The following is a 70,594-nucleotide window of genomic DNA, read 5'->3' on the forward strand; positions in this document are numbered from 1 at the left end:
AACTGGGAGGCCACACGATGCATAACTTATAACATATAACTTATAACATCTAACAGTATCGTGGTGTGGAATAGCTTAATTTCAATACATTTTCAAATCATCATTTTCATGACCACTTACCTTACGTTTGTAGCGAAGGAGGGCTTCTTGTTCTAGCTTCAGCACGGTTGTGCCAGGAGGGCACGGCACAACGAATCGGGTCTCACCGAAGCAGACGGTAACCTTCATTTTGCTTTTCGCCACTAAACTAGCCGGTAAATGCTACAAGCACTCACACACGTAAACACACTTTTCACAAACGTGACAAACTTGTTTTGTTCTCTTTCAGTAATTTTTTTTTTCTAGAATCATTCCTGCTGTTGGACTACCATCATTGGGTGGTTTTGTTTTGGTTTTCACTACTTCAATTTGTTTAATAATATTTTTGTAATGTCACATCCACATTAATTTCATTTCGAATTCTACTAACAATCAAACAAAATCACACTTAACTTCATCTAGTAAGAATTGCAAGTAAAACACAATATCAGGCTGCGATGCTACAGTAAATGAATTGAATGGAAATAATTTTCCATCATTATTTGTTTTGCTATACAGCGTAGTGAACATCATTAGGTGCAGATTTACTTCGATGTAGGTGTATGCTTCGTGCTTAAATAAATGTTCCAGAATCGATGTTTCGCTTCGACAAAATTAAACGGGTCAGGACTATTGCGATACGTGGCGTTATCCTTTGTTCCTGTTAGAGTTCTTGTATACTTCTCTCTGTGGAACAAAGAGAACTTTTTAGACGGGAACCATAGAAAATTGAGGTCATTGTCAGGCACGTGTCGTTCTGCTAGTACTGTGATCTACATGGAAAATGAATTCGGCTACTATGCGCGGAAAATGTTTTGCTCAATAATCCTACTTTCGGTTGTCACTAGCAACCATGAATACACTACACTACATGCACATGCAATGAATATGGCTGACATAATACAACACAATATAGGCCGATTCCAAATTCCAATATTCTTGAAAACTGATACCAAAAGGTTGATAGGGTTTTTTGCTGATCGTCGACCAGAGCCCAAGCAGCTGACAGGATGTTGGAAACAGGTTGATGGAAGAATAGCCAAATAAGGACGTGGTGGTGACGTGATGCATTGATTGGTATTAGTTTGTTTCACAATCCCGTTTTGATGCCCCAATCACAACTTATGCGTTTGCATTTAAAATAGAGGCGAAAAGGCACGATCCTTGCTTGAACGAAGTATCACAGGAAACCTGATTTTTTTTTATCTTTGAAGAATGGACCGGGCCGTATTTATGACTTAAGTTTGTTGTTATACTATACAATCTTATAAAACCTCAACCGTCCCATATCGCCACGTCGCAAAAGTCTGAGCAATAGATGCTTGGGTCTACTGAAGTAAATAGTAATTAAAGATGTGTAGCCGTCGCCTTGGAGTAAGGTTGGCAATAGCGAAGGCTTTTGTTTGTATCCTGAGTATTCAATCCCTTCATTTATTGCCGAAGAGGTATTGCTTGACTAGCTTTAAATAGCAAGCCACTGCTTTTACCACGAACAACCACCTGCTACTTGCTGCTTGCTAGAGTCACAGTGCCCACTATACATTATTTTCTCATTTTTCACTATACATCGAACAACACAAATATTACTATTGAAAAATGTTCTGTAATGAACATTCACATTGACACGCCGTGCCTTGCCGATCATTAGGAGGTATTCTCCTTCCGTTACAAACATACGCAACTTTTTTGTTGTTTTTTTTAAATAAAGTTTAACGTTTAAATCAGCTCATGTCAAGGACGAGAGAGAGAGAGAGATACCAAGGAGAAACGAGAGCAGCTCGTACACAGCAAGGCCAATCTGAATAGTGCTCAAAGACCGTCGTAGAACCGGATTACGATCGTCTCTATTTGTATGAGCAATGCAAACAATGCCACGATTCTTGCGTCGCCGCGCCCGATCAGGAGGGCCTTCTGATGAAGTTGGGTAAAGCGGTAAAGCAAAGCAACAGAGAAGAATGTACACACTCACACACGGACCGATTGCCGGCCAATCAATCGAAACCATGAAAACACAAGCCACCAAGAGGGCGCCACATTCCCTTACTCTCCCTCTTTTGTCTCCTTTACTCTTGTGGTCGGTTTGGAATGATTACGGAACGTTCCTTGTTTCCAGTCCGTTAGACAGTAAGACAGGTAGAAAACCCGGCGAAGCCAGAAGTTTATCATGCACCCGCACCTATGCTTGGCGACCGATCGCGTTTGATTCACAAAAGCCCGAATGATCGCGTGCGTAATTTAGCAGCGTGGTCGCGCTGAACACCGAAGTTGTGGAAAAGAACGTCGCAGAACGCTAAGATGGCCGTCATAAAGAACGAAAGTAATCTTAACAGGCAGTCCATAGAATCGGAAAGGACAGCCCAAGGACCACAAGCCACTGAAACAATGCACGGCCGGGAGGAGACTTCCGTTTACGACATTGGTGAACCGTAAGCGAGAAACCGAAACGATACACGATGCTTGTTGCTTTCTTAGTTCTATTGAGCTGTTGGGTGATGATAACTACACACTGTAACGCAAATCGGATGAATTCTTCAACACAACAAATAACTACGATTAAAACTTCAGTGTGCTTTCTCAACCGGGCCACGATACAACACGCGCTCTTTATGCACCCGTTCTTTACCGTTGGCGGAACACGACAAACGCCACCACACACACACCACAGCGGTGACAGCTTGAAATTCAACTTTGGCTGTCGAACCTGACTCGAAAGTCAGGTTCGAAAATGCTCGGAGTCTAACCTTTGCTTCGGGAAACGTTCGGCCGAAAGTTACCGAACATTTTCGGTTGCAACGCGAAGCTTGTAAGTGAATGTAAGTGTAGCACCTGCGCTTTTACCTCTACACAAAGATGAACCGATGAACCAAACGCACACAAGGCTACACGCAGTCGTAAACGAAGAACAAAAGCAATCGCGCAGTTTTCGAACAATAGAATAGAGTCACAGATCGACGGTTAGTTTTACAGCCGTTTAAAAGGCAGAAACTACTGTTCTCTTAAAAGACAGATCAATTCCAACCCGGGGTAACGGACTCGATAAATAGCAATTACCGCGATGAATAAAGCTTTAACTATCAGTATAATTAACCTTGGCTAAATTCAGTAAAGTTCTGGTTGTTTTCGAGCAAATCGAACCCAATACTGCAGGTGGGAGTTTTTGGGAAGAGGAAGTCATCTGTTGAATGTCTGAAACCCCTTCCCATTTCCCAAATGGAAACACCCATACAATATCTGGATAAATTTCAGCAAAACTCGGACAGCTTTCAAGCAATTTGAACCAAATTCAGCTGGTGCGAGAAGCAACAGGAAGTGACAAGATACGTCACCAAGAAGTCCGAGTCCGAACACCGGATCATCAAGAAATGAGAATGAAATGTGGCGTGGCGACGCACGCCGGGAACAGCTAGTTACACATATTTATCCTTGTCTACCCGTCATCTTACGTCGAAGCTTCGCTACGCTTCTTAGCTTTCTTCGCTTTAGACGGCTTCGAATATGATTCAGACAGTTTATTCCGTTCGATTCCAACAGTTTATTACAGAGGACCGTTTGTCCAATTTGCAAATGTTAACCGACTTTTGACAAATTCTATGCGACCCAGAGCACAAACACACACTCACGCTATCTGACGGATCCTGTGAGTTACTGAAAGCTGTCAATTTGTTCATTCGAATGATAACGTTCTTAACGAATGCCTACGATCTTGGTTTATTTCAGTGTTTAGTAAGGCATTAAAAAATCTTATTAATCGTTAAGCAGAGCTCTGTTTCTATGTTAATTGTTAAACATGTTTATTTCCCCTATACTGTGTCACAACTGTCGTCATCGTTGTGAATAAATCTGTTGCAAAGTTACAGAAGGATTGTAATGGGAAAGGATGATAAAATAAAGTTTAACGATATATTCTGTGACTTTTTTAAAGCACTGATATAAATGGTTCTAAACGACCGCAGTATCTGTTGGAACTATTTCAAATGATTGAATTGGCAGCTTCTGCTACTCACAGCATCAGTTAGATGCCGAGCTTTTTCTCAGGGGCTGACAGCATAGAAGCTGTCAAAAATAGCCGATTGACACCAGGAAGCCACACGGAGCGTGAAATATAAAACGTAAAAAAAATATGACGTGAAATCGTTCAGCTTGTGTCAAAACCTTTGTGCCTCAGCGGACTCTTTGAAACATAAAACGTAAAACCGAGCGTTTGTTCACAAACAGAGGAAAATAGAGGTTTGTTTACAAACGCTCGGTTTTACGTTTTACGTTTCATGTTTCACAGAGTCCGCTGAGGCGGATGAGCTAGTGGCCATAGCCAACAGTTTCAGCCCCCGAAAGGCCCCTGGGCCGGTCGGCATCCCCAACGCAGCTGCGACCGCTGCCCTGCGATTGTACCCTGCCGTGTTTCGCAGCCTCTATGGAAGACTCCTACACGCAGGCTCCTTCCCGGAGGAGTGGAAACGGCAAAAGCTAGTGCTGATACCGATTCCGGGGAAGCCAGCGGGGCAGGTGTCGTCGCACAGGCCTCTGTGCATGCTGCTCGCTAGACTCAACGACCGACTGGAGGACGACCTGGCGCTCATCGTGCGGGCCGTCAACGTGGAGAAAGCCAAAGAGGTCGCCGAGGAATCCGTGAGGTTAGTGCAGACATGGCCCCTGACTGCACTTGGTGCCCTGGTGCCGCGGAGTCAGCGGAGCATGTTATGTCCCACTGCCCGCGGTTCCAGCGGAAGAGAGCGGAGCTGCTGGTGGATGACGGCCACACCCCCTTCCAAAGGACAACCTGGCGAACGAGATGCTTCGGTGTCCGGAGTGCTGGCAGCGCTTTGCCCGGGCCTGCCGAGCCGTAACGAAGCAACTTCAACAGGCGTGGTGCGTAGAGCAACGTCTGAAAGCTGAGGCTGCAGCTGCTGCAGCTGCGACAGGATAAGTTGGCCACGTTTACACAACTTACTTGGCGAACACTTGGTTAACCGTTTGTTGTTAACCGCAGAGCAAGCAACAGCGGAATAGCGACCGACTGACAGCTCCTTGTAGCTGAGACTGTTTATACGTTTATATTCGCGGCTTGTGAATGCGCGTAGCACAAGATAGATCTATATCTATGTTCTACGTAAATACTAAATAAAGGGTGATGATGCATCGCGGTCCTGCCTCCTGTTTTACCAGATAGACCCTGTCGGTGGGGAGGGGAAACAGAATGTTTCCCGCATCGGGAAAATGTTAAAAAAGAAACCTAAATTTATAACCACGTTTCTTAATCTCAGCAATCCGCTAAGTGACAGCGCGTGTACAACATACGTAGTTACATTGATAATGACGGAAGCATTTCTTGGAAGTGCGTTATTGAAGGGCGCCTGTACCTGTTAAATAGCGACTCTGAGTTTTGCCAGCGAACAATAGCTAGGAATAGGACAGTACAAATGACCGTCGATTTTGGGACCGCTTGTGTACGTAAAAAAGTTACATAAAGTTGGTACAAGCTCATTCACGCTAACAAAACAACCGCCAGATAAGGTTTAGAGCTGTTAAAAGCCAACCCTGAAACCAATTTTGGGTGCGACGCGAAACGTTTCAAAACAAAACCTTCGTCATCTCCAACATAACTACATACCCAAGACTGCAGCACCGACTCTACTAAAAACAATCAAATTTCGCAAAATATCAGCGCGTGTACAACACGCAATTATGTTGATGATGGCGAAGAATTTTGCCTACATCCTAACTTGGTATTTTATAGTTTCAGCAGCAATACCATGCATCTTACTGCTCTGACTTCATATAGCTCATGGTGCGAGGGAGCTGGTTATCAAGTGACTTCAATTCAACCAGTCGGCACCTTAAAGTAGTAAGGATGATTTGCTGTTACCGAGGCTGATTTAGTGTGTTTTATCGAAAAGAGACTACAAGCATCGCTACTCTGAGCGACCAAAAGCAGCTACATCTTAAAACTACGGCGAGCCATGATGATAATCGTCTAGGCACGACCCGTCACTTCGTCTGTGTATCTGTCTATAGTCGATCGAATTTCAAGCGGCCTTTGTTTCCTTCTCTCTGTACAGCCAACTGTTGCACGCATGTATACGCACGAGTAAAGACAGTAGTAGGAGGTCAGATCTACCATTTGTTTGAGCGCCAGATTGGTGAAATATTATTGACGATTTCCAAGAAATGGCTCACGATGTAAACACATGCTTCCGCCATCACGAACATTATTGCATGGCCATGGCTGACAGTAATCGTCATGGTATAAACTCCATATACAAAAACTGAAGCACACACGCATTTCTTGGAAATCCCTTGACGAATCCCTTTTAGAGACGAATGTAAGGCTACTGCAACTGAAAGTCTCTATAATACACTAAACCTACCAAACCGATCTTAACGAATCCGATCCCCCAACAGATGAGTCGGTCTGACTTCCCTCTACCGACATTATGCACGGGGAGAGATAGAGCGGCTCGCTAAGATAATCAGCATCAAAGTGCCCACGCGATGTCTCTGCGCACTGCTGCGAAATGCTGGTGTAACCTTGCGAGATACGAAATGGGAAGTTATAAGGAGCGAAAGAGAAGAAAAGAGAATGAGAGTACTTCCCATAGGAACGAGCGCACGAGTGTGTGAGAGCGCTATCATACATTCTATCTGCGTATAGATACCGAACACGCACCAGTCCAGTCACTGGTAATAGCTCGAACAACACAGGTCCTCCGACAACACCGGTTTTGTCAACACATAAAGCAAAACAGGAGAAATTGACAAAGCGAACGCCGAAAACCGTTCGAAGTGCCTCGTCAAATGTGTGTGAGTCTGTACGTGTGCTGTTATACGTTTGTGCCAGCTCGTGATCGTGATTTCCCTTGTTTTGTATCGCACGATCAACAGAACGACCAGAGCATCGCGTGGTATGTAAAATTCTGATTGTTTATTGGGTTCCAAGTGTTTCATCTGCATATATAAGACCTTGTTTTTTGGACCCACTTCACTTTTGTGTAATTTTATGCGAAGATTTTTGGCTTCTCTTGTCTTGTCTCTTGAATTAGCATTGTGCCAGCAGCCCATATTCCCAAACCTTCGTAAGTCTTGCCCTTTACTCTCTGTGCGTTCCGAGCCTGGTTTAGCTCAGCGCAAGGTACCCACGTTGAGATTCAATACAACCTACCTGTACCTTTTGTACCAGCCTCGACATTATGGTCTACTTCTGTCCCACTCACTCGCAGGCCTTTTCTCTCTTACTATTTTACCACGGGAGCGCGTCGGCATTTGGTTTGTCTTCCTTCTGGTAGCCGATAGTGTCGCGTTGATGATCATTTGTCTTTTAACAAGATCGCGGGCGAGTATTGTGCCGCACGCAATTCCGCTCCATTTTTGCTTCCACGGCCTTACCAAATAAATTCTGCTGCTCGACAACGCATGTCCGAGGATCTACGTCATCATCGATCTGCTAATCATGTAATCTCTTCCGCCCTCCCGTCCACCCATCGTATCTCTCTCTCTCTCTCTCTCTCTCTCTTTCTCTCTCTCTTTCTGTCTGTTTTTCGTTTATATGCTTTTTCGCAAATTTGGTTTGAGAGGTTTTTTTTGGGCTACGTTTCTTGGAGTGATTGCCGCTGATGATTAATTGGTTACGTTTGTCTTGTTTACCTGTTCTGTGACGCACCGCACGAACCATCAACTTAAGCAATAAGCGCGAGGAAGTCTGTTTTCCACCACCACGGCTGTCAGCGACAGGCGATATTGCCGCTCACCCGTTATCGCCTAGTACGGCTGTCATTGCCTGCCTGTTGTACTCTGTTCGGTACGTTGAAACTGTTTGTTTATATGCTAAATAGAGGGGCGCCAGCACAATCATGCGTGCGCGAGTCAGCGAGAAAGCGAGCGAGCGAACAATTAACAATAGTCGCGTCAAACTCCATGCTGTGCTAATGGCAAAATAAATTATTGCTGCCACATAACTGTTTAATTACTGGCCCTCTCTCGCTTCTCCGTTACTCAACTCCGCGACTCAACGGAATATCTACTGTCAAGTACCTACTACCGACTATCGAGATTTAAGTTGCTGGTTTTGGATGGTTTCACTCGATTTCCAGATTGTTTGATTGTCCAAATTGTCAGATTGATTGTTATAGAACCAAATGGTCACAAAATTGATAACGATTTTCCCGGTCTCTGCTGGCCTCCTGTTGCATGCGTAATTCCAGTTCACTCGCACACATCCAAAGAAACACTCATCCACACGTAACACACACACAACAAATACATATATATAAGAAATAGGAGATGGAAAACGAGATTACTCTCTGCTAGCACCAGTTTTTGCGGTTTGAGCCCATCGGCGTTTTTTGTTGCTGCTTGCTTCTTTGTAATAAATGTATTTGTTTAACAAATCTTTTCCAGAAACAATGAATTATATTTGGTTATTCTTACGTTCTTTCCCCACAAACTGCTAAGCGTTGTGCTGAGCTCGGGGTGTATCGAACGAGTGTAATGTAAGACAATGAAAAAGCTTATATACACTAACCACTTGAGAAAAAGAAGGAACTTTCTGTTTTCCTCTGATTAAACCAACCACACGCTGTGTGATAGTGAGCAGGACATCTTTTTTTCTCGTGTTATAATGAATCCAGAAATAGAAACATTGTTGTCGAATTTCGGAAGGATTCTGATGGACTTGTGTAATGCATAATCCCCACCGTTTATTTAGATGACGCAAAGTGACTTAAACAAGGATGCTTCCTTTCACAAGTTGCGTCAATCATGTCATTTCTTTCTAGGACGGTTCAGAAAAGTGTGTGGCGATAGTTTGATGTTCGAAAGTTTTGCTGGCTCTTCGCTCAACACTCGTCCGATGTTCTTCTTCTTATTTGGCGTTACGACTGCTAGGTGATCTTAGGCCTGCTGATCTTTCTCGGTTATCCGACGTTTCAAAAGACTTCCTGGTGACGTATCCGATCAGCTTCCCTTTGCATTTCCCGTTACTTTTACTTTTCAGACGATCGGGATTCCCGGTGACGTATTTGTTCAGGTTCCCTTTCCGTCTCCCGTTACTCTGCTCCAAATGATAGGGCTTCCCGGTGATGTATCCGATTGGCTTTCCTTCACGCTTTCCGTTGGATACATGGCAAACTCGCACCAGCTAAATTTGACTCAAATTGTTTGAACACTTTTCGAATTTTTTATGGGAGCCCCCCTTTGTAAAGTGGTGAGGGGTTTCAAACATTCGCCAGAATATTTCCCCTTCCCAAACACTCCCACCTGCAGAATTTGGTTCGATTTGTTCGAAAACAACCCGAATTATGCTGAATTTTATGTTACGTTTGCATGGGAGCCCCCTCTCCCGGGAGGTGTGAAATGTACTTTTTCTATTATATGATCCTAATTGAAATCTAGAAGGCTGTAGCAGTCCGTTGCTATCTCTCTCTCTCTCTTTTTCTCTCTCTCTCTCTCTCTCTCTTTCTCTCTCTCTCTTTTCCTTTCTTTCTCTCTTTCTCTCTCTCCCCCACTCTCTCTCCCCTCTCTCTCTCCCCCCTCTCTCTCTTTCTTTCGCTCTTTCTTTCTCTCCCGCCCTCTCTCCCCCTCTCTCTCTATCTCTCTTTCCCTCTCTATCTCTCTCTTCCTCTCTTTCTCACCTTCTTTAAAAATTAAACGCAAACTACGCAGTTCCTCCAACATCACACTACTTCAAGATGGATGGAATGAGGGGTGGTGATAGGTGGAAGAAAAGGCTTTTAAGTGAAACCAATCGATTTAGAGACCACCAAAACCTAAGAAACGATACCCATATTGCCGTAGGACGTATTTTAAGGATTGGGGTTGTATGAAGACCCTTCCTTCCCCTCGTCCTGTAAGGACCAAATTTAGTCACATGGTTTCTCAGGTGACCAGCAACCATTGTGCAAGTTTTGAGGAAATTCGATTCATAACTTGTGGAGTAATTGATGTTTTTAACAGTAAGTTGTATGGGAGGGCAAAGAGCGGAGTGAGGGGTTTCTAACCTTAATTATTGCACTCCCCGGCCCCACAAACCCTTGTATACCAAATTTCGAGTCAATCGGTCCAGTAGTTTCGGAGTCTATAAGGAACATACAGACAGAACTTGATTTTTATATACCAGGGGTGTGCGTTGAGAAATGAACTGTTAAAAAGATGGCTGTACCTGTCGATTGGGACTTCCCAGTTTAGCGGTTCATTCATCATTACCTTGTTTTGACATGCGGAAAATGATTTCTGGTCGAGAAATAAAGAAATAAGTTCGGTGGGTTGCATTGAATCATTGAAAGGGTTAAACTATGTCCACTTTTGTGCCTGAAAATGACGTTTTGCGGGGATTATTATTTTTCTGCTACTCTTGAAGAAAACTGCTTCGAAATCGCACCAAATGCTTTTTGGGACTTGGTTTTGGAAGATCGCTGTGCTTTGAGTGGTTTAAAAAACTTCAAAATGGCGATTTTGATTTTTCAAAAAAAAGCTTTGAAGGACTCAAAAAAAACGGACTTTCTGGTGGGACAGAAAGGTGTGGTGTTTCACAAGCTCCTAAAACCTGATGAAAACGTTAATTCCGATCGCTACTGACAACAAATGATCAATTTGAACCCTGCATTGTTCGAAAACGACCAAAAAGCTGTTCCAGTTTGTTTAATGGAGACGCCTGGTTGCCCGTGGCAACAGCCACCAAAAAACAAAACTGTTTCAGGATACTATCAAATCACTTGGATGGGAGCTGCTATTCCTCCCCGCGTTATTCACCAGACTTGGTTCTTTCCGAATATCATTCATTTTCATCAATCCGACACGTATTGGCTTAGCAAACCCTTCGTTTTTCTACGAGGAAGTCGAAATGGAATGACTAATTAGTTTACTTAAAAAGTCGAAGAATTATTTTATCTGGGAATCCATGGTTAAGCAGAGAGATAGGAGAAATGTATAGCTAGCGATTGCACATACTTCGAATAAAATAGAAATTTGCATACAAATTTTATAAACATTTTTTTGTGTGTTAAAAAAGTCCGTTTCTCAACGCACACACCTAGTATATAGATGAGAGATTTAGAGCCTGAAGCTTCTTTCTATAACGACTATTATACATTCTATCCAGTATCATTATACTGCTCCCCCTAACGGTTGGGAGGAGATCACGATTTGATATTGACGGAGATATAAGAAGCCGTTGTTTTGCATAGTCTTCTTTGCAGTGTTTAGTGGCTGTCCACTGACTGTGGCAACACTGTGCGTCTACACAGTTAACTACAACCCCCGCTTGCCCTTGTAGGTCTAGCAGTTTGCTAACGACTTGGTATTAATGCGTCGGTGCGGCTTCTATGATGACGCATATCTGTTTTATGGGTAAAGTAAAGACGATATTATGAACTGCAATCATATTGTGTAGTTAGAGTAGATTGCTAATTTAATTATTTTAATTTGTTTTTGATGCACGAGATTCGTATATATGTATTTACATAAGTTCCAAGTCTCAGCCATCTTAGTCTTCAGAGTTTTTTTTAATCTTAGAAGAACGGACCGGCTCGTATTTATATAGTCTTCAGAGTTTGCTGATATGAATGCCGAGTTTATGAAAGTTGTCGTTTCTAAGACTAACATAATAGAGAAGTGAATCTAATTTGTGAATCTAATACGATCAGTAACCATGTTACCCTTTCAGTGCATAATCATGTTGTCTATTTTTTACTCTGCGTTACTCCCACTGATAGAGCAGTCGGTAACGCTCTTCGCTGTCAGCGCAGCTGGCCTGGGTTCGAATCCCGGGATCGGTTGTCACTCAACCGGCCATGGTTTCGATTCCCGATACCGGCGTGACAGGGGGGTTGGCGCGGGGCTAACAATCCCGCCCGTAAAAATTAAATGTTATAGAAGAGCATCAGAGATTAACATTGTCACTGGTGCAGGCCAAGACTGCTCAGCGGTTGTAGCGCCAAAAGAAGAAGTATTATCTTTTAGGGAATAACCATATTTATATTTATTGAACAACGTGGTGGAAGGATTCGATGTGAGAAAATGAGTGAAATTCTTCCATAGAATGCAACACACATAAATACGGTTCAATCTACACATTAAACCACTCTCCTTTTAACTTCTCTCCACTGCCAAGCTTTAATTTGCAGATGGAGCCATTTTTGGTTAAGACGAAATTGCTGTCGAAATTACCAATGAGCAAATTCTTGTAACTCCAAAATATTGCAGAGGGATTTCCATACGAGGCACCTGAAATGGCAAAATTAGGATGATTTCGTAGCTCAACGGATTCAAGTTCTACAAATTAACGAACAAAATCCAATGGTGAAATGAAAAATAATCTGGAGCCTTTCATTAAAGTAAGTAAAAGTATCATGAAACATTTTTGAAATTAGGGCGAATCAATTCAACAATACCTTGATATCTCACCATTCATTTCATTTTCTCATCGTTTTAACATTAATTAGTTGGTATATTGTGAATAATATTTTGTTTCTTTTTCTTATTATTATTTTCATTCATTCTCTGTATTAGAAAACAGCAAGATCAAATTTCTAGTGTGCATTATGTGAAAGTGACCATCTTGAAGAGAAGGAGAAACAAACCGAACCCAATCATTTACATAAGCAACAACAATTTATGTTGAATGGAAAAAATATGTCAACGAGTCATGCAATCAACGGCATTATCCGAGCTCACGTGCTTTTGAAATCGACCGTGCTGGTGCTTTTCGTGCGAAAAGTATAATAATCGTTAGTAACAGTAGAAAGTTATCCTGTTGTAATATGTTTACAGAAACAAAAGACAAAGTGCATAGTGTATTTAAAAGATAACTAGTTTGACAGTACCATCGACTTTTGCGACAACATCGTATTCACTGGCGTGCTTCACGAGGTTTAGTGTACATGTGTGGTTGTGTGCGTTTGAATGGACAAAGTCTGGTAGGACGGTAGGCGCAGCATTGAAACACAGCAGTAAGTGCTCCCGTTTTCGACTTTGGTCGGTGGTGAGTGGTGGAGATGTTGAAATGTCCCTCACCAACGCGACGAACGACTCTAATTGCTGGGACGATGATTGGCAGCAACGGAAGCAGCATTGGCAGTCCGGAAATGCCGACGATTGCATCGAACGGTGTAAAACCGTTCATCATAAGTAACGGCCGCACCGGTGGGAAAGGAGTTTCCGTTGGAGTTACCCGAGGTACTATCAGCGTTAACAACGGCGGCGATGGTAGTGCGACAACGGTGGCGGCTGTTGTCGCAGCGGAAGCGGCAGTAGATCGACGATCAACCATACCTAGCGTGGTTTCTTCGAAAGGTGAGGAACCCTTCTCTCGTTGTTAAACGAGTCAAAAGCTCAGGGTCATATTCTATTACCTCTACATACATATCCGGCTTCAATCGACGAGCGGTCTTTGCCTGCTTCAGGGAACATTTCCACCGCTCGCGGTCGAGAGCCTTCGCCCACCATGTCTGTATACCGACCGATCTCGCGTCCCGGTCGACGCAATCTCTCCATCTCATACGGGGCCTACCACACCCCCTCTGTCCCTCTGGACGGCCTAAGAAGACTTTTCGGGCAGGTTCGTCGTCCGCCATTCTCATGACATGACCAGCCCACCGGAGCCTGGCGCAATGCACACGCTGCACGACAGTGAGATCGTCGGACATTGCATACAGTTCGCTGTTGTAGCGGCTCCTCCATTGTCTCTCCTCACATACGGGGCCAAATATCAATCTGAGCATCTTTCTCTCGGACGTGGCTAAGAGGGTTTCGTCAGTTTTCGTTAATGTTCATGTCTCAGATATGTATGTGACTACTGGGATTATAAAGGTTCTGTATAATCCCAGCTTCGACCGTCGCGACACAAGATGTGAGCGAAATAGTTTCCGCAGACTGTAGAAAGACCTGTTGGCTGCTAACACCCTGGCGCGAATCTCCTCGATTATCCCCCCGATTACGGTTTTCAATTACTTGAGTTGTCAATCTCAAATGGCAAACTCAAGTGTCGGCATTACGGTTTTCAATTAGAGAAGCTCCGAATGCTAAATGTGCTAAAATGTGCTAAAAAGCTTAAATGTGAAAGCTTGTCAAGCTCTTTGAGTACGAACTGTCATTTCTGGTGCATTTTTGTAAACATTGCACACACAGATACACATACACAGGTAGCAGTTCAGCTGTGCATGCAATTTTTGTTATTACATTTCTGAAATTTTTAGATGTGTAAAAGGTTGTAACTCGAAATATTGTAAGCTGGCGGATCACCGAGATCACGACTACAAGTTCGCGCACGAAATAACGAACGAAACGCGCGACGGCTTGTGCGGTTAGTCCCGGGTCGCACAGCGAGTTCGGCTGCTAGCTGGTCCCGTTCTCCAACGCGATGAAAGTGATCGATGATCGGCAAGCAACGTTCGGATTCGGTGCGGCTCTGTAGGCGGCCATAATAACGAGACAGTTGTTGGTTCAACGTTTACGCGTTTACAATTACGCGTTCTCGGTGTACATGATTATTTGTTCTTGTTGTACACCAATGTGTGAGCTACTGAGTTCCCTATCTATCTATCTATCTATCTATTGGTGGCGCGAACGCACGATTCGGGCTATGGCCGCTTGTATCGAGACCCTCCAGCTGTCTCGGCCTACTGCCCTGCCTCTCCAGTCTGCTACAACGAGCAGGTCCTCGCTCTTGGCCTACCGACTGGTCTCCTGCCGTGTACCGTTCCCAATAGCGTTTTCTTTGGTAGCCTTGTTTCGTTCATCCGTATAATGTGGCCCGCCCATTGCAATTTTTGTTTCTTTATCATGGTGGAGACCTCTGGGTCATCGAACACTGCATAGATTTCACTATTATGCCTGATCCTCCAGTGCTCTCCATCCTTCACTGGGCCTAGTATCCTTCTGAGGATCTTTCTCTCAAAGGCATTAATTTTGTTTTCTTGGGACTGGGTTAGGACCCTGAGTTCCCTATCACTTATCCTATTTGCTGTAAAGCAGGCTCTTAGTTAGGCAGACCTACTTTGGACTAGCGACAGTGGCAGTAAAGGAACTGAAAATACTAAGATTCTTCGCAAAATTTTGCGAAGTAAATTTGGCAAATTGAATTTTTCATCACCAAAATACAAACTATCTTTGAAAGTATCACTATCTTTGCACGGCGCAGCATAAACAATACAAAATAATTGATAAAATCAAAGACATGCTAACAGAACGGCACTTTCCGTTGCAAAAAGTTGACGGAAACTCGATTGTCAAATTCGAGTCTCCGTTTGAAAACCATAATGCCGTGACAACTCGATTGATCGAGTGAACAAGTTCATCCAGCCGAAAGCTTTCCACAGAGAGCGTTCATCCAGTTTGCGTTTGAGCGTTTGAGAACTCAAACGGTGCGCTAATAGCAAAGTGAACTCAGATGACCGCTTGAGTACTCAATTAGAGAATGATAATCAGGCCTATGGTCCGCAACTTACTCAAGGCCTATTAAAGCCTTTATAATGAAGAGATTACAAAGCTTAAAGATTAGAACTCTCACCTGGTTTGTGACGGTGGTTATGGTAATTCACACAAGTTAAGTTTAGACGGCATTCCGCAACTAGTCGTGATCGTATACAATTTTACTCTGGTTGTGTTCTCGAATGCGGATTTGAAATCCGTAAGGAGCCGGTCTTCAGCACTGTTATACCCCTATAATAGCTTTATAATAACCTATTCTGTAGCCCTCTGCCGTGATAAGTGATTCTTCTTCTTATGCTGTAATCGAACCCAGGCCAGCTACGTGACAACGACGAGCGTTACCGACTACTCTGCCACCGAGGTATCAACGGCGCATCAACGGGGTTTCTAACCTACTTTCTCTCACAGTGTGTAGGGTAAATGATGTCGAGATTCCAATCATTAGCTTCTGACTGCTCATTGGTTTGTTCACTGAGTATTCCACCAAAGTGCTGGGCCCATCATGAGAAAATCTCTGGCTGGTTATTGATTAGATTTTCAATCTTGTTCAGTCAGCAGAAATCCTGAGTTGAACTTATTTCGGTGACTTGCTATCGCTTTGTAAAATAGTCTTGTAGGTCCGTATTACACTATATTTTCCTTAAGTTCACGTAGAATTCACCTTCTAACAACCGTTTCTTTTGAGAAAAGAATCACAGGTGATATAAAGTGTTTGCAGCGAATAACGCTTTACCTTTCCTTTAGTAACTCATATTTAAAAAATGAGTTCTGATACTTTCTGACAACCCAAGCTGAAAATACATCAAACGCAAATTTCGTTTGATAACTTTCGAAGAAGGCGACCTGATTTGAACAGTGTCTTGTTTCTTTCTTTGTTATATATTTCTATCACAGAGATGACTGTATCGCCTAGCTCCTCCTCGAAGATACATCGAAAAGTGCTCCGATTTCCGTCAAAGCGGTACCCGGGGAAGGTGTTACCGGGCAAGTTGGCCTCGGCCAGTAACAAGTTCACGGCGGTCTCTAATCGTGCCAATCAGCTATCGCGTAAACAGACGCTAAGCGTGAGGACTCCACCATCAGTCAACTGTGATACAAAGCCAAACGGAACCCTTATGCCGGCGTTCGATCATCCGGTTCCAGGTGGTACTGTCAACAACAGCGCCAAGCGTCATTCACATCATCAGCACCGAAACGGTGTGTACAATCATTCACATCTCACAGCAGTCCAAAGAAGATCGTATGGTGAAGGGGGACTTGTTGTGTCGCCCACTCCACCCACTCACCATGCGCATCAAGGAAACGGCGACACCTTGCCGAATGATTGGTAAGTGATCTCTGAATGCAAACTATGAATGCTTTAATGCTGTCTTGACTGAAACACTGCTCAACTTAATTTGTTCGCGGGAATCCCTTATGACGCACTTGCCACCCGAGCCCATGAAACCCGGCTATGAATCATTCACAGAGTCTCGGCAGTAAATGCAACCGCGCGTCATTTGGCGGAATTTCCTCGTGACGGATATTATTAAGTTAGTTAGAAAACAGGCATTTACTATGAAAAGTGAAGCAGTAACTAAAGACGGTGAACTAACAACGTCACTGACTAACACTATCAACGACATACCGCAGGAGATTCGCGTTCGTGTAGAATGACCTATTGCTGGCAACCATAAGGTCATTCTGGAGTGTGAAGAAAATATTACGCTCACATCTCGTGTCGAGACGGTCGGAGCTGGGGTTATGTATACAAAACTTTTGAAATTGTTGCTTTCACATACACCTCTGAGACGCCATACGCCTTTTATCTGGTATTGTTGCATTGTCGACATTAATCTAGTAATAGGTGTCGTTGAGCTCAAACAATTATGACATGGCTTTTCGTATGCTATTATTTTTTTCTTTTTTGTGTTACGTAACAGTAGCTCAATGTTGTCGTCAGTGTCTTCAAGTCCTCGCTCATCTCTAGTCGCCACAGTAACACTGCCTACAACGGGCTCCTCTCCGGTGAGTGACTTGTCTGCAGCTTCATCCGTATCCTCTGTCGCCTCAGTGGCTCCCTCAGCCGTCGTTCCGCCTACCATTATCGCCAATAGCAACTCCTCCTCTAGCTCCGGCAATAATAGCAGCAGTAGTTCTTCCAATGCATCCAGCGTCACCCATCAGTCCACTACTATCTCTCCAGTATCTTCATCGCCACCAGCAGTGTTGTCCACCGCCGCTGGAATCACTTCCTTAACAGGCACTTCCAACCGGGATGGCAAGGTGCAGCTCCAGATTGTAACCCAACCAGAGCAGCAGCACCGAGCTCGCTATCAAACCGAAGGTTCCCGCGGTGCCGTAAAGGACCGCAGCGGTAACGGATTTCCGGTGGTGAGGCTAGTCGGCTACAATAAGCCCACGGTCCTTCAAGTGTTCATCGGGACCGATGTAGGTCGGCCGTCACCGCATATATTTTATCAAGCATGCCGGGTCGCGGGCAAAAATTCCACAGCGTGCATCGAACGCAAGCTCGATGGGACGACTGTTATCGAACTGCAACTGAAGCCAGAAAATGGCATGTCGGTCACGTGCGATTGCGTCGGCATCCTCAAGGAACGTAACGTCGATGTTGAGCATCGCTTTCCCGACCAGATCACGTCGCGCACAAAGAAAAAGTCCACTCGTTGCCGGATGGTGTTTCGAACCGTGCTGAATACTGACGATGGCCGCAGTGAGATACTCCAGGTCGCCTCTCAGCCCATTGTTTGCAGTAAGTTGCGCAGGCACGGTAGGGAAAAGGACAACGTAGATCACGGTTCATTAATTTGTATTTTAAATTCTATTCACAGCACAACCTCCAGGCGTACCTGAGATCTGTAAAAGATCCTTTACCAACAGTACGGTTACGGGTGGTGAAGAGCTGTACATTCTTGGAAAAAACTTCCTCAAAGATACACGCGTCGTGTTTCAACGACGTAAAGCGCTCGGAGTTACTCCATGGGAACAATCAATTGTACCGAACAAGGAATATATGCAACCCGTAAGTTAGAATATTGGATGGGAAATGCGAGCATGCGGAGCCAATCTGGATTGTAAGGATAAGGATTGTAAACTTCACTCATATTGTGTACTTTTATTTGTTAAGGCCCATTTGATTTGCGTAGTACCACCCTACGATCAGCAAGAAATCTTGGAACCAGCTTTGGTGAAGATGTACATCGTGTCGGGCGGCAGGAAAAGCGAGGTGCACGATTTCGTTTACCTCCCGAAGGGAATGTGCGCGTGCAACATACGCCAGCAGCACCGCGGTGGCGTTTTGTCCTTGGCGAAACTCCAACAACCCCATCAACAGCAGCACGAACAACAGCAACAAAATCAACATAACTATTTTAGCATGCTAGCAGCTGCTGTCGTCGCTGCTGGTGGCGGTGGGTCTCTCCCTGATTGTACTGCAACCACCAACATCATCAATACAGGACCTACCACGAATCGTCATTTTGCCCTCAATAGCAACGAAGGTACGCCTCATATTGTCTCCAAATGCCATCTATATCACTTCCACGCCACCAACATTTGTTATCAAACAACTACTTTTCTTATACATACGGCCCGGTCCGTTCTTCTAAGATTAAAAAAAACTACTTTTCTTAGATCGTGCACCTTAAAGCTGTAAGGTCACGCACACCCATTTTCTTATTCACACGCAGCGTATAGTAACGATCAACAGCAACATGAATAGTGTATCCTTTACCACAACTTTGAGTCACAAAATCGCCTAACAGCTGCCTAAAGAAATAATGCAAACCGCGAACTTATGCATTTAAGTTTTTGGATCGTGGCATTGCATCTTTTTGATCTGTTTTACTTGGAGAATCCAAGTGCATTTTCCCCACGATTACCCACAAGTGTACTTTGAGAAGTTTCACCATTTACCCACACTATTGTCGTTTGGGACCAGGTGAACAAAGTTGGATTTGCCCTTGCCTTCCTAGAACTGAACCTAGCGACTTAAAAAAGCTAACTTTCATTCCTCTTTGAAGTTCATTCTTTGAGGCTTCTGGGACAACGCACAGCAAAAGCAGCCACTGGTGGTATCAAGCGCCATGGTGGTAACCGACTACCATAGTTGTCGGATCTATCCTGCAGTCGTTGCTCTTTGAGAACTTTCAGTGCATCGCGTAGGCACCGCACCAAGCACATAAGCCATGTTCCCCCAAAATTCATTGCTATAGATGATTTGGTGAGCGACCACTGCTAATGTCTTCAGCTTGTCTAGTCTATTGTTGGTAGGTAGGAGTGTCTGAGTACAATCCTTTTAGGCCGGCATTAGATTCTTAAAAAGAAACAAAAGTAATGATAACCAATAACAAATACAACTTGTGTCATTTAACGAGTTGAGTGGTTGTGTTCTGTCTTCCACTTGCTCTATTTTACAAACTTATGTTTCTTTTTTTCTATTTATCTTTACTGTCTTCTGGCTCTCTATCTTCGTACCTTTCACAACCGCTAGTCAGCGTTGAATTGGTTTCCATGGTTTCTATCATAATTATTTGGATATTCGTTTTATTTTCTCTCATTACCGCTTCACAAACCCACATTTTTCGGGCATCGTCTTCGGGAATGCTCCTGCCTTATGGATCCTTCTCGCCGGTGACTACCTCAATAGTAATAGTTTGTTTTTATTCTGCCCATTCTTGTTCAATGTTTTGTTAGCAAACAAGAGTTGTATTTTTAGTTATAGAGTTTTTAAAGACTTTCGTTAATTGTTGTTTTGCGTGGTTGCCATGCTACTGCGTTTTTCTTTTCGTTATTCGATTTTTTTATCTTCCCTGACTAAGGTTTATCTGCTATGATGTATCTTGTTTTATATTTCATCGTAAACACAGTTTGGTTGAGTATTGTATTGGTTCTTGTAATTTAGACAAAACGTTTTTTAATGTAGATACATTCACTTTTGGATTAGTTTGCCTTTTACGTGTGCACCCTTTATTAGAGTTGAACAAACTGGTGTGGTCTTAGTATCGTGCATGAATACGCAAGGCAACGGAAATATGTTGTACATGTTTTCCGTCGTGTTCTGTTACATTACATTTATCGTGAACAACTAGCACCGACCCTCACTCTTCATAGGAGATAATGGTTTTAAAACTGTTCTGCTTATTCTAGTTGTAGGGAAGTTGGTTATAGGTGTTAGGTGTTGTTTCGAAATAGTTGTTGGATACATAGATTGGGTTGCGATGCTTAGTTAGTTGTGGAGTGGTTTGTGCTTGAAGTAAGTATCGTTTTTGAGAAAGGAGACGGTTATTTAATAGCAATTTAGTATACGAAGGTGTATAGCACTTGCTTCGCTAACGAACGGTTTTTAATATGACACAAACTCTCTATCTCTTGGTTCAATTCTTTTTTACATATACAAACTTTTATTCGATTTGCGATTTTCTTCCATCTATTCTGTATCTTTCTTGTTTATTGTTTTCCATTTTTCTTTTCTCTGTCTGTTTTCTTCTATTATTCATCTACAGTTAAGTACGAGGAGGAAAGTAACCATGAGCTGCAAGCAATGTATATGCGTAATACATCGACATCAATGTTCATTGAGGAAGGTATGATGCCACCACCGATAAACATTCTACCCACCGTAGCGCCTGTTGTCGGGGCCGGTTTAAGACGGCCTTCATTGGTAATTGATCAGCAACAACAGCAACAGCAAATGTCCTCCTTCACAGGCGCCTCATCGCAGAGTTTTAAGCCGGAACTACTAGACGAGTGCAGTCAAGGTTCGCTCGAAGACGATTCACTAGATCAGTTTCCCGGCTCAGCCGACAACTCACATGATGATCTGGCTGTTGGTAGTCAATTGAGTACGATCCTTTATCGGCGGCGTAGTGTTAGACAGCCGAGCATGGATATTACTGAGGACAGTTCCTCAAATATATCACTCTTGACCCCCGAAACACACTTGCTAGAAATGAGTGGTGGTGGCGGCGGAGGTGGGTTACTTTCACTGGTCGACCAGATGGATGGGGTTCGGCTCCTCCAGGAGCAGCAGCAGCAGGAGCAGCAGCAGCAGCAGCAGCAGCAGCAGCAGCAGCAGCAGCAGCAGCAGCAGCAGCAGCAGCAGCAGCAGCAGCAGCAGCAGCAGCAGCAGCAGCTGCAGCAGCAGCAGCAGCAGCAGCAGCAGCAACAGCAGCAGCAGCAGCAGCAGCAGCAGCAACACGAGCAACAACAACAAGAGCAGCAGCAACAGCAACAGGTCTCTGCTAATGCAGTGGACGTGGCAATTGCGGCAGCAGCGGCCGCACAGTTGTTGCCGCCCGGTGTACCAATTGTTTCTATGGAGCAGTCGTCTGCTTGCGAAATGGCGACGGCCGTAAACGTTGCTACGACTGCTATCCTTGCACACAACGAAGATGCAAAGAAAGCTGTACAGGACTTCATATTGAATGCGGCCGCCGAAATACTCACTGCTCAAGAAACCTCACTCGCTACGCAAAAAACGATAGATACATTAATATCGATGAGTACGCCAGAGTTGGTAAACGTTGGCACAACCTGTCCACCGGTTCTCCAAACTGTTGGATCGCATTTCGTTACTCCAACAATGGATAAACAACAACAAGAGCATCAGCAACAAATGCAACAACAACAATTGCACGATCAACAACAGTTGCGTGAGCAGCAACAACGACACTGTGGTGTCTTCAATTCGATTCTTAACGAATTAAATCACCACAGTCCTCACCCACAGACCACTGACCTAATGCTCCTTCAACAACAGCAGCATCAACAGCAACGCATTGATCAACATGCACAACAGCAACAGGAAGCAGTGTCTCATGCCCAGGCACAGCAAGTAGTTGCACAAGCACTGGTCACAGCCCAACCGTTGCCGGAAAAAATGGAAATCGGGATGCCGCTTACATCTAACCAGTCAGTGCCGCAAACACAGCCCCAACAGTTGCCTGCGCAGCAACCGATGGACACGTCTGCTGCACCTGTCACCATGAGTTCAGGGAATATTGATGATGCCATGATACTACCGACGTTGGGAGCGCTAGGTGCCTCAAATCAATCCGTCGTCGATCAATCGCTTGTCGATGAATCGCGTGATCTCACGGGAATGACCGATAACGAGTTGATACATTTCATCTGTCCGAACGCGTTTGATTCGAGTAGTTATTCATTTTGCAACATATATCAATTTTCACATGTAAGCAAAATCATAATTGTTTTTCTTTTTGGTTTTTTTGTAGTGTAACGTTTCGTCCAAGTAAATCCCCAACGGTGGAATGTAAACAGCAGACAGACACAGCAACTGTTCATATTACCTTCCAATATGTGTGATGGTTAAACATGATAAAAACTTATCACTGAACGAATTAGAACTATCGAAACTTCGGAGAAAAGTTTGTGTCCATTAATTTTAAGACAGCTAAAAGCAGGTTCTTTGTAGTGACTAAACCTTATTTGTATGGATTTGTTATTTGAAGCAACGGTTTAGCGATTGCAGTGTTTTCGTATGTCCAATTAGGTGAAAATAATTGTTATTTTTGCGCTGATAGAGCAGTTGGTAGTGCTCGTCGCTGTCACGCAGCTGGCCTGGATTCGAATTCCTGGATCGGTTGTCACGCAGCCGGCCATGGTTTCGATTCCCGATACCGGCGTGACAAGGCGGTTGGCGCGGGACCAACAACCCCGCCTGTAAAAACGAATCGTTACAGAAAGCATCCAGAGATTAACATTGTCTCTGGTGCAGGTAAAGACCGCTCAGCGGTTGTTCCCGAAGAAGAAGAACTGTTATTTTTAAATACTCTGATGATCAAACAAAAACAATTGAAAAAAAATATATCTTTTTTGGGATACAGAGAAGGGTACAAAAATACAAAATCTAAAAGAAAAGATAGTGTTGTTAACAGAGAAAGAGAGAATTCGTTCAAAGTATCTAATTGAGAAATCTTCAAAAGACAACTTCTATGCAAAACAAACTATTAACTTCCATGATCAAATAACTGAATACATACCCCACTGAAAACTATCTATTGATCAGTAAATGAGCGTGGTTAGCTGTAGGGAGAGAATCGCGAATATTACTCGTAGGTCGGTCCACTTAGGTGTTGAGGGACGCCTACAGAATTTATGTTGACTTTCAGTTTTGTTTATTTATTTATTCTTACAAAAAAAACTATTCGTTTCATTTTTCACTCTTCCTATTTTTACTTTTTCAATTTCACTTTTTTGTACTCATCTTGTCTTCAAATGGGTTAAAAACACGAGCTTAAATCATTCCAAGCTCATTAGGCTCGCAAATAATTAGTATTTCATACTTCGTACTTTACGTCTTGATATTTCAAAAATTTTATTCCAATGTTTAACAACAACAACGAAAATGTTATACATAATTTTCAAGTTCACAGATTGCAAAGTACTTTTCTGTAAGATACATAAACTTAGCTATATCAACTGAGGATGGGGAAAAGGAAATCCATTATTTTAGAGTGAAATTCAAAACATTATTTAAGATACTTCCGATGGTCCGATTTTCGTCAAATATGTACCGTTTTGTTGGAAAATTTGTTGTTTTTTCAAAGATAGGCTTATAATGCCTCTCTTATAAAAGGCTTAGTCGTTATTGGCGAAAAACTCCAGCAATCCCTTTTCACAATCCTTTCTTGATCTCAGTTTTTCATCACTCAGGAAATTTTGTGATACCCGAAAAAGGTGTCAATCGCTTGGTGCAAAGTCCGGACTATACGGTGGATGCATTAAAACTTCCCAACCAAACTCCCAAAATATTTGGCAAGCCACTAAAGACGTGCGTCACATTTCGTTGTCCGGTTAGAACACAAAACCTCTTCCGTTGGCCGATTCTGGTCGTTTTTGGTAAATTGCTAGCTTCGAACGGTGCAATAATTGATAGTAGAGATCTGAATTTTGTGTTTGGCCACACGAAAGCAACTCATAATACACGATTCCTCTCAAGTTTCACCATATAAACCTTACTGGTCGTAAGTCCTGGTTTGACCACCCTGTAAGCTGCTTCACCACGCTTAGACCACGATCATTTCCACACAGTATTGCCATATGTATCCCATTTCACATCCCCAGTACCCAGTTTTGATAGGTGTAAATAGGGTGGCACCCAAACATCGAGCTTCTTTGTGGATCCAGCTTTGCGCAAATTGCTTAAAACTGTGTGATGGTTAATCTTTGGCTTCTGGCCGATGCTCTGACTACTAACATGCCGACGACGATTTTATCGACGTGTCTGCCTGGCCGAGGTGCATCTTTAAGATCGAAAATAACTGAAACGGGTCAACAAAACCAAAATTTATTGCAACTAGCTGTGAGAGTATCGGCACAACAAAGACCATGCACAATTTCAGCCGCCTAGCTTGAATTTTTGCCTTTTTCAAAGAAAAATTGTAAAATGTATCGTATTTTCTCTATGGTGACATCCATTGTTAACACCCTGTAACTCACAAACGAATAAAAGAAACAATAAACAATGAAAGCATCTTTTTAAATGTGAAGTATCAGCTTTAAAACAAGCCTAAACTTGAAACTATACGATCGATACTTCACGAGATATCGATCATTAAAGTCATCTACCGAGAAAATAATGGATTACTTTTTCTCCAGCCTGATATATATATATATAACCTAGAACAAGGGAATTCTGCGGAAATTCGATCATTTTCAGTGGGAGAATTCAGCTCATTTAAAACATAAAATAATTTAGAATAATAATCATAAAAAGAATATACAGATCAATGTTGCCGGTGGACATTTGATCACGTATTATTAGAAAAAACATGAAGTAGATACAAAGAAAATGCAAAAATAGTAATTCTGGCTGCCATATTCTACCTTTAAATAACCATGTCAATCATTTAATGGAGAAGTACCATATCAGAAGTACATCTTCTGTATCGTACAAGTAAATGAAAAGATCTACTAGTATGTAGACTGGTTTGGATAAGTAAGAAAAACATGTTTAGTATAAAGAGGGTGAAACATGAGGAGTAAAAGGAAAGACGAGGAAAGGTAATGGCGAAAGGGGTCCAAATAACATGTTAAAGTTTATGTCTTAGTAAACTAGTACACTTTAAGTGAATAGTGATGCCGGATGAATGAGGATGAAGAAGATGAATTTACGATGAGGGAACGAAGTGTAAGAGCGATTCATAAACAGCATTGCATATTAGTATAAGTGAAAATCAATGGATTTTTTTAATATATTTGATTTCTTATACGACAAAGCTTTAAATACTAATTGGATACGAAGCCCCGAAAAAAAAACAAAATCAGACAAATATTCTAGCAGGATATCTGATGAAAAAAAAAAAAAGGAAAAGAGCAAAAATATTATGAGACGTTGTAGCCAAGTGATCAAAATGATAGTTACAATAGACAACTGAAGAAAAGTACAAAGAAAATTGGAACCTAGAGGAAAAGTAAAAATGTTTTACAACACTGAACATGCCAGTACGTTAGCATGAGGAAGCATCACAACTCCGTATCATTTCTTTATTTGTTTTGTAATACTGTAGATTAAAAGGTTAAAATCGTGTTTATGTTTATGTTCGAATGCTTTCGAAAAATTGTCAACAGAAACCAAGATATATACGACTGTGCAAAAGCCCAGATTTAGATGAGTTTGGAAATGTTTTTATGCTTTAGCTCCCGTTTGTATTCCCGTTTGCATGTTTGTTTTCCATAGTTAGTCCTATCGCGCAGCGTGAATTGTAAATTAAAATTGTTCGTTTTGTTCTAGTTTTGCATATTTTTAATAGGAAATAGAAAGCTAGTGGTTTTTTAGTTACATGGTTGTTTCTCACTTCGTTTTATTTTTTATTTACTGTAATTACTTCAAGGTGAAATTATACCTGCGCCATACTTGGTGATACATGCAATATAAAAGTTTAATTGGTAGTTAAGTTCCAACAAGTTATTTTAGCATTGACTTGTTAATGCACTGGGTAACTTAGCATAACGGTTATTTTAGCGCTTAGAAGCATTGTTTAAAATACTTTAATTTATTTATAGGAAAACTAGTTTAAGAAGAATAGATTCAGCAAAATTGAAAACCTAATGAAGTATCTACCCTTGTCTGTTTCACTGTTTGGAGAAGGTTCTTTACAATGTATGCATCGTAGATGTTAATTAGACAGATAATACTACGCGTTCATTGCCCATGTTACATGGATAGGAAGCAAATGGCAAGTCATATTACAATGTGTGCTCGAAATCAAGGCATTCATAGAATGTAAGGGGACGTTCAAATGTAAGAGATATGCAAGAGATGACACAACATATTGCCCTTCGTAAAATTCTTATGATATTGCTCTAATCGTTATAAATCAGACGTAATCAAAGTGTCACAGCACCAAAATGTGCTTTAACTAAGACGAAACGGCCGAGAACAATTTTTTATAAAAGTGTCATTTATGTAGTTGTTGTAGCATTTATTATAAACCATCAGTAGTACTATCGTTACCATTTCAGGAATGAACCAAACTGTTTACAATTAAATCAAATAAATTCTTAAAAACTTTTATGGAATTTGATTGTTTTTTTTCATAGTTACCTTTTCTCGTAATGCTAGTCGATTCGAAAATATTAATGACTGAAAAATATTTATTTCTTACTTCATCATCAGTGGTTATGATGATAACGTGTGAGCAATGTGTTTTTTATACTGATAGCTTTCTGTTTCTGAATTTTCTAAAATCGCATCGTTCAGTAGAAGGTTTCGGAGCCATATCCCGGCTATTCGTAATTGTATCGGTGCTCTGTGCAATTCTTGATGGTTGTCGGTCAGCTGTAAAAAAAGGTGAAGGCCAAGATTTTGGAAAAATAAAAAGGCGTTCAGGTGTTTTCATGCTTTTGACCTTACAGTTTCGTCTAGCACGGCCAAACAGTATTTTCTCCAGTCCGATCACCGGCGATTCAAACAGCAGTGTCCAGAATACTGCAAGTGTTAAAGTAAATCCGATGTCTCCCCAAAACTGATACGCGGCAAGTAAATCACTAAAATAGAAGGAGTGTCGGGCGGCTCCAGTCATCATCAACTGGATGGGAAGGTGTAGCAAATAGATCGAGTAGGAGAGGCGCCCCAGTGGTTGCCATACGGTTGCTCCAAGAAAGTGATCGACAGCTCCGCCGTACCCGTTCACGCAGGCGAATATGACCCATCCGACGGCTGCAGCCCAAGCGACACGGTTGAGTGCTTCGTACGTGGCGTCGGCGATGATTGGTAAATTTTTGTAATCTGTCTGGTGTAGAGGATAGGCCGCAAGTATGATGGTCAACATGGCACCCGAGGCTGCAGTCCATCCGACGGACACAGCCAATGGTGACATTTGCACGCGATTTTTTCGGGTACGTTGGAGGGTATATCCGTATGCGAGCCCCACTAGCCACGCGCCCATTCGTGTATGAGTTGGGTAGTATGTGTACGAATGTCGAACACGGTCGGAATCCACCGCAAGGAACGAAAGGCGCAGGTTGTGCATGAGAAACAGTACGAACACAGTGACCATCGAAGTAAGCAACAGCGCTCCTAAAAGAAGCAAAATTCTACGGCCCCAACGCCACAGTGGGTAGACTAGAAAAGGCGCAATAAGATAAAGCTGCATATCCACCGACAGATACCAGGAGTGCCCAAGGCACATCTCGCGAGGATTAACGTAGTTCTGTACGTAGAGGAGAGCTGACCACCAGTAGTCGCGGCATGTATCGGCAGTTAGGGACATGGCGCCATCCCAAAATGGGCCCGAGCCACTGTAGCGCATTAGTGTGGCAGAGTATAGGATTAAAGCTGCTAAGGCTGGTGTTAGTCGGAGGTAGCGATGCAGGTACATCAACGGTAAATTAAGTCTGCCGTTTCGATCCAACTCGTTCAGCATACTCCAACAGGTCAGAAGTCCACTGATTAGGAAAAACGAATCGACAGAAACGGTGGATGCCACGACAAGCATGCTGTGATAGGACCGGATCCACTGTTAAGAAGTGAGAAACATAAAAACCAAATTGACGACGGTGATTGACGGTGATACTATTAAGTTATTGAAAACTCACCGTGAGAATCACGTGGGAGTTAACTAGTGGTATCATTCCGATGCGAACATAGTTATGGCTAAAGATGACCCAAACCATTGAGAGTACGCGTATTCCATTGATACACTTGATAGTGCTGGGTTTGCCTGTCTCGTTTCCAAAGTCTCGATGGTTGGTAGTTGCAAATAATTTCAAAGCATTGGAATACAGCGAAAAGATGACCAGGTTGTACCGAGGTTTAAACCTAATCCACCGTACCAGTGTATCATACGCTGTACTCACGAACATCAATAATCCGATCAGAGCAAATATGAATCTACAGCAGAGTGATCATTGGCAAGAATAAACTGATAATTCAGTCTAAGCCCAAATATGTGTTGTATCCGGAAAATGAAAGAAATACTCACATAGCGACGTATTGAACAGTGCCAATCGAAGGCGGTATTGAGTTGCACACCATATCAATGGCCGGCAAGGCAGGATAGGTCTCATTAAGTAGCTTCAGAAAGTATGCTGGACTGCAGGTTGTCGGTATACAGGACCCTAGATGAACTGTCCATGCACCTTTGGATGTGCCCGGCATGATACGTTGCGTAGGAACAGGTAGTATATGCTCGAGGGAAATGGTAAGCAAACAGTATGCCCCTTCAATGATGTCGTGTCGCAGACCAACACATTGATCATAGTTACCCAGCTCGTAGAGGTTACCGGCTAACACACCGGACGGCCACTTACCCCATGCATCTGCGACTAAAAATGCGATATAGCGATAAGCGTATTATTTTATTCTTATTTTCTGCTTTGTTCGCTTTGCGTTCATCGCGGAGCAACGAACTCGGGACAACTTTGCACATCTTTCTTTTTTTTCGAGAGGCTTCGCTAATGCAGTTTGGAACAGACGGTTGCGTAAAGAAAGGATAAGAAGTGTGTCGCGCTGTGTATTTGACGCTACTGTTTGTGACATAGATTATCGAGTGCTAGAGGTTGAAGAGCTGTGACACTTGAAGCAATCTTCATTCGTATGTATTCTATAGTTTTGTTTGCTTATCGGAGTGAACGTGCGTGAAATAAATGGAGTAGATAGATTAAAAATACAATTGAACTCTTAGTAGAAATAGTAAAAGAACGTTTTACTTCTCAAAAGATATAAAGCATGTACCATGTAAATAGCATGCATCTGCTTATGAACGAAATTCTGGGATTAATTTGTTCGATTCGTAGTAGCACTAAGAATAACAAGTGAATTCCTGATAATTTTATCTTATTTGTTTCTAGAATTTTGAATAATTTTATATATAATTTGTTATCACTTACATTCCAATGACCAGATTTCTTTTGCTTTCAAACCAGTAACCACTGCCTTGAGCTGTCGATCACAAAGCGTATCGTTAGGCAAACGAAGCGCATCCAATATGAAGTGCGATGGTCCAAACACGCTGTACTCGCCGAATACATTTTCATTGGCAAGTATGATATGGGCAATTCCGAATAACCAAAACCACCAAAGCAACATAGTATTATTAATTAGGCACGAAAGAGGAACTCACGAGTATCGTACAACTTTTAACGGTCAACTGTGCAACACCGTCGAAGTACAAATGAGCTGAAACAAATGTTTAGATTGTGTTTTATAGGAATTAACATTTTCAGTGCCTGATAATGAATGAATGATTGTTTTTATAGTTCACTCGACTACTACTTGAGTTTGATTCTACTTTAAGAGGATATGCTCGCCGAGAGTTAAGTGTGGTGAGGAAAGATAACTATTAATGAACCTTCGCTTTCGATTATAGAGATTCGATCTATTCGAGATTGTAATTTATAGTAAATTATTTCTTTTGTTACAGCGAATCAAAAGGGACGCCTAATTTTAATTATATACAAAACCCGATGCTCCTTGAATCACGCAAAATGAACCTGGTAGAAAAGAAATTAATACAGCACTATAAAGATACTTCCACCTTTTAATAATGGGTGTCCCTTTTAGTGTGAGACTACACAAAAGGACGAAAGAATTTTCCTTTTCGTTCTCTTTTTTATCAATTTCACGAAATTGACATCATAAACTTAATTACCTACTGCTATTGGCTGTTTCGTCCCCCTTGGTCAACAGGAATTGAATTGAATGGACAGTTAGAAACAGAGAGAATGGTATTGGAGTACGAAGCCAGATATTATATCTGTAGACGTGAAGCAGAAACACAAACATGAGTCCTCAATTTGTCACGCATAACACGATCGAGCTGCTTGGTTACCATTCCCAGCTCATGTACGATCATATCCCCCTGAGTCACACGTCCTCCTCGAATACACAGTTATTGAGCACAAAATCAATCATTATTTCCACCAACGTTTCTGGTGGCAGGCAACCTTGATACCATACCAACCATATGAATATTCCGCATACTCGCAGCCAACCGCACCGTACAGCTTAAGCTGTAGATCCGTTTTGGTCATCTGTAGGAACAGTTCCGGGTTCGTACGAAGGTGTTCCAACGTAGCGCACATCAGTGAGGTGACTACCTCTAACAACTTCACACTGTGCTGTCCCTGAAACCGAGAACGTCAGTCGTGACATTGTGCAGCACGATTGACCAAACACAACATGGCCGATACGTGCTTTTTCTGTGTCGCCCGCTCAGACGCCATCAAAATCTGTTGCACGTTCTCTGGTGCTGATTAGGCCTTTCGCCACATAGCTTACAACAGCTTTTCTACGACTCCTAGCGAGCGGAACTTTTTCTGTATATTCTGCGCTCCCGTTCAGCTTATTCGCTGCATCGTAATCTTATACACTCTCCCCATCGGAGTCGTTATTCTCGTTGAAACTGCAGGAATGTATCCTCATTTTGGTCTATTTGGTTTTGCATGTTCGAGTCGATTGGGATGTATGCGCATCATGATACGCATAAATCTACAATAGAACAAAATCAATACTAAGACAAACCTTGCCAAGGCCCGACAAACCCTAAGTTATTAACGTGCCTTCTGCATCCGATTCCAAACCACATCTGTAGTCTGTAGTAAAGCCCGGTCCACACGTTACGACTTCTCTGCTACTTTAGTCTGCACAGACTAATGTTGTTATCGTATCGTAGTAATCTGTGGAGCGTCCACACGCTACGACTTCATAACGACTTCATAACGACATAACGCAAACCCGATACGTTGTGCTCACTTATCGGTCACAATGATCGAGGAAATGGCTTTTAAACCGAAGCAATGATTAAATTTCGATAAATTCCGTAAAAAAAACTCGCGCATCAACATGTCAACATGTCAAACCACCATCGAAACACGCACACATGAATCCAAGTAAACAAAGCGTTTGACAGCACGAGCTCTCGAGCTAGCATCATTCGAGGTGTTTTTTTATATAGAATTTCCCGATGCGGGAAACATTCTGTTTCCCCTCCCCCCCGACAGGGTCTATCTGGTAGAACAGGAGGCAGGACCGCGATGCATCATCGCCCTTTATTTAGTATTTACGTAGAACATAGATATAGATCTATCTTGTGCTACGCGCATTCACAAGCCGCGGATATAAACGTATAAACAGTCTCAGCTCCGTCAGTCACCCTTGCCTTCTGTTTTATCCGGCTACAACCGCAGATCGGTCTTTGTGGCTTTCTATAACGCGCTTTCGGCGTACACGCGCTGTCATTCAGTCTAGCCAGTGAAGCGTCTATAATGTTTGCTATGGTGCAACATAGCCCTTTTTTAGATTTAATTAAATTAACCGTAACCGGTACGGTTTAATCTTTCGAAACCACGAGGACTGAAATATCGCCATACAGGAATATTAGTGACTCGGAAGCATTTGTTTACATCCGCCTATAACCTAAGCTAACCAGAGCCGAAAACGACTACAGTATGCCTCCTAAGGTGCAGAAGTGTTCTATTTGTGGTACGATTGCTACAGAAAAATGGTACATGCTCGACAGACGTTCGATCTGTTCCGTGTGCCACGACATTCAGTTGAATCCCCCATTGGAGCCGCTGCACGAAAGATCAAACGAACGACCTGCAGCAACCGGGTCGAACGTGACCAACGATACTAAAATCGAGCTGATGGATGTTGAAGATATTACTACCGGGACATCAAAGAAAATTGATATTGGAAAGAACCAATCAATTGACCCCGAAAAGTCCGCAGAAGGAATGGAACACGCTGCAATGAGTACAGGTGTGGCTGAGCAGTCCGAGGCGACGGACACGGTGGCTCCACTCGGTATGTATTCACCTCGACGTCTACGACGTCGTATTTGTCCTGTAACGCGACCTCCAGTGCGCCGTCGAGTGAACAAAACCGGCCGTGGTCATTTCAACTCTAAGGCTAAATCGCGGCGTACACTGTTGAAGAAACCACCAGCTAAATCGACTCGCGAAACGGCCTCAACGAAGGCGGTAGCACAGCTGTTCCATGAGGTGATTTCCGAAGGCTTCTCGATCAAATCAGAAAACGCTGTGAATCGGAAGTGAACCATCAATGAAATGTTTTATTTCGTTCCTCTCGTTGTAGAATATCTGCTTTCAGGAGAGTGATATCGTATCCCTGGTCGATGTGAAGGACAACATATACTATGCGCAAATACGGGGCCTTCTTATTGATACTTATCGCGAGAAAAGCGCCACTCTGATGTGGCTGTTGCCGACCACCAGCAGTCCACCGCCAAACGTTGGTTTCAATCCGGCCACATATATGGCAGGGCCTGTAGAGGAAACTCCGCGCCACTTGGCCTACATGAAGTTTGTCATGAGCGTTCCCAGCAATTATTTTTTGGATCGACACAATCCGTTCCCTCGTCCAGAGACCTACGGACCGACCAACACAACACAGGGTAACAACCGTAACTATGTGTGGACCAACATCTGCACTACGGGGATAGGTGAGCAGTAGCGTTCTAGGTCATCAAATTGTATATTTTCTTTATATAAAATAACATACCCCAGCTAAGCCTTCCCCGGGTGGTGTCCTCTCAAGGTTCTATGAGACGGGAAACTGCATAGCTCGTGCGTTGAGCTATGCCCATCTTAAGCCTAACCTATTCTAATCAGTCTATGCTTAGTTTTAAGAATGTAAAGCCAGAGGCCCCCGGTTTTCTAAAAAATCATACCAAGAGGCACTGGCGCCTGGCGAAAGCCTACCACCCGACGTAACAACCCTAACTATGTGTGGATCAATATCTGCATTATGGGGATAGGTGAGCTGTAGCGTTCTAGTAAAATAAATTGTATATTTTCTTTGTATAAAATAACATACCACAGCTAAGACCTCCCCGGGTGGTGTCCTCTCAAGGTTTTATTAGACGGGAAATTGCATAGCTAGTGCGTTTAGCTATGCACATCTTAAGCTTAACCTATTCTAATCAGTCTACCAGGTGTATAAGCTTAAATCCGCTTTTTGCTTATAGATGGCATTAGTGAGCACATTAAGCTGTCATCGACACTTCATACTTTTTTTTTGCAGGGGTTTGACACCTGTTTACTTCAATCAGTGCACATCATAAGTGATTCCATACAATAACACATTTTTCCTTGCATAATCATGTCTAGTATTGTGCCAGAAAAAAGGCATACTGCGGTGCCACACGGTGCATAACTATAACACGTAACACGTAACATAGTGTCAAATCTGGTATGCGCTCTGTATAACGTTGTGTTCTGCGCCCTGTATAACGTCGTGTTATAGGGTCTGCTGAACTACAACGCTTTTGACGCCTAGTCGCTGTACTATCAAAATTGTTATATGAGACTGTTATATCTGCTGTTATGCACCGTGTGGCAGCGCAGATATGCGGGAAGCTCTACTTTTTTGCTTAAATTTGAAAAAATCGGCTGCCGAATCGCATCGAATGCTGGCAGAGGTCTATGGTGACAGTGCATTATCGGAAACCACTTGCAGAGACTGGTTTCGTCGGTTCAAAGACGGCCATTTTGACTTGACTGACAAGAAGCGTGAAAATCGACCCAGAAAAGTTGAGGACCATGAATTGCAGGCTCTTTTGGATGAGGATGATACCCAATCGCAAAAAAATGCTTGCCCAGCAGTTAGGAGTTATTCAATCAGCCATTTCCATACGTGCCATGGGAAAGGTTAAAAAATTAGAAAATGGGTACCCCATGAATTGAACGATATTGGCAGATGGCATGATGGCATGAATTGGCAGATGGAGCGACGCCGAAACACATGCGAAATCTTGCTTGCTAGACAAAAAAGAAAGTCGTTTCTGCATCTTGTGGTGGCTGGCGATGAAAAGTGGATATCATTTGAGAATCCAAAACGAAAAAAATTTTGAGTCGATCCCGGTCAACCATCAACTTCTCTCCCAAGGCCAAATCGCTTTGGACGCAAGATGATGCTGTGCGTTTGGTGGGGTCGGCCAGGTATCGTCTACTATGAGCTGTTGAAACCTGGAGAAACTGTCAATGCTCACCGCTACCATCAACAACTTATCAAATTGCACCGTGCTTTGCGTGAAAAAAGCCCGGGGTCTGAACAAAGACATGAGAAGTTGATATTTTTCCACGACAACGCCCCATCGCACACGTAAAAAATGGTCCAAAATTTCTTTGATACACTAAACTGGGAGGTTCTACCTCATCCCGCTTACTCACCAGACCTGGCCCCTTCAGACTATGACCTTTTTTTGTTGATTGGTTACGCGCTTGCCGAACAACACTTCGATTCGTATGAAGATGTCGGAAAATAGCTTGACGAGTGGTTTGCCTCGAAAAATGAAAAATTCTTTTGGCGTGATATACACAAATTGCCAGAGACGTGGAAAAAATGTATATCTAGCGAGGGAAAATACTTCGAATGAATTATTTTTTGGCTTTCTATTTAAAAAAATAGGTTTTTTGACTGAAAAACAGCGGATACACCTGGTATGCTTAGTTTTACGAATGTAAAGGCAGCGGTCTCCAGGAACTCTAAAAAAGTAATGCTAAGAGAGCCCTGGCGACAGGTGAAAACCTGCCACCCGACGACCGGCACTATCCGGTGTGTGGTGGACACAGCCCCAGCTTATGTTAAGTGGCATTGTGTACTAGGCTGCTCATTAAATTCGGAGCCTCGACAAGAAAGAGCGCTGCTACGAGCCTGATTTTTTTTGTGATATTGGTACACTCTTCAAATGAACGTATGTGAAGTTTCATTTCAATCGGTCACTTAATTTTTTTTTCACAAGCTATTTAGTATCGACATGTCACAGTATTTTTTACAATGGAAAAAATCAAGTATGTGCAGTGACTTAATTTTTATTTTTGGAAGGTTTAAAAGCAAAGGAAAATTATGAACGAATATTGAAAGTGTATAAGGACTCTTCACCTTTAATTAGGGGGTTAAAAGAAGGTTTTCTGAGTTTAAACATATAAGCCTTTAAGACGAACCATGTCAAAAACGTGAAAAAAAGGCACAACACCTCAAATCGTAGAAAAAATACAGGATATCGTTTTCGAAAATCATCGAACCACTGAAAGAGATTTACTATAAGGCCTAGCCATCTCATTGAGCAGTATAACCAGTAATTTGACTGAAGTTTTGGGTTCTTAAAAAAATTTTGCAAAATGGGTGCCGCATTCGCTAAAAATGGAACAATGCACCCAGTGCAACAAATGGCAAAAATCCATAAATTAAAGTTCAAATTGTTGGAGTATCCACCCTATTCACCAGATTTGGCCCCTAGCGACTTCCATCTGTTTTCAAACCTAAAAAAATCCTGCGCGGAAAGCGGTTTTCATCAAATGATGACGTCATAGCAGCTGTAAAGCATACTGTGACGTGACAAAAATACTGTCGATACTAAAAGGTTTGTAAAAAAAAAAGTAAGTGACCGATTGAAATGAAACTTTCCATACGTTCATTTGAATAGTGTACCAATATGACAAAAAAAAATTAGACTCGTAGCAGTTATCGTATCGTAGATCTCTGTTATCGTGGCTCCGAATTTAATGAGCAGCCTAGTATCTGTGGAGGTGAACGTGAACGTTGCTCTCAGAAAGATCGCTGGGAACGGAAATCTTTAAGGACCACACGAGCGACGCCATCTGAGTGAAGCGCGCAAAGCAGAAAGCTCACATAAACACTGGGCTTATCATAACCGAAGTTACGCCACCGGGGCGACGCTCGACAGCGATTATGCTGAGCCTAGCAGAAAGTGTCACGTATGCCACACAGGTTTAGGCCTCAGTAGGTTCACATTAATCCAGAAATAGGTTCTTCATTAAGTCGGACGCAGATGGAAGTGATTGCGATATGCTAGGAGGGCAATCTCTTAGCATGTCGCAATCCGTGCAGCAAATGAAGAAAAGTATTACTGGGGGGCCAGACGAAGCGTAATGAAACGATTTGATATTAATCTTCAACGTAAAATCGTTTATGAGTCCGCGAATTCATATACGATTTGACTAAGCGAGATCGATTTGACATTTTTACGTTTCGTCTGGCTCCCCAGTTAAGCTGGGGCCACACGAAGCGTAAAACCGAGTGTTAAAATGTCAAACCGTTTTACATCTCCGCTGAGGCATAAACGTTTTGGCATATGCGCAAACGATTTGGCATTATATAAGGCTGGGGAAAAAGACATGGACGTTTTTCACGATAGATATTTTTAGTGATCGATATCTCGTGAAGTATCGATCGTACAGTTTTAAGTTTAAGTTCGTTTTAAAGCTGATACTTTACACTTAAAAAAATGCTTTCATTGTTTATTGTTTGTTCTATTCGTTTGTGAGCTACAGGGTGTTAACAATGGAGGTCAACGAAGAGAAAATTCGGTATATTTTGCAGTTTTTGTCCAAAAAAGGCTAAAATTCAAGCTAGGCCGCTGAATGGTGAATTTTACATGGTGTTTATGGTGCCAATACTCTAAAAGCTAGTTGCGATAAATTTTGATTTCGTTGACCCGTTTCGGCTATTTTTTATCTTAAAGATGTATCTCGCACAGGCAGACCTGTCATCGAAAATGTCGATAAAATCACAGAAATAACTTGATCCGCATGTTAGTCATCAGAGCATCGACCAGGAGCTAAAGATTAGGCATCAAATAGTTTTAAGTCATTTGCGCAAAGCTGGATTCACAAAGAAGCTCGATGTTTGGGCGCCACCACATTTACACCGAAAAAACATGAGGATCGAATTGCCATCTGCGAAGTTTTTGCGAAATAGAACGAAATCGACCCATTTCTTAAACGGATGGGTACTAGGTATGAGAAATGGGTCAATTACGACAATATTGTGTGAAATCGGTCAGGGTCTAAGGGTGGTGAAGCTGCTTAACTGGTGGCTAAACAATGAAAAACGACTAGAAAGGTTCTACTTGGTGGGACTTGATAGGAATCGTTTATTATGAGCTGCTGCCGTGTAACAAAACATTAAATTCAAATCTCTGCCGCCAACAACTGCACCGTTCGAAGCTAGCAATAGACCAGAAACGACCAGAATCGACCAACAGAAGAGGTTTTGTGTTCCATCAGGACAACAAAATGTCAGACCGAACAAAATGTAGTCCGAACCTTAATCCAAGCGATTGACATCTTTGTCACGCATTACAAAATTTTCTCAGTGATGAAAAACTGAGATCAAAAAAGGGGTTTTTAAAATGGATTGCTAGAGTTTTTCGCCAATAACGACTAAGCCTTCTGCAAAAGAGTCACTATGAAGGTATTTAAAAAAAATTCCAACAAAATGGTGCATATTTGACGCAAATCGGACCATTAGAAATCTGTTAAATATAGTTTTGAAATTCAAGCAAAAAACGTCCGGGGCTTTTTCCCCGGCCTTATAAAATAATTTTACGCTCGTTTTTACGCTTCGTTTGGCCCCAGCTTTACACTGTTAAATGCGCACTACATGTAAAGTGAGTTAAAAATTGAAAATAAAGGAGTAATGAAAAAATGCCTAAAGACCGAACCTTCGGCCGAAAGGCCGAACATGGACGACATTCGGTTGCAACAGGACGGCGCTACGTGCCATACAGCGACAGCCACAATCGTTGTACTGCGGAAAACGAATAATCAGCAGAATGGTGTAAATTGTCTTTCAAATAGCTGCGATTTGACACCATTGGACTATTATCTTTGGGGATCGGTGAAAGACAAATGTTGTGCGAACAAACCAGCAACCATTTACGACCTCAAGACCTAACTTGAAATTGCTATTGCCGAAATAGGACCAGTTACATTCGAAAATGTACTCAAAAATAGGTCGACCGAATGGGCTACTGCCAAACCAATCCTGGTCAAATGTCCGACCAAAATTATATTTTATACATAAATGTAATAAATAAACTTTTCAAATCAATGTTCAACCCGTTTATGAGGCCGTTTTTATTTTACAACTTAATGAAAATGAGAATCTTAGTTGAAACATGTGTCCGTTCGACTCCCCTTCTTGCTTCTCGTTGCTCCTCCGTTCCACACGATCGGGCTTCCCTGTGATGTATGCGATCGGCTTCCCTTCTCACTTCTTGTTGCTCCTCCGTTTCAGTCGCGCGAGATAATTTTATCTTTTTCGCTTTGGCAAAAAACTTTCCGACCGGCATTATTAGTTAGGGGTTGTAAATGACCAAAAACGGTCGGAAAGGTGATACGTGAAATTCAACAACTGTCACAGAAACCTTTTTGTTGCTTAAAAAATCGCTCAAACACTTGGAAATAACTCTGGTGAACTCTCTGTTGTAAGCCCGGACAGCTCGACAATTGTAGTTGTGTGAAAAATAGTAAGGCCATGAGAAAAAAGCGAAAGAGCAAAGCAAAGAGCGAAAGAGTTAGGCATTTCTAGCTATCAGATGTTTAGTTTGTTCGCTGTTTGACCCGGTGAAAATTCTACAGTACTCTACAGTATCCAAATCCCCCAAATTGGCACTCCAATAACAATCGGAATGTACTCCAATTGCACTCCAATAACAATAATGTGATAAACAATTGCAAGGTTAGAAATTATATAATTCGTAACTTTTGGTCGTGCATTTGACAAACATACTCGACAAACATTTCGACTTTTTTGTTCTAGCTTTAATGACAACCAAAGACGATTTCAACACTTTTCTTTGTAATTCTTAACACATCTAAAATAATTCCATTACTCGCCATGGGTGTTTGCCAAGCGAGATACACTTATTACCGTCGTTACTGAAAACAGCGTTAGAGTCTTAGTAGAAAAGAGACAGCGCTACGTGAAACGCTTAGCTCTTAAAGCAAACGGCCTTAACGCTAACGAGCATTTGGCTGTTGTTCGTGGTCGTTTCAGTTCACAGGAAGTACTGCTCCCAAAACTCACCAATACCAACAGCAAAGTCAGCTTAGAAAATCCAAAGTTAGTTATTGTCTCGCAACAGCACCAATTCGGTTTGTTCGGCTGCAGAAATCCGTTCCGTTTGTCCCGCGAGCACCAATACTTCGACTATTCATCGGAACTTCAATCGTAGCGCAAACAGCGAGCAAGAGAGTGGTTTTGAGAGCGAACTCTAGTCGCTCAAGTTAGACAAAATATATAAAAAAGGAAAACACAATTAAGCGCGCGAGTGTGCTACGATCTTCTCACGAAAACCTGTCCAGGGGTGGTGCTTGCCAGGTGCATTTCGTGAAAGCAGTAGTATTACCGCCCACATTCTCCTAACTGCTCCAGCCGTCGGGCATTTTATAGAGTTTTGTGCTTAAAAAGTGCGTCTTGCGTACAAGTTGTTCTGAACTGCTGCCTCGTTCACAATGGAAAATAACGTTTCAATAGTGTCGTTTGTTTTTTTTGTATACTGATATTGTTCTTTGTTTGCTTGCTTGCTAATGTTTTAAAATTTACATTTACTACGCAAGCATGCATACAATCCGGCGTGTTTATTGTGTTCTTTGTCTTCATCCATCTTCCATCAGCCGGCGAATGTCAACCGCACTTTCGAGCAACCATTCAAGGAAGCGTTGGCGTGAGTAACGTTTTCGTTTTTGTCACAACACACCGCCGGTCGAAGAATTCATCTGCCGTCATCGCCGTGATATTAATGTTGTGATTTAGTCTTTGGCCTTTCACATTTGTGCCTACACACACGCACGCGCGCGTTTGAGGGGCTTCGTCCTTCGATAATTTAGTTCCCTGGGTCGGTCAGCGGTGGGAAATAAAAGAGTATCGGTAGGACTCATTAAATAAACACATGGCAAACAAACAATCAGCAATAAAGTAGCTACAAATACAAAATATCATTAACAATTTGTTTGCTGCGCATAATAGGTATGTGTGAGCATGCATTTGTTTTACTGCGTTCATGAATTTCCTTCGTGCAAGGCATGTGCTTTTTTCACTTTACTCTAGGGTGTGTGGCACTCCGAAAATCATTTATCGTTCGCTTCGGCGGCCTAAGGACGGATCCTTAAGAATGCTTACATATTCTGTTATGTGTCCTTTACCCATAGCCGTTGTTTTGTTGGTTTTTGAGTTTCGTGCTGTCGGAACAGGTGTCATGCGAGGCTGGGGATACACAACGATCGGTTTGGTTTACCACAAATAGCAAATGAACCCAGAAATATGGAATTGTAGATTTTGCACCGTTCCCGCGTTCAGAACACATAGGTCATAGGCACAGCACTTCAATACATCGAAGAAATTGGTTAAAATCAGCAAACGGAGATAGAAAGCTAGAAGTTTATTATGATGAGACATTAAACTAAAACTTTAACTAACGATTTTGACCTCTCCATCACTTCACACAGCTTGTAAAACATTCCTACGAAATCCGATGTGGCCAGGATTCCGTAACAAGTATTCCAATTACCATTTTCTGTACTCTTTGTGTAAGCAGTGGAAAAGATCTGATCCTTCTGTGTGCACGTCCACGGCTGTGCACGTCCTTTAGTGCGGCAGAGCGTGTACGAGTTTGTATTCGTGAGTCTGTTGTACGGCGAGTGTGTTGTGTGCGAAGCAGCTAATTCCGTTTTCTGAGACAGCAGCAGAAGAAGACTACGTACAGAAAACATTGCCAAATCATCAATAGGTGATGTTCGAGGAGTTCGATAGGAGTTCGAGCTAAGTGAAAGAAAAGGAAAATAATCCAATCAACCGAAACACCCACAACGCGTAAGCTTTGGTTCTGGTTGCTACTGCATCGTGTGAACGTATGGGCAGGCGCTTTGAAGGTTGTGTGAGACGATAGCTGATACGCTTTCTAGAAGGGATAATCAAAGGTAAGTGACATGATATGCTTTAGTAAAATTGAGTCATCTTCCCAGGATTCGTATGAAAACTCGCACAGTTTTAAGCGAGGATCATTAGATATTTCCAATTGGTAACATCACTGTGGACGCGCGATTACAAAAGAAAATTTTATCAAAGACCATTCATCCAGATATGACCAATCTAACTATAAACAATAATAATTTAATCTGGAAAGCATTTTTACACTAGCACAAATTGGGTAACGAGGGTGCAAATTTAATGTTGACAAATTATTTCCATACTGTATTTTTCGTATGTATCAATAATCCCTTGATTATTGATACATACGAAAAATGTTATTCGTGCAGATTCAACAAATCAAAAGTTTCTCTGATAAATACAGCCCAGTCCGTCCGTTCGAAGACTAAAAAATCTCTGGTGCTCTCGCAATTCTTCTGTTTCTTATCCGGCACGACAACCGCTGAGCCGTCTTGGCCTGCCCCAGAGACCATGTTAATCTCTGTTGCTTTCTGTAGCAGTGTGTTTTTACGGGTGAAGTTGTTGGCCCGGCGCCAACCGCCCCTATCACGCCGGTCTCGGCAATCGAACCCATGGCCAGCTGCGTGACAACCGGTCGCGAGACTCGAACCCTTGGGCAACTGCGTAATACCGACCAGCGTTACTGATTCCTCTATCAACGGGGCAATGCATGCCATTGCGGTCAGATAAAATATTATCAATATTGACGCGTTTGGCAATAACCAATACTTTCTATACAGTCTGCATCAAAGTAAACAGGACTTTTTTAATAGGGACATTTCTGGTGGCGCCACCTTGATGTGTTTGAAAGGTACATCCTTTACAGACTTCCAGTCAAAATTTCATGACATTTGGTCTACGGGAAGCAAAGTTGTTGCGCCTAAAGTGACAGTATGTTTGTGTTGCCGGTAAGAGAATGAGTATTGAACAAAGTGCCAATATCAAGTTTTGTTTTAAACTCGTAAAACGTTTACCGAAACGTTTAAATTGATGCAACAAGTTTATGGTGATGATTGTCTATCCCTTGGCAGACTACGGGTCTTGTATACGGGTTTTAAAAACGGTCGTGAAGACATCAACGACGACCTTCATGTCGGCCAAGCCAAGTTCGTGATTACGCGCCAGGCAGCATCGAAAAAGTGCGTGATTTTCTCAAAATAGAGCCGAAATCGTCGTTGCGTTTTATGGAAATGGAATTGCTGATAATTTACCGATAATTTACCATCGCCGATAACTTACCAAGAAAGAATTACACAGTCTGTCTCAAAGTAAACAGGACTTTTTCAATAGGCCTTGGCGCCCGACATTTCTGGTGGCGCCAAAAATCGCCTTTAATCGATAAATCATTTCCCGTTATTTCTGATCTGGCACCCTGTGAGTTTTATCTATTCGCAACACTTCATTTGCTGATGAAAGGAAAACGCTATGCTGACATTTTGGCCATGCAGAAGGCTTGTACCGACATACCCCGAGCCATGCCGGCCAACGACCTAAAATCGTAATTCGAAAAGTTTGTATCAGTGTATCGAAGCGGAAGGAGATTATTTTGAATAGAATAAAACGATTTTGCAGAAAAAACCATTTGTTGTTCTTATTTTGAAAAAGTCCTATTTACTTTGAGAGAGACTGTGCATAATCTTCAGGTATTATTATTGACCTGGTTGTTGACTATTGAAGTGAATCCATTTAGCAAATTCTGTTAAATTACGTGGGGTCTTCTCATCTACTCCAAGGTTCACAAATTATTCAAGGCTCGTCTATTGCTAGACACGAAAAACCATTAACCACATATTTTATTTACTTACATATATTTAAGTACGTTTAAATTTTATAATAAATTTGTAGGGTTTGTTTGTGCCATATGCTGGGTAAATCTCCATCTGGCCTTCGTTGGAAAAAGTTGCTGATTCACTGTAATACAAGCTTCTGGTTTGAAGCAATGTTTACTGTTTTCAATAAATTTATCCGAAACTACTGAAACTAAAAAGAATTTATATGTTTACAAACGTGGACTCCTGTGATTCAACAAAACGTCTACTCTTAGTACTGGTTGATGGTTTCCACTTGTTGATCCTTGTGAATATTGCAAGAAATGCTTAAAATTTTGCTCGCGTTTGATCGTTCAGTTTTTCCCAAAACTCAAACGGATTCTTACTCTGTACTAATTCGTATATATTCGAAAATATGCTTGACAATCAGTAATCGGAACGCACTACTTAGATTCCCGTTCATAATGTTTCCTTTGGCATGTGCTGTGGGTCCTTGTACTAGGTGTGTGCGTTGAGAAACGGACTTTTTTAACACACAAAAAAATGTTTATAAATTTTTTATGCAAATTTCTATTTTATTCGAAGTATGTGCCATCGCTAGCTATACATTTCTCCTATCTCTCTGCTAAATCATGGATTCCCAGACGAAAGAATTCTTCGACTTTTTAAGTAAACTAATTAGTCATTCCATTTCGACTTCCTCGTAGAAAAACGAAAAGCTGCTCAGCCAATACGTGTCCCATCGATGAAAATGAATGATATTCGGAAAGAACCAAGTCTGGCGAATAACGTGGGGAGGAATAGCAGCTCCCATCCAAGTGATTTGATAGTATCCTGAAACAGTTTTGTTTTTTGGTGGCTGTTGCCACGGGCAACCAGGCGTCTCCATTAAACAAACTGGAACAGCTTTTTGGTCGTTTTCGAACAATGCAGGGTACAAATTGATCATTTGTTGTCAGTGGCGATCGGAATTAACGTTTTCATCAGGTTTTGGGAGCTTGTGAAACACCACACCTTTCTGTCCCATCACAAAGTCCGTTTTTTGGAGTCCTTGGACGCATTTTTTTGTTAAGTCAAAATCGCCATTTTGATTTTTTTTAACCCCATTAAAGCACTGCGATCTTCCAAATACAAGTCTCGACAAGCATTTGGTGCGATTCCGAAGCAGTTTTCTTCAAGAGGAACAGAAAAATAGTAATCGCCGCCATACGTCATTTACAGGTACAAAAGTTGTCATGGTCTAACCCTTTCAAAGATGGGTTGCAAACCGAAATATTTTTTTTTTCGACCTGAAATCCATGACCTGATCTCAAAACATGGTAATGATGAATGAACAGCAAAACTGGGAAGTCCCAATGGGCAGGTACAGTCATCGTTTTAAAAGTCTGTTTCTCAACGCACACACCTAGTATGTATTTGAAAGCACTCTGAACTAATACCCAACCAGCAACACCTTTTTGGTTACATTCAACAAAAACTGCAATCGAAAGGTTTACAAGTCCCTGCTATTTTTCGGTCTAGAAGGTATCTGTAACTAAGATGTTTATTATACGATAATCAAATCGTTTTGGTGTTGGTTTCTTTCCTTTAGTACGATGACAACATTTTTCATCGGATTTTTGAACACCCCTCGAATGCGATTCAAAATACTTAATACCACAATTGATCGAGATTTGAACGATATACTGGATATAAAGTACATAAGTTAATTGTTTCTTTATTTATAAGAATATAAGTTTACATTGACAAGGTAATTAACTCTCTCCGATCATATGCTCAGAAATATGTGATTTACTGAGAAAAAACTAAAATCTGTACTAAAATCAACCTGTAGTGCAACTTTTTTATCTATCTATCTTCTTCTACATATTAGGTAGTCTAAAAAGAAATCCATTATTTTCAAGGTAGATGTTTTTAGTGATCGATATCTCGTGAAGTATCGATCGTACAGTTTCAAGTTTAGGCTCGTTTTAAAGCTGACACTTCAAAAAATGCTTTCACTGTTTTTTGTTTATTCCATTTGTTTGTGCGTTACAGGGTGTAAACAATGGAGGTCATCATAGAGAAAATTGGGTACATTTTACATTTTTTATTTGAAATTGGCGAAAATTTAAGCCTGACCTCTGAAATTTTGCATGGTGTTTATGGTCCCGATACTCTAACAGCTAGTAGTGATAAATTTTGGTTTCGTCAACCCGTTTCAGTTATTTTTTATGTTAAAGCCTAGACATACACGTCATCGAAAATGTCGATAAAATCACAGAAATAATCAAAGTTGATCGGCATGTTAGTAGTCAGAGCATCGGTCAGGAGCTGAAGATTAACCATCAAACAGTTTTAAGCCATTTGCGCAAAGCTGGATTCACAAAGAAGCTCGATATTTGGCCGCCACCCTATTTACACCATAAAACATGACGGCTCGAATTTCCATCTGCGAAGTTTTGGCCAAACGGAACGAAATCGACCCATTTGTTAAGCCAATGGGTATTGGGGATGAGGAATGGGATACATACGACAATACTGTGTGAAAACGATCGTGGTCTAAGCGTGGTGAAGTTGCTTAACCGGTGGTCAAACCAGGACTCATGGTCAGGAAGGTTCTACTGGGTTTATATGGTGGGACTTGAAAAGAACCGTTTATTATTAGTTACTTCCGTGTAACCAAACACTAAATTCAGATCTCTGCTGTCAATTATTGCACCGTTCGAAGCTAATAATTGACAAGAAAAGGCCAGAATCGGCCAACAGAAGAGGTGTTGTGTTCCACCAGGACAACGAAATGTTAAGCACGTCTTTATTGACTCTCTAGAAAGTCCGGAAGCTTGGTAGAGATGTTTTAATACATTTACCGTATAGTCCAGACCTTGCACTAAGCGATTGATACTTTTTTCACGCATTACAAAATTTCCTGAGTGATGAAAAACTGAGATCAAAAAAGGATTGTGAAAAGTTTTTCGCCAATAACGACTAAGTCTTGAACAAAAGAGGCATTATAAGCCAATCTTTGAAAAGACAACAAATTTTCCAACAAAATGGTACATATTTGACTTAAATCGGACCATCGGAAGTATCTTAAATAAAGTTTTGAAGTACACGCAAAAATAATGGATTTCTTTTTAGACTACCTAATATATAAAAATGAATGCTTGTTTTGCTGTGTGTACCGGTATTTCTCTAAAACTACTGAACAAATCCGCGTTAAATTTTGCACAGCGTACTCTTGTACAAACATAACGTAAAATTCAGTATAATTCGGGTTGTTTTCGAGCAAATCGAATCAAATTCTGCAAGTTTTTCGGTAGGGCAAATGTTCTGGTGAATGTTTGAAATCCCTCCCCTCTTAGTTTTCAAGCAATTTGAGCCAAATTCAGCTGGTCCGAGTTTTGACATGTATTCAACGGGAAGGGAGAAGGGAAACCGATCGAACACGTCACCGAGAAATCCGATCTTCTGGAACGGAGGAGCATTGGGAAGCGAGAAGGGAAACCGATCGGATACATCTCCGGGAAGTTCGATCGTCTGGAACGCCGGATAATCGAGAAATGAAAATGAAATGAGGGGTGGCGACGCACGCCGGGAACAGCTTGTTTTTAATAAACAGAAGGAAAACTTGTGGAAATTTGAGTGGAAATGGTGAAAGGTTGCTGCTTATTTTGTTTTATTCATTCTCCGGTTGAATGAACATCATTCGTTTATGAAAACCGTTGGGTTTGAGGTAAAATGGGAAATGTGTGTGTGGAAAAGTGCGCCGAATTCTTCCAGTCGGTGATTTCAGCTTTTGCTGATGCTATATCTGGGTCCGGATGTTAGAACCGTAGATAAAAATAAACCATTCAATGGTATGGGAAGGAGAGTGGGAGAAGGAGAATGGAAGAAGGTGGGTGAGGGAAGGGTAGGAGGGGAGTTGAAGGATCGTTAATGTACGGCTCGAATATTTAATGAAATTGTTTAAGGAGGTCATCAAATACTAGAGTCTTCATTAAGTTTTGCGGTTCGATACCAAAGGACGCTACTACGATCCTAATTTGTTGTTGTTATTATATTGGTGCACTCTTCATATGAACTTATGTGAAGTTTCATTTCAATCGGGCACTTAATTTTTTTACAAGCCATTTAGTATCGACGTGTCAGTTTTTTTTGCAACGGAAAAAATCAAGTATCGTGCAGTGATTTTTATTTTTGGAAGGTTTAAAACCAAACGAAATTTATGAACCAATATTAAAAGTGTATAAGGACTCTTCGCCTTCAATTAGTACATTGAAACCCCCCTGGTTTCTGAGTTTAAACAAGCCTACAAGACGATCCACGTCAAAAACGTAAAACAAACAGACACAACATCTGAAATCGTAGGAAAAATACAGGATATCGTATTGGAAAATCATCGAATCACTGAAAGAGTTGAAAAAGAAATGTCTTGTTGAAAATTTAAAAAAGGAAAACCAAATGACAAAAAAGGTAATTGACAAGTGTCCTTAAACCATCATGAATTGATTTGGATTGCGATAGCCCGCCATTGTCTCGGTTTTACATCACGTTGGGAAAGTTAAACAATCGCACCACAAATCTCAAAATTGGGGAACCCGATCACACGAAAAAGAAGAAATATGAAAGAAGAAAGAGAACTGAATTCGAGCGAAGACCAAAGCAAACCAAGACGTAACAAAATATTTCGCATCCGCTGGCATACAGCGCAATGTTGAAATTATTGGCCACAATGGGTAATAACGGAGGGCGAGGCGTAACAAAACTAATTAATAACGGAAAAGAAAATGGAAAAATGACTAAAATCTAGGTCTAAATCTAGGCCAAAAGACTCCTCTGCCGTAAACCCGTCGATTACATTGTCTGCAACAGAGTCACGAACCTAATCGGGAGTGTCAAGGACAACAAAGCTCTACTACGATGATAAATCTTTGGTACCTTTTTCTACACTCCCCACCCATTTCTTCTCAGTAAATTTGTTTAGATGGTATGGTATGGTATTTGTTAGGGATGGTGATGGTTTTTTATTGATTTGTCATTTCTTTGACGAACATCGGCAATTGCTTTTGCTTCTGGCTTAATTGGAGCATCGTGGAAACAGAACCATCTCCTTTCCTCCATTACATACAATTCCGCCCGTTTCTTTTCTTCGCCCCGCCTCAGCGGGATGACATTCATTTCTGCTGACCGCTCGTTTTTTTGATACAGTGCCTTTTGGATACCGTTTTTTTTTCATGGTGTTTATCTTCACTTTCTTCATTCTGTTTCTTCTGTGTTTCATTATGTTTTACTAATAAAATCCAGAGATATAGAAACTTGTGTACTGAACCCGATGTAGTAAACTGATACAATCAACAATCAGCAAAAATTATTCTTTCTGCCTAAAACACGATTGTACATTTTTACTATTGTTGTTTTTTTATATCTGTGTGTCTTTCTTCCTGTTCCTTTCATCTGTCGGATTTGCCGCTAGAATAAGGTGATTATTATCGATTCAGTTTTATGGAGAGAATAATAATATTTTTAAGAAAATATTTACTGTGAGTGACTCTGTTCCAATTTTTATTTCTCGGATGCTTTTCTCTTGATGATCCAAAAAGAAAATATAAAGATGGGAAGTTAAACGATCCGTAAAAGATAAGCAAACCGGTGTGAGGTGCGAAACTACCGCGTTTCCTTTCGATAAGCTCACAGAAAGCCCACCTCCGAACAGCCCATTGAAGAATAAGAAAATCGAAAAAAGGGCGTGAAGCCTCTACAAAATCTGTGTTTTGATCACATTATGGTATTGGTATGGTATGGTATAACAAAACAAAAAATAAGAAGATTAACTCCCAAAATATGAAACACTGAATCCTAATCGAATCTTTCTTTACCTGGAAAAGTCAATCTCAGTTCGCTTTCTTTACTTCTTCTCTCTGTCTTCTTTTTGCCTGTTTGTTGACTTTTAATCGAAATTGTATCGAAAATTAGAAAAGAAGCGTCAACAACCTAGTTTCCTAGTTCGATCCCATAGATATACCATAGAAATATAAAAATTAAATTGGATGCTTAAATTAAATTTAGAAACTTCAGTTTCCTTCGGAAATTAATTGAAAATATAGCGACCTAAAAAATTTAAAAAAGGAAATAACATAAGCACGCAATGTGTGAGCGTATGTGCAGCGCATACCAAACCACAACGAACACAATACCAAGAAACACCCCAGTGCCGTTGCCACGTCGGGGAACGTTAGTACAGAAGTAAATTTCTGGTTATTTTATGGATTTTCACACACTTTTCACATTGACACTCTTTAGGAGCATGTTTCATACGGGGTGTCGGTTATACAGCATATATATATTTTTCGGCAGATTCAGCAATGCTGGATGCAGTTGATCCAGCTAAACTAATTAATTCATTTGGTGGTGAATTATATAATATATCACTTCAGGTGAGCTCCTACAAACTTCCGCCGACTTAGAAATATTTATGTCGATAAAATTTGCCTTCGGCCAAGCCACAAAATGAGGCACAAATTACGGGTGCACCACAACGTTGTTTATTACGTACGCACATGGAGCAGCGAATTTCTGACGGTGGTTACGATTTCGATTACGAGATGTTCAATTTGGTTCCTTTCTCAGAGTCAAATGAGGTGGTCAGACTTTTCATGACGGAGAGGAGTGTCACGAGGAGGAGTGGAGAGGGGTGTGTCTGGGGTATCAATATTACACACGTTATCACCTCGATTGCCATATCGAAGATGTGGTCCACCACATATTAACTACGACAGCAAGAAACCAAGGAATGGATGAAAACTAAGCGCCGTCTGATTTCCTATCTCTTTCGTGGCTCGGCATAGGCAATTTCGAATAATCGAGCATAAATAAATCAACGAAATAATGGTTTCAAAACGTGAATTAATAAAACAAAATTGTGAATCCAACAAGAAGAATAAAAACACTTCGTTTAGGAAGTTAAATTTGGGTTATTACTTTTATTTTTAATGCTGTTCTCTGTGGCGGTAGAACTTTGTACAGGTTTTCTTATCTCCTCTTTCTCCGAATGTGAGCAGGACAAAGGTTGCATGATTGGTGTTGGTACGTCGTAGTTTGGCTGCTCAACTATTACTGTTGATTGACCCCAACATCATTTTATTTTATATACTTTGTTTTATATTTGTTAGCCAGCCAACCATCAATTATTTCGTGATGATTCGCGTAGCTATTCATCTTCTACTGCGGATAGATGAATCATTGTTTGGCCGTCGCTAACAGGTAATGGCGAGTGTTGGTGGAACATGTGTCCTGAGATTTGGACAGTGACAACGTAATGTTGATTCTTTTGCCTTTATTCGTTTTGACCGTTAAAGCGAACATAAAGTTGTTAGTGAAGCGAAGACTACATCATTGACAAGCTTTGCTCTGTGGAAAATATGGTGCATCAGAAAACTAATTAGCAGGGTTGTGAAGAAACTGGCTTAGAAAGTCTGAAAAATATTGAAAAACGTCGACTCAACAGTCTCGAATAACAACTCTTCAGCGACATTTGCATGGTCCTTTTCCTAATCCCACGAATTCCGACGCTGGATCGACTCTTCTGGAACAGGCTTAGGTATGTGGCCGTGAAAACTGACACAATGTGTAATCTTGGTTGGTCGGTACCTGAGACACGGCCTTTCATTCGTCGTTGATTAGAAAAGTTTCCTCGAAAGATGTAACTAGAAAATCCTTGACAGGCGGGGTCGCTTCGCATCTTCTCTGCATTATTTATGCTATTCCAATTAAAGTGTAAGACTTACAAAACCTCGATTTTCTTTTGATTTTGTTTGGACTTTCAGTTTGTTTCCGTAGATTCCTTTCCGAAAGTCACTGAGCCATATGGCGATCAAATTGCTGCTGTATGTTGGTGTAAGGCTGGCTTTGGGGATGTTTACAAAAGAAGAAGGAGGAAGAAAAGGAGGAGTGGATGGCATCGTTACGTTGTTTCCAGCATTGTTATGCTAATGTTATGCTGTAGATGTACGCCATCCCGCCTAATGCTGCCACGCATTACGTAGACGCGTACAGTTTGCGAGAAGCGCTTTAGCATCACTGGGGAGATCTTCGTCGTCGTGTTTTAATTTTTTACCTTTGTGTATTCAAGCAAATAGCCGCTTCGCAAATCCGTTTGTTTAGATGTTTGTGGTTAAGTTTGTTTTTGTTTTCTTTCGTTTCTGTTTTCGGCAATCATTTAATTTTTCCACGCTATTTCTCGATGAGTTCCATGCACCTATCTCTATAAAGTATTTGAGCTGAGCACTCCTAAACCATCTGGTCTGGGTATTAGTTTTGAAAAGTACTCTCAACGCCGGTGCTTAAATAGATCAAGCGGAAACACGTTGATTGTGATTTTCTCACCGTGAAACTCTCACGTCCTAGAACCTCACGGGAAGAGAACCCCCACATATTGCCGTTTTAGACGGCAACAGTCCAACAGTCCTCTCACCTTGCAAAACACTACATGTAAAATAAAAACATTGACTTAACCATTTTAACCGCTATTCGCCGCTCACCAAACTCTTTTGAAGCTAGCAGATCCCACGTATCGGGGCAATCTTCAAGGTTTCAAAGCTCAAACATAGTTTTCAGTAAACCACTGCCAGTAGCTCCATAGTTTCATCTAGCTACGGAGCTTCATATATAAAAAGCGAAGTTATATTTATTATGGAACGCCAAAATATAGTTTGTGCCCGTAGCGCACCACCATTGTGGTTACGACCATGGGTTCCAGAGTCGTCTACTGTTGTTACAGAGACATCTGGCATTTGGCATTGCTTTACCCCTCTGCCTACAAGCGCTTGTTTTTAAAGACGTGAATATTTTCATTTGCTCAACTCTGCTACGGTGCAGCAGTAGTATACTCTTGGAATGCTTGGAAATAATTATCCTAGGTTTGAAATAGCTACGTAAACCTACATAGCTTAGGAGCGAGTAGAGCAGAGGTAGAGCAGTTTATGCAAAGCATGTATGTATACATTAATCCAGATCGCATTCGATCAGAATAATAACACTCGTGCTTCGCGGCTGGAATGTCCGTACGTGACCCGTAAAAACCGTGTGTGAGATAAGGCTAGTTAGGCGCAATGCAAAGTCCAATACCTTACATAAGTGCACCGCAGCTCATGAAACTCGTTATCGCCCCGTAGCGAACCAGGTGTGCGGCACTTTCTACTCTAGTTAACTTCATCGGATGTGAATTTAACCTGCGGTTGCAACATACGTGCTCGAGCGCCTGGAGTGGCTCTTGAACACTGATTTCGTACACCAGAAAACCTTTGATCCATACGCACGAGTGACGTTATTGATTATTGTGGAAACACATAATTGTACTCTGTTCGCTTTTTGTTAATCGTTATCTACTTATGTGTCCAATGTTGAGGATTTGAATGATCTTAGTTTGACGGTTGTGGTTTTGAATTGCTTCTACTGCTAATGCATTTATGCCTTGTGCATAGCAAGTTTCAGGCAAGTAGTTTTCCCCTTTCACTTTCTCCGTTGAAATGGCTCGAACCAATTGACAAAACAATAACACAGTTGAACAGACAGCGCTAGGTTATAGCCTACACAGGAAGAGACACATGAATCACCGTCGTAAAGCCCGGTCCACACGCTACGACGCATCGTAACGTGTGGACCGGGCTTAAGTCCATCTAACCGATGGAGGACAGTCGCCAGCAAGCACAACAGTCGCTGAGCACAGGCGCCAGTAAACGCACATCGGGCAAGAGTTTATGTTGGATACATCGCCACCGTACAGGACGGAGTGTCACAGAGTGAGAGTTATGGGTTTTCTACAGTTGTGATCTACCAATGTTTACAATGAAAGATAATAACATTCGGTATTTAACTGTTAGTAATGTTTTAAAAAAGTAAAGTTTTAGTAAAATTTTAAGATAGATTGAGTATTATGGACAAATAATTGACCCTAGTACACAAAACCGCGACAAACTGTCGCCGTCTTTTTGTTTAACATGTCGCGATTAACTCGCAACAGATTCAGAAGTTGTTATTTCGCCTGAAGGGCAATGTCAATTCTGGTGCAGGGAAATAGTTTTGAAGATGAGGAATCGCAGGAGCTGTTGGATGCCGACACAACTTATACACGAAACGAAATTGCCAGAAACACGAAATGTGTTCCAAACATATATTTCCCATTATTTTAAAGACATCGAAGCTAGTGAGCCCTAAAATTTCACCATAACGGAACGCGAAGAAAGCTAATTTTCGGACTTGTGCAAACAGATGTCAAGGTCGCTCGACGCCTGCCTGAATACTTAGATGTTTTCCTTACTTTCGAAGTATAGAACCGCTGGTATTACACAAATACGGTACAGTGCCTTCTTTCAAGTTAAAAAAAGACGCTGATATGCTGTGCCAATGCCTGGGGTGAGCTGGCTTAACGAAGCATAGCAGTATTGCTTCCCACTGGTTCCGTTATTTGTCGAAGAAATGTGGCGAGGTAACAGGTGTCACTGAAAGCTACTGGCCCATTTCGGCCACTCGATCCGAGGACGGCTTGAGAACTGTAGGTAGGTAGGTGTAGGATGTACCAAAACCACACTCCATCGTCCATCAAACAGCTTCGCGTGACGATGCGATGTCATCTATGTCACGTGCCATCGTCCGTGTCCTACGTGTTTTCGCCATCGTCGTTCTGACTATGTTGTTCGGTGTTATGATCTGCATACCTCAGTTGTAAAGGCGCGTGACCGAGGCTATCGGTGTACAGAAATCAATTCCCAATGTCGTTAAAGCAAAGAAACAAGCGTTAGATGACGTTGTGCCATTGAAAAGAGAAACGACCTTCCACACGATTACGTTGACATCGCACTTTCGTCAGCAAATCAGTAGTTTGCCATTGGTAGTACAGTAAGCAATTCGATAGAAGGCCGTCGACGTATGGAAGATATTATAGACCGATTGACAATAGCGATCATTTGATTTGTAATAACATGCGTAACAGCAGAATGACCTTTTGTCAACAATTTCGTGGTATAGTGCAGTTGTAATTACTAGCCTCTACAGAGACAGTACATTTTTCGCCACGGATCGGTGTAAGTCATTTTGTGGAGCTTAATTTTTTACATGGAGTTGATGCTGACAGCCATGCATGCAGTTTTTTTGGGACGTGGGGGGGGGGGGGGGAAGAAAGTTGTTTACATCCTTAATTGTTATGTAATTTCTTTGGCTATCCCGAACATGTATTGCTAAGACTTTATGTACGAAAAAAGCGACTGTGCTAGTAGACAACTTGTTTTATTTTTTTTACTATTGGACCTATTGAGGACAAGGTTTGGAATAATTGTGACAAGCTGGTTTCACTATGCTGGTCTTCTCTAAACGTCCATCAACGTACTCTCGCTCTCTCTATTTGGGAAAGGGCATCGAATCATGTATCGAGCTCCATTGCACGATAAATGTATGGTTGGTGGAATTTGCGATACCCAGCATAAATTGCATTCGATCGAGTCTTGAGTCGAGATGAAACCCCGCTTCTTCTATCTTCTAACACTGGGAGACAAATTAAATTTGTGCTTCAGTTCGCTATTTTTTACTTACTTTTTCACCCAGTATCTTCTTCCGTTAGCATCTTCGTCTGAGATACCTCCTGGTGCTCGCAGAGAAGACGACGGAGAAACTCTTGGACTGTTTGGAAACGCAAGTTGTTTATCGATTCATTTTCCTTCATTAGACGTAATCTTTAATCTGTCGTCAAAAAATACGGAATGATGCACGTTAAAATTCACGATAATTTTACCGACGTCATTGGCTACGTAAGGTTCATTAAAGGATTTCGGCTATACTGTACTGTACTGTACTGCACTGAAACAGTATTTGGAAAAGTTCGTGCATGCTCGCAATGCAATGCATGGAGAAATCAATCTTTACTGTCCATGAACAGAGCATACAAATAAACACCCATTGTTTTTTTAGTAGTAGCTATGGTATTTTGATTGTTCGCTTCCAAAAAACATAAGTCCATAACTATGAAGAGTGTTCGTTGATTAATTGCAGTTCGACTTAGTCGGGACGTCGTTACAAACCACTAACTACGACGATTGTGATCCGTCCACATGTACCGCCCGCATTTGAACCCAACAAAAACTATTCGAGAAAAGATGCGCATCTTTGAGGAAGGTTTGCAACGAGCATAATTTAGTTTAGCATCGCTACCTTGTTCACTTTGCACGGATTGCTTGCTATTCAGTAAAGTGCTATTAAGTTTCCAGGGTTGACGTTCGTTACATATTGCTAAGCGGTTCGGTAGAAAATTCTCGTTGCTCCGTTCATCTAAATGCACCGTCATAATCTGTCATGGCTTAAATCGTTAGAACTTTTGTTTCAGTGATAACAATTTAAACTTTGCTTTTTGTTGATCTTTCTTTTCTGAATAAATTAAACTAGATGAAACAAACCTAGAGAATAGTAGTACTGCTCATCGGATCAACCACCATCAACAGCAACATCGCAGCACCGATAGCAGAAGTGTGATTAGCGACGACCGAGAAGCTCCAGGAGTGATGCCACCGATTAATTCCAGCCAAAGTGTCATGACTGATTCACAAGGTTTAATTCTACCGAAGAAGCTCGTTAACCCGGTGCTGGAATCGATGGATCGCCAGAACTTGCATCGCGAGCTAAAGTTCAACCAGAAAATGTTTGTAAAGCCTCTTGAATCTTGTTTGTAAGAATCCTGGAAACGAATTTGAACACTAACATTATTTCCTAATTTTAGTGGTAAAAGTGTGCTGAACCAAAAGTCGGAGCTACAGCGGGCACTTGAAAAGCAAAAGGAGCGCCAGGTGCTGGCAGCCCAAAATCTGACCAAACAGCAGCAGGCGGAGCAAACGATCGCTAGTGAACTGGGTCGTGTGATCATGCATCGGGCACAGCGTTTGGAACAGCAGAAAATGGGCGGTGGAGGGGGGAACGGTACCGAAACTGGCGGCTCTATTAACCCGGAATACTTGAACGTTCGAGCCAAACTACGTGCAACCGTCGACACAAAGTGAACAAATCGGTATCCTTCGATATTCTGTGGTTCCCTGCGTGTTCCACTTGTGGTTGTTGCTGTGCCCACAGAAAAAGAAAACACCGTCTCTTTTTTCCTGCAACAGGTTTGCTCCGCGCTGGAGATGCCATACACGTTAAATACTTCTTGGTACCGCGGTGCGAGCTCACCCGCAATTATCGATGTTCTTGTCTTGCTAGCCGGGCCAATGTCGACGTAACACAGTGCAAATGGCAACAACAGACAAACGTTCCGAGATTGTTTTTCTTGAGATTTTCCATTCCACGGAAAATCACTTTGTCTTAAACTTGTCTTAGACTTTTATGTTTTACTGCAATACGTTTTATTGAAAAAAAGGAAAGATAAAGAGAAAAAATCTTCAAGGTATTACAGTGTAGATTATTAGATTGCGTGAGATATCGCTTTGTTTTAAAGGATGGAATTAGCAAAGATGAGTAAAGAAGAGAAATTCATCATCTCTTCCCGGTAAGGGATTGTTTTTATCGCTCCCAGTTTACCATCTGGCTTATGTGTTTGTGTGTGTGAATGTAAAAGGCACTCTTGTGGCAGGGTAAAGTGTGTCTTAGACATCGGTGATATTTCTGTTTGTGTGTACCTTGGCACAACCGTGCAACCCAGCGAGTAAACAATTATAGGCTTTAAATAGGTATAATGGACTATTATGTAGTCAAAAGGATTTTCATTTTATTTGTATTGTCCGTCACTTTCATCTCAATCGATAAGCCTTATTTTTATTTAATGAGAGATTTAAATAGATGCATATATTCTGATATCGTCTTACACCACTATTCCTCTTGTGTTGGTGCCAATGAGCGTCATTTAGTAAACAGAAAAAAACAGATAACATAACAGTCTCATTAACATACCTTTCGAGCACACATTTAGATGGCCTTTGATTGTGGCGGATAATGTTCTACATAATAATAATACGTCGATAATACGAAAAGCTACATCGTGTAGCTGAATGAAATATTTCCAGTAAAACGGCTTATGTGATAAATAAATAAAAGTAATTGTAACGTGAACCCGCTCAGATTAGTGTACAAATAATCCCGAATTAACAAAACTAGCCATAGCGAAATTTAAATAAAAGAACAAATGAGCAAAAACAAATAATAAGCAACTCCAAAATATAAATATGTACATGTTCGTAAGATGAACCTATTTTACCGGGTGAACATTTTCATATCACTGCGTTAAATGAAAAGTAAACAAGACACAAGTATGGCAACACAGATGAACCAACTGACATGCCTTGGAGTATTACAGGTTAGACGCAATGAGTGACGTCGTTGAATTGCAAAGTCAATATAGCAACCATGTTGATACGATGTTACCTTACTTTTAGTTTCATGGACTATGCTACATATGATTAAATACCCGTTTTATTTACTGTAGTAGATCTAAAATGCAGTGATGCGACGAACTAATTGCTCCGGTATAAAATGATAAAATGGGGTATTAAACACCACCTTAATCCACATTGAACTGCTAATAGACTGGAAATATTGCATAGCGTGAAAAAGATACAAATATATTTCACAGCATGTAGAGTTTGATAGAGTAATATTAAAAGTGATATATAACATAGTATTTCGGAAAAAGAGCTGTAGTAAACACTTTCACCATGACAGCTGTGCCAAATATGTCGGTTAGTGCGATTGAGATGGACATCGAATCTTTCATTCGGGCAATCAGTCTCAAATGAAAACATTGGCTTAGTTAGTAGTTTATTACTAAAAGGCTTAGAAGTATTTGTTTATATAATCTTAGAGGAACGATCTGACTCGAATTTATAAGATTTAGAAGTAGCAGAAGAATAAAAAAGATAACTTAACACAGTGGTCTCAAACTCGCGGTCCGCGAAACAGTTTTATGCGGCCCGCGGCCACGTCCGCGGAGTATATAATTACATTATACCAGTCAAAATAGTCAGCAATAAAACACAACAAAATGTTTTTATCGGTTCAGCTGCCGGCACAGAAATGACCGATACGATTGATTTAAAATCCAAACCAAATCAGCGTGCGTAAAATTTAATGGAAAAACATTTTCTTTATGTGGTGCGGCCCGCTGACTAGCTGTTGCTTTCCACTGCGGCCCGCTGACTAGCTGTTACTTTCCAATACGGCCCACATGCTAATATGAGTTTGAGACCACTGACTTAACATCTAGTTGGCGAACCTTGATCATTTCGAAGCACGACAATAGCAATGAAACGTACTTAAAACTCGAAAAGGATGATAAAACCTGATTGTAATGAGCTACCACTGGAGAAAATAATAAGCCTTAGCTGCTGTGCCAACAAGGAATTCTGAATGACAGAGACTACTTTCAGAACCATCATTTACCTTTAAAGGATATTTAAGAGACCATCGTATCAGGGCCCCCTTTGCGGAGCATTTAAGCCACACTACATTCGTACACATTGTATTATACTCCCCCGAAGAGGGACACGGTGGAATAGTTGCTAGGACAAGAAGCCAACAATGAACAATTCTATAGAAGCGTAGCGTTTTTGTTTTACGTATCCAATGACCAAGGTAACGAGAATTTCACAGGCGAAATTATTACAATATCAAATCTCAACCTGCTGTTGGCTGTAGGGTAAGGATTTTCCCTCCTCAACGATACCCGTAGATTTGTGATTAAGCAAACACGTTACAAGTAACAAAAATAAGTGACTGAAGAGAAACACATGAATTGAAAGAATATGTGTGTATACATGTATTCAATATAGCTGAAGAATGATGAAAGATGCATGGATATACTAGTGTGCCGAATGTGTAAGAAACTTAACAGTTTCGTTCGTATAAGGAGAGACCTATTTTAAAAGAAGGAAAATTCAGAATATAAACATTGAGTCTGTCGGTTGTATTGTCGGTGTCGGTATGCATGGCTTTGTTTGACTGACTTTTGATGAGTTTAGAGCTCTCTTCCAATGTATTTTATTTGATTGATTTTCTATGGGTTTTACTGGAGCTTATACTCTATAACAAGTTTGTCGAACATTATCAACGGTGGTGACATGCACTATGTTAAATTACCAACGTGATTGCAATAAACTAGCACAAAATTTCAATATACGTCGGGAGTGGCTAGCTGTAGAAAATCAACAACAAGTAAAACAAATCACAAACATAAAAAAATAATGTGATAGACTAAATAGGTTCATTTGAGAATAATAAATAGTGAAAAACGCATAATGAATAATGCAATGTTCTGTGTGATCATCATCAGTTTTTGATGTGTCGGACGTAATAACAAAAAGATTTAAAACGAAGAAATTTCGGCCGGTAACCGTTATGCCAACCTAACTCTCAAACTCAGTCGCTAGATCACTAGTGATCACTAGAAACCGTTTTTGCGCCGCGTAAAATTAAAATTAAATTAATATGTAAGATCGGGTTTAGTAATACAGGGTGAGCCGAAAAAACTGCAACAAAGTAAAACGCCATATTTTTTTCATTTTTGATTCAATTTTATTGAATGAAAGCTAAAAATGTTGGAAATTTCATAAAATTTTAGAACAAATTAGGTTTGTTCGAATTGGCCACCTTTGGCACGAATTATGGCCTTCAAACGGCCAATGAAACCGTCACACGCTGCCCGCAAGTGGCTCTGTGGTATTTTGTCCCATTCTCGGCGAAGCGCTTGCTTGAGGTGATCTAAAGTTTGGTATTTTTTAGTTCCACCCTTGCTTTCCAAAATACCCCAGGCACAATAGTCCAACGGATTGGCATCCGGAGATTTTGGTGGCCATTGTGTGGCGGAAATGAAGCGAGGAACCTAATGTTTAAACCATTCTTGGGTGGCGCGTGCTGAGTGCGATGGTGCTGAGTCCTGTTGGAATGTCTAAGGTCTGCGGCCGAAATGTTCGCGTGCCCAAGGCTTCAATGCACCTTCCAGAATATTTTCGCGATAATATTCGGCATTTATTTTGACGCCATGGTCGATGAATACGAGCGGAGAGCGACCATCGGCTGTTATGGCGGCCAACACCATCACCATGGCCGGCGTTTGAGTTCTGGTGGCCAACCGAAGGTGTAAATTTTAAGCTGACCTCTCTGGCTGGAGGGCTCTAACTTGGTCTTATTTAAGAACTTGGTCTTATTTAAGTAATTGTACACATTATATACCGTTTTATTTAATCTTAGAAGAACAGATCGGGCCGTATTTATGAATGTAACGGTTAGTGTTTAGGAATTCTCCGTTGACCGCAGGCAGCTTCGTGCCAAACCGTAAGCTCATTCGTTGCAATGTTCGTTTTGACTATCCCCCGTATTATAAAACTCGAACGTTCACTCGATCGTTCATTTGAGTTCATTTTGCTATAGGTTTCTCTTTCTGCCTTCTCTCTTGCTGTATTCTGCTTTCTCTCTCACTGTGTTCACTCTAACGTTTGAGTTCTCGATTAGAGTTTCATAATGTGGGGGTGTATCAGAAATTCGATTCAAGTTTATGTTAGAGCCATCTACCTTACAGTAGCAGAATCTGGCTAAATTTTCAATCGGTCCATGCTTAACGGATTGCATACTGACCTAGACCTGGCCGCACAAGGTGTGAAACTTGGCTAGACAATGGCAATAGCCAATAGCGAAGACACACCGAACGCGCGAAAGTACTTCTGGTAATTTGATTAAATAATCTCAGTTTAAATCGTTAAATTAAAACTACGTTAAAACGTTTATTTAAAATAAACTACGTTAAAAGCGGTCGGAATGCTATGAAATCGTTTATGGTGTCGATCGTAAGGCAGCCGACTCAATGCGTAGCGTATCCTTCGTATCCTGCGTCGATTCGTGGAGAAGGAAATTTCGGCGCTGCGAAAGCGAACAGCAAATTAATGGAAAGTGAAGGAAGCCCAAAGGGAATGGGTCAAAACTAAAACACAGGCAAACCTCAAGAAGTCGTTCATTGTTAAACATGTTCCGAGGGTACATTGCCATGGGTTTTTCGTTCCGCACGAGTTCGGCGGCGGCGCCGAACAAATCCGCTGAGTTTGTGTGTCCGGCGCTCGTGAGCTGGATTGATATTGGGATCAGCGATCAGCTTGATCAGGTTCTTGATATAAAAGTACTAGTTTATCAAACACCTCGGAGAGATAGTTGCATGATTTTTAAACTTCGTAGCTTATTTAGAGCAATTTGGCTTGGTTTTTCACAAGAACCACGAATACTTGAACTTTTGCGAATACTTGAGTTTTTGGTGGCACAAAAATGGCTTCCCAGTTTCATTAGTCTTGTTCACAAAGCGCAAAAACTAAACAATGAGATCATGAATTTATACAAAATTGAAATCATCTCTATCTTTTGTTCATTTATCACTGACTGATGCGTTGATGAGTGTAGTGTTGCGATGTGTTTTGTTTATGGATGTGTGTAGATTTTATGTTGATCACATTTAGTTTAGCTTATTGGCCGGTCGGTCCTACTTTTTCTCACTACATTCAGGATAAGCAACAACCGAAAGTCGGGGATTATCACTGCGAGTATTTCAAAGAGTCTTATTCTCTCCCGGAGGGTCGAACCAAAAATGGGATTACCGATTCCATCCCAATTCCAGAAAGGTGTTGTTTACCTTTTCCGGATTACAGAAACATAGCTACATGGATGGTCCTTTTGGTTATAGCATTCTATATAGCGCAGCATGTAGAACAGAGACACTAATCTATTTTCGACGCGATTCATACAGATTTTGAAATCTCTGAAGTCTTGCACTAAAAATGAAGTGCTGCAGTTGTTGCCGAACGAGAAAAGGTTAACTATCGTATTATAGTGTTCTCATAGCACCACAGAGTCGACTATAGCATAAGAAAAGGTCCTTTATCCTGCTGTCCGAATACCGATACTGCGATAGACAGAGAGAGAGAGAGAGAGAGAGAGAGAGAGAAAGAGAGAGAGAGAGAGAGAGAGAGAATAAACGATGAAGCGAAAAGGATAATCGATAGTAGGGTTGTTCAGCAGATCACTGATTTACAACCGACTTATCTTTTGACTTTTGTTTTATTCCGAAGACAGCAGATACGAGATGCTAAATTACCGTCGATGGTAATGAAGCAAGCGAAATCGTCGAAAAGGCGAACGCAGAACATGTAGCAGACAATTGTAAGAGAGAAAGTGAGGAAAAGAGGAGCGGACGAGAAAAAAACGATAGCAAAACGAAGAAGAGGGCTTTTTTCGCCACGGGATTCGCTACGGTTTGTTGGTTTTACGGTGCCAAGTAATTGGATTAGCATACGTAATCCTTACGCACTAAGCCCGCAAGTATTCGATTCTTCTATCCCCGGAGGCGCTCTTGACGAGTTCCTTTCTGAGCTGAACACAATATGTGGTTTTCTTATTTTGGACTTTCCCTCTGGTCCTCTTAACGGTTTTTCTTCGCCGGAAAATTAAGATTTTTTCAAGCGATGATAGCGATGTACCACCATGTATCATGTACCAGCGATGTATCAAAAAACTAAACATGTGGCTCTATTAGATAATGAAGCTTTCCATTTGAAGTCTCTTACTTAGGCACACATTCTGCTGATTATTTCAAAACGACATATTCCTATGGACCAACGCCATGCAAAAAATTTCTCCGATGTGTTCAGCCTATTAAGATGAAGACATACATGAGCCTGGCCATGAACTACAGATCATTCAGGATGACATATTCAAAAATGTAAAAGAAAGTTCTCCGGTAACAGCTGCAAGTGTAGTTCCGTTCAAGTGTCCGTTCGAACAAATTGAAAAAGTACTGCTAGTGATGCAGTTTTAGAAAAAAAGCAGGAAAAGAGAGATCTGCTTAACTTTCAAGGCACAAGTAAAAAACCAATCAAGTGTAGTTATTTTTTTTACGTAGGACGTCGATTTTATTCCATAACTAAACTTAATGACTAGAAGAATAAACAAAAGAGTCCCACCCAGCCCACATTGTTCCTCCTCTGTATCTACGCCGTAGAGGCTATCCGGAGGGAGGAACGGGTATCGTTCACAAATTTGTTGTGATCACGCTGATCTTGACCCCAAACGCAGGATTAATCTGCTACTATTGCCGCTGCTGCAGCTGCAGCTGTTGCTGCGGCTGCTGCTGCTGAAATGTAGTTAGTTGGAGACCACATTCTGAGTGTGAGACACCACACCTTACTATGCAAGTTGTGTGGTAGCAGCTAGGTAGATTCAGCAGCTTTGAGCAACATAAACAGTGTTTGAGACATTCTAAGCTACCATAAAAATGAAAGACTTGAAGGAGAATAAAGGAAAAGAAATAAAAGCTGCACTGGGTTACGGATATGTTGAAGTTCATTTTCGATGATGCACGGTTAGATGCCCTAACAATGTTGTAAAGCGGATCAATCCGAGAGGAGGAATGATTCGAGATGTGAGAGATGCAAGAAGGATCGAGGATAGGATACTTTCGCACTTCCGCAATACGAATACGAAAGTCTTAACGGGACAGCAAGAGTATCAGAAAAATGACTGTATGTTGACGATATGGCGTGTTAGGGCAGCATAAAAAATGTGTTGTTTTGATATAGGTAGAAACGCAAATCATGTTCGGCGAGTTGCATATCATGAAAACGAAGGGTCGGCAACAGTTTCGTCCTAACGGTGGTACATGCACTAAATCTCCGAAAATCCCCGAACGAGCCAGGGTTTTAGTTTTACTTTCGGGCCTCTAATCGATTGGCCCTCTTGTTTGTGACACTTGGCGCTGTAGGTTTTTAGTTGCAGCTTCACTTTTCTTTGTGTTTTGGGTTATTTATGTTCTTCGTAATGTTTTTTCTCGTTCGGATGCCTTTTTTGCTCTCCTTCTGCTTCAGAACTGTGCACCCAGTGCCGGCCACAGAACTAGTGCAGCAGGCGGCGGTCTTTGCGTTTGAAGTTCGGCCGACCGTTAACGACACGTCGTCGCGCAGTTATCGCCGCATTGCAAACCGATCTGCGATCTGGTCGGTTTTCTTCGCTCTCATCTTCTGCTTAGATTTGTTCTCTTCTGGCTTTGCACATCGCTTTCCGCCATACAGTTCTTTTCGATGCGTTCCGCCGCTCGTGTTTTCCCGCCCTGCCGTTCTACGCGTAATGTTGCTTTATACAAGCGCTTTCGATGTTGCACCACGTTGTTGTAAGAGAAAAAGATGTTGGAGGGATGTTTCGCATTCGCCAGGCCAACTTGGAACGCAAACGACGCGGTCACTGTTATGTTGCCACATAATAACCCATTTCTGGTAGTACATAGACCAGAAATTCCAAAGATTTGTACCAAAAACGAGGTTTTCAGAATAATATGTGTAGATGAATGGGACCGGATAAGAGAGTAAAGTTTTGGTCTCTGTACCAGCTCCTCCAAACTTGAAAAGGTAAGTTTGGAAGAGCGATCCATGAGAAAATATTTTTTTGTTCAATTAATAGAAAAAATAATAGCAAGAACAGTTGATAATAACAGTGATGTGTACAGAATACCTTGATTCGATAAGCCAAGGCTGCAATTCTAAACTAAACTAAACAACACCATTTCTGATTTACACATTTTTCATAATATCGATTTTAGTTTCTACCAGTTATCCCCTTCGTATAGCAAATCCGAGTGCAAAATTGCTCAATTAAACTCGATTAAAGCGCCTTTCGCCGCTCATACCATGCGAAACCCGTCTCCCGGAATTAATATTAAGATACCACTGTACGAACCATCTAACCGGAAATCTAGCTCAGTTTACCTCTTTCGTGAGCTATATCTATTTACCTGAGAACTACCCCATATGCAGGAGTTGTCGACCTACAGGGTTCTGGCTTCGATTTCAGAATTGGGACAGGATCCAACGAGCAGCTTAACAACTTCAACAGCCACCATGCCACACTCCAGAGCACCGCGTAGAAATCGGAAACTTTATATAGAGCAGCCCGGCAGACCGTTCATATGAATGAACGAAGAAGGTTCGCACGGATTTGGCCAGCCCTGCGGATGACCCTGCACCACGCGCCCCCCTCCCGCACTTTCAACGCACAGAAGGGTGCGCGTGGTTGCTCGCCCAGATCCCGCTCGGAACCTGAAGCGGAGGATCCTTCGAACAGAACACCGACACCGAAGACGTATCGTGTTACGCTTGGAAACACGGTATCAGTCGGTCGCACGCCACCTTTTTCTCACATCACTGTAGGTGCACACCCGGAGATGGGAGATCCTTGCGCGTCGAGCAATCGGCCGTTTGTATGTATGTTATTACCTAGCTGGAAGACGGAAGTAGCGAAGATTAGCTGCCATTCTGTAAGGTAAGATGTTGGAATGAAAGCTGAACGGAATGAAAAATCCAGCATTATGCGAATACTGCATATCTCCGATTGCGCATCGAAGCTAGTGTACAGGTACAGGTACATTACATTCCAATGTTAATCCAGTGTACTCTTCGGTGAGTTTCAACCAACGAGCAAGCAAGAGTCATATCATTTTTTCAAATATACCAAATATACCAACCCACAGCGTAACTCCTCACAGTTGCCATAAGAAAACCGTTGTCAAACCTAATCTCCATTAGTTGATGGATCGGACAATGGATAGCGGTCCGATTTTGTACGAGAAAGGGGCCTCTCGCAAACCCTTTACAGACACATCCCAATAATCCAACATACAAACTAAAAACCAAGCAATAATGATAGCCATTTAACGGAACGGAGTAAAATTTAACAAACCTTAGCTACCAACGGCGCCAACGATTGACACAACAATGGTGTGTTATCGGAACCGACCAAATAACCGTTGGTTTTCAAACAAAGTAAATGACAGGAAAAAAACATCTAACCAGCAACGCAAATAAAGAACATCCCTTTGGGCCCGGGAACAACACGTTTCAGCGGGGAGATATATTTAAAGTCGCCCCAGGAATCTACAGCTTGTCAGACCACCCCCTAGGGTGCCTCCAGCTGCGAAAAGCAGGCCGCACCGTCGTATGCGTAGAAACCCTGGAGGAAAAGGGGTTGTTTATTCCCAGTGTTTATGCGTTTATCTCGAGGAGCTCGATTGATTAACAACAATCACTTGATTGTTTGTCAATAGATCAGCGGGTAGCGCAACGCGGAACAGCGAAGTGCGAGGAGTTAATACGCACGTCCAGAATACGCACGTTTGAATCTAGGGACGTCAATGAAGGATGCGAAATTCTTGAAGGCAAGGGGAGTGGTTGTGGCCCGGGGCTGCATAGGGGCACGAAAATCGCCCACCAGAGGGCAAGAAGGAAACGAGAAGCGTTTATGCAAGACCCCAGACATGCAACATATTCACATGTCCGTGACGACCAAAGTGGACATGGCCAGTTGGGACACCCACGGAGCGGCAACCATTCGTTAGTTACGGGGGACACCCAAAATCCTCGTGGAGCTTCTGCTCTTTTCGCGTTTGAGTTGCCGCCGTACTGTCGCACCATATTGCATTGGCAACCTAATGTCAGGTGGGCCGGAGAGTTTAGCGTAAACGAAACAAGCCATAGCTCGTCGCGATACTGGCATGCTTCACAGTTAGGTCGTTTTTTTTTTTTCAACAAAACTTCCTGGTAACGGTTCATCCTATCCCTTCAAAAGATTCTCCCACGCCAACGAGTCCTCTCTGTCAACGGTGCCTCGCTAACCGTCGACAGACGGGTAGGTCCCAGATAAACTGTCCATCACGCCTTCAAAGTGAGTTTCTTCAAACACACACACACACACACACGTTGTCGATGCTTCAATACTCACGCGTCCTATCGGACCGAGGAGTCAAAGTCCATGTTTTGTTGCGTACGGCCGCCGAGCGTCCTAAGATCCTACTTGACCTTATGGGCGAGGCAGGCTTAATTTATGTTGCTGGCTTGGCTGCTTTACGATCGAGACTTCGGCACTTTTAGAAGTGGAACCACGTGCGTCGGTGTGCGTTGGTGATAATGTTTCTTACTGTCCGTTTCGCTTGTTTGACCTCATTTCTATGACATGTTTTTTTTTATCCCTTTTCGGTTTCTGCCTTCTATTTTCAACTCATTTCTTTTCGATCTATGCGAGGCGCCGCCAACTGGCCAAAGGGAGGAACCAACAAAAGAACCATAACTAGGCACCGGCGACGGCACTCAGGAGCAACTCCTTTCCGCAGATTTATTTCGCCTTGTGGTGTGCACTTTATTTATCGGCTTATTTGAGCTGCAATCCCGTTTCGTCCTGCGCTCCGGAGTCCCTTGGGAAGGTCGTCCCTGACTGCTTTGTGAGACAGTTCGGAAACCGAGCAAGTCACAGGCTTATTTGTGGTTTTACTAGGAATCGGATTCGACATTCTCTACTGACTAGAGACCTTCAGAAGAACTGTGCACTGAACTGTACATCTTGGCGGCGAATAGCCTTAGCGACAAGTTATCGTGTTTGGCTGACTCCAAATAAATAAACTAGCTACTAGAGCAAAGTTAGCTCCGACCGGTACAGGATTGAAGATTCACCATTTGGCCGATGGCCTGCAATAATGCAACAAGGGCACCGTTCGGAAAGGTGACTCTCAGCCGACAAGCGACAAGCCGAAAGCGGTTCGTTTTCATGTCCTCATGTCTCTGTTGGACAATCACGACGGGCGGTCCGACCTCCGATTGCGTAAGTGCGTGCCCGGTAGTCTGCGATCTTCCCAGAATTGTGCATTTCTAGGGCTCGGAAATGGGTGATACGTACGGTTAGGAGAGCCCCTTCTGGGAGTAACCATACACCGAGGCACTTGTTCTGGGCCAGGGTTTATGAAAATTGCAACACGATCTTGCGTTCCCTGCCAGTCGCTGTTACACTTTTTAGAAGCCATCCGTAGCGCTCCTTCTTAACCCCTGGTGCATGTGTGCAGTGGCAATTGAGTTCGAATTTGACTTTCAGATCATGCTCCAGATAGAGGATCCTGCACAGGCACAGGCGAACGTGACCGACCAACCATTCCTTTCAGCCGGGTCAAATTATAGAACCCATACAATGGTACAATAAATCCTCCGCATTCCCGGGGCCAGGGCAGCACGAAACCACCGAACTGTGGGTAGGACCTTCAGCCACCCAATACGCGGGGCTATCCTGCCTTGGGCGCAGCAGATCACCAATAGCAAATCGTGTACGTTTGGGCCGATGTGCCACACTCAATGCCAATGCTTGGGCTTGGACCGCTTGTCGCGTGTCGTTTAGAAAAACGAGAAAACACAAAACAGTACAGCCTTCAAACGCTGTCGCCTCTTGTCGGTTGGAAACGGGGTAAGCGGAACAGAGGGTAGGTAACGGGGCAAAAAACCGGACAACCGATTTTGTTATATGCAAAAAACCCTTAAACCTTCTTAAGGACTTCTTCAACGCCAGTTCCCTGGTACCTTTGCGCGAAGATCAGCAACGGGATAGTACCCGGGCCTGGGTCCAACTGGAACGGCCAGCCACAACGGTAACGGTGTCGATAAAAAGCTCGGTGGCTACCCTGTTTGTCTGCTGCACGCTATGCTCATCGTGCTCATTACCCGTAGTCACATCGAGGCGGTGTACGGGTCACGTTCCTTCTAACGCCAATTCCAGACCGTCCTTACCCAGAAACAAACGTACCCGCAGGAATCGCAAAAAATGGCAAAACAGCGGGCATTGACTGTGTGTATATTGCATTGTTCTTCGCATTCTTCGCCGGCGCACGTTAGCGTTTTCCGTTTGGCACCCGCCCAGGCTGTGGTGACGAAGAAAGAGTTGCTATACTACCCTGCGAACAGGTGTGTTCGGAGTCTAAATTGAGTTGTCGTGATTCCCGGGGGTACTATTACCAGCCTCCGGGGGTTGGCGAAGAAAGGCGTGCGTAGGGAGGAGCCGAGACACGCGTCAGCAGCGGATTCGGTGTGGTTTTCGGGCATATGGGCGATCTAACGACGGCATGTCCTTGTGGCGTGTCGATTTGAAGCGCATCAACAAGCAGAGCAGCGGGCACTGGAGCACAGGTTATCCGGCCTATGTATGCAAAGGGTCCTGACGATGAGATAAGGAGAGGGGAGAGGGAGGGGGTTTGGTTTTAAGGATGGGTCTTGCAATAGGCCCTAGCAACTTGCTCAAATAACTCCCACGTGCGGAGCGCAGAATCACGCGTCGCGTGTGGAGACAGAGAATTCCAGTTCTGGTGAGAAGGTCCCTGTGGTCCTAGGGCGGGATGCTCCATGTTCTTCCTAGCCCGAAGCCCGATAATCGCAGCAGCAGAAGCTGGGGACTTGTTGGACACTCGGCGGGGGAGTACTACTCGTTGACCACCATCAAGGTCTTCCGCACTGTCCACGTCCGGGCGTCCGGGAGCGCAATAGATCGGGCGACAGACCACGACGCAACAAGAGCAGCGCGACACAGAAGCTTATACCGCTCCACTTCTTCCCGAATATCCTTGCTCACGGTAAAACCGGTGGAACCGGGGGTTGTAGTAGCTGACGGTAAGGGGATGGGGATATGGAAGAGGATCGCGACACCCCCCATCGCAACCATTGCAGTACCCCCGAGTGCAGTGAGACGACTTTTTGGTGCCGCAGTGCGTGCCGCTAATGCGCATGAACTCTAGCAGGAAAAGTATGCTACGGCGATTCTTCTTTTCTCTTTCCCTCTCGCGTAGTCCCCCGTACCCTCCCGCGTGGTGTGTGTGTGTGTTTGTGACGCGATGGTGCGTGCGTGACGGCGGGGTAGTGTGCGTGTACATGTAGCAGGCGGATGTTGTGTGGTGTCGACTCCGCCCCCTTAAATACAGGGATTTGCGCGATTGGACACCGTGAACATTAGCGCACGCACACAGCTCATGCAGGGGTGTGGTAGCAGCGCACACACACACACACACCTCCACACGCTTCCTTCCATCTCCCTTGAACCTATCCGCTATGGAGCCCCCCTCCCCCGGGGGTAACCATCGGAGTCGGGGAAATCTCGGATGCTGCACCGAAGAGGTTCGAAACAAGCGGCTACACAGCTACATGTGTGCGTGTGTGGGAAAAAGAAAGGGAGAGAGAGGGCGAGAGCGAGAGGGCCGCAACAGTTGGCAGGACTCGACCGATTGTGGGTTCGGTCTGAACGAGTGGCGAGCGAGCGAGCGAGTATTATAGAAAAT

The 70,594-nt window shown here is 42.3% G+C and overlaps 4 protein-coding genes across 7 annotated transcripts; 3 read left to right on the plus strand and 1 right to left on the minus strand.

The window, feature by feature from the left end:
* The first annotated feature begins 13,112 nt into the window (after positions 1-13,112).
* On the plus strand, positions 13,113-22,994 carry LOC128271900 (nuclear factor of activated T-cells 5-like). The gene is made up of 7 exons (XM_053009619.1): positions 13,113-13,359; positions 16,390-16,822; positions 17,418-18,247; positions 18,327-18,517; positions 18,623-18,995; positions 21,000-22,649; positions 22,731-22,994. The coding sequence occupies exons 1-7, from the start codon at positions 13,113-13,115 to the stop codon at positions 22,733-22,735; spliced, it is 3,729 nt and encodes a 1,242-aa protein (XP_052865579.1). The 3' UTR covers positions 22,736-22,994.
* Positions 22,995-25,921: 2,927 nt separating this feature from the next.
* LOC128274438 (nose resistant to fluoxetine protein 6) lies at positions 25,922-31,442 on the minus strand. 3 transcript variants are annotated; one of them, XM_053012655.1, is made up of 6 exons: positions 30,792-31,442; positions 29,851-30,716; positions 28,944-29,286; positions 28,558-28,852; positions 27,374-28,478; positions 25,922-27,298 (listed from the first exon to the last, which is right to left on the minus strand). In XM_053012655.1, exons 2-6 carry the CDS (start codon positions 30,047-30,049, stop codon positions 27,171-27,173), a joined length of 2,070 nt encoding a protein of 689 aa, XP_052868615.1. In that variant the 5' UTR covers positions 30,050-30,716; positions 30,792-31,442; the 3' UTR covers positions 25,922-27,170. The 3 variants fall into 3 exon arrangements, with proteins under 3 accessions (XP_052868615.1, XP_052868623.1, XP_052868606.1); XM_053012663.1 differs by lacking the exon at positions 29,851-30,716 and having other exon boundaries at positions 30,924-31,442; XM_053012646.1 differs by having other exon boundaries at positions 29,851-31,442.
* Positions 31,443-32,409: 967 nt separating this feature from the next.
* Positions 32,410-33,436, plus strand: LOC128271992 (uncharacterized). Its single transcript, XM_053009737.1, has 2 exons — positions 32,410-32,964; positions 33,059-33,436. Exons 1-2 carry the CDS (start codon positions 32,410-32,412, stop codon positions 33,434-33,436), a joined length of 933 nt encoding a protein of 310 aa, XP_052865697.1.
* A 6,617-nt stretch (positions 33,437-40,053) lies between these two features.
* LOC128273786 (protein FAM107B) lies at positions 40,054-59,654 on the plus strand. Of its 2 annotated transcripts, none has more exons than XM_053011943.1 (4): positions 40,054-40,111; positions 41,328-41,709; positions 55,900-56,152; positions 56,231-59,654. In XM_053011943.1, exons 3-4 carry the CDS (start codon positions 56,016-56,018, stop codon positions 56,505-56,507), a joined length of 414 nt encoding a protein of 137 aa, XP_052867903.1. In that variant the 5' UTR covers positions 40,054-40,111; positions 41,328-41,709; positions 55,900-56,015; the 3' UTR covers positions 56,508-59,654. The 2 variants fall into 2 exon arrangements, with proteins under 2 accessions (XP_052867903.1, XP_052867825.1); XM_053011865.1 differs by lacking the exon at positions 40,054-40,111 and adding an exon at positions 40,440-40,457 and having other exon boundaries at positions 41,239-41,709.
* Positions 59,655-70,594: the final 10,940 nt, after the last annotated feature.

Source organism: Anopheles cruzii, chromosome X (assembly GCF_943734635.1).
Source record: "Anopheles cruzii chromosome X, idAnoCruzAS_RS32_06, whole genome shotgun sequence".
Taxonomy (NCBI): Eukaryota; Metazoa; Arthropoda; class Insecta; order Diptera; family Culicidae; genus Anopheles; species Anopheles cruzii.

Excerpts from the sequence above, each read along its gene's own strand:
- LOC128273786 (XM_053011943.1), top strand. The coding sequence starts at position 56,016 with ATGCCACCGATTAATTCCAGCCAAAGTGTCATGACTGATTCACAAGGT. Across the intron at positions 56,153-56,230 it reads CTAAAGTTCAACCAGAAAAT|TGGTAAAAGTGTGCTGAACC; the intron begins GTTTGTAAAGCC and ends TCCTAATTTTAG.
- LOC128274438 (XM_053012655.1), bottom strand. The coding sequence starts at position 30,049 with ATGTTGCTTTGGTGGTTTTGGTTATTCGGAATTGCCCATATCATACTT. Across the intron at positions 29,287-29,850 it reads AGAAATCTGGTCATTGGAAT|TCGCAGATGCATGGGGTAAG; the intron begins GTAAGTGATAAC and ends TCGCATTTTTAG. Across the intron at positions 28,853-28,943 it reads ACTGTTCAATACGTCGCTAT|ATTCATATTTGCTCTGATCG; the intron begins GTGAGTATTTCT and ends ACTCTGCTGTAG.
- LOC128271992 (XM_053009737.1), top strand. The coding sequence starts at position 32,410 with ATGCCTCCTAAGGTGCAGAAGTGTTCTATTTGTGGTACGATTGCTACA. Across the intron at positions 32,965-33,058 it reads TAGCACAGCTGTTCCATGAG|AATATCTGCTTTCAGGAGAG; the intron begins GTGATTTCCGAA and ends CTCTCGTTGTAG.
- LOC128271900 (XM_053009619.1), top strand. The coding sequence starts at position 13,113 with ATGATTGGCAGCAACGGAAGCAGCATTGGCAGTCCGGAAATGCCGACG. Across the intron at positions 13,360-16,389 it reads TAGCGTGGTTTCTTCGAAAG|AGATGACTGTATCGCCTAGC; the intron begins GTGAGGAACCCT and ends TTTCTATCACAG. Across the intron at positions 18,248-18,326 it reads CTCTCAGCCCATTGTTTGCA|CACAACCTCCAGGCGTACCT; the intron begins GTAAGTTGCGCA and ends TTCTATTCACAG.